This window comes from Giraffa tippelskirchi, chromosome 3, assembly GCF_054371585.1.
Source record: "Giraffa tippelskirchi isolate mGirTip1 chromosome 3, T2T-mGirTip1v1.2.pri, whole genome shotgun sequence".
Classification (NCBI taxonomy): Eukaryota; Metazoa; Chordata; class Mammalia; order Artiodactyla; family Giraffidae; genus Giraffa; species Giraffa tippelskirchi.
The window spans coordinates 44,604,980-44,666,688 of record NC_137277.1 but is presented as its reverse complement, the minus strand read 5'-3'; the positions used below and the strand labels follow the sequence as shown (position 1 = coordinate 44,666,688).

The 61,709-nt window shown below is 43.0% G+C and overlaps 2 protein-coding genes and 1 non-coding gene across 11 annotated transcripts; all 3 read left to right on the top strand.

Moving 5' to 3' along the window:
• Positions 1 to 1,451: 1,451 nt before the first annotated feature.
• Positions 1,452 to 27,851, top strand: UTP6 (UTP6 small subunit processome component). 4 transcript variants are annotated; one of them, XM_081579713.1, is made up of 19 exons: positions 1,452 to 1,605; positions 3,246 to 3,330; positions 7,896 to 7,937; positions 8,163 to 8,255; positions 9,389 to 9,436; positions 9,887 to 9,950; positions 11,289 to 11,407; positions 12,033 to 12,110; positions 13,326 to 13,407; positions 13,851 to 13,932; positions 14,938 to 15,122; positions 17,940 to 18,019; positions 18,542 to 18,619; positions 20,973 to 21,152; positions 22,022 to 22,102; positions 22,280 to 22,389; positions 23,369 to 23,435; positions 25,521 to 25,593; positions 26,697 to 27,851. In XM_081579713.1, exons 1-19 carry the CDS (start codon positions 1,514 to 1,516, stop codon positions 26,852 to 26,854), a joined length of 1,797 nt encoding a protein of 598 aa, XP_081435839.1. In that variant the 5' UTR covers positions 1,452 to 1,513; the 3' UTR covers positions 26,855 to 27,851. The 4 variants fall into 4 exon arrangements, with proteins under 4 accessions (XP_081435839.1, XP_081435838.1, XP_081435841.1 ...); XM_081579712.1 differs by having other exon boundaries at positions 14,917 to 15,122; XM_081579715.1 differs by lacking the exon at positions 18,542 to 18,619.
• LOC145544010 (small nucleolar RNA SNORA54) lies at positions 12,189 to 12,311 on the top strand. The gene has a single exon (XR_014081236.1). It is a non-coding gene; the product is annotated as a small nucleolar RNA SNORA54 (small nucleolar RNA).
• A 2,664-nt stretch (positions 27,852 to 30,515) lies between the features above and the next one.
• COPRS (coordinator of PRMT5 and differentiation stimulator) lies at positions 30,516 to 35,727 on the top strand. 6 transcript variants are annotated; one of them, XM_081579729.1, is made up of 5 exons: positions 30,516 to 30,652; positions 33,566 to 33,632; positions 34,015 to 34,236; positions 34,969 to 35,156; positions 35,431 to 35,727. In XM_081579729.1, the coding sequence occupies exons 1-4, from the start codon at positions 30,554 to 30,556 to the stop codon at positions 35,136 to 35,138; spliced, it is 558 nt and encodes a 185-aa protein (XP_081435855.1). In that variant the 5' UTR covers positions 30,516 to 30,553; the 3' UTR covers positions 35,139 to 35,156; positions 35,431 to 35,727. The 6 variants fall into 6 exon arrangements, with proteins under 6 accessions (XP_081435855.1, XP_081435853.1, XP_081435854.1 ...); XM_081579727.1 differs by having other exon boundaries at positions 30,516 to 30,841; XM_081579731.1 differs by lacking the exon at positions 30,516 to 30,652 and adding an exon at positions 30,836 to 30,970.
• The last annotated feature ends 25,982 nt before the right edge of the window (positions 35,728 to 61,709 follow it).

Genomic DNA, 61,709 nt, shown 5'->3' with positions numbered 1-61,709 from the left:
CTAAAGAACATCTAGTACATTTTCTCATTCTGTCATGATTTTACTAATTGAGTGTTTGTTACATTTTAGGCACTGTTCTAAGGTCCCAGGTATCAAAGTAGACCAAACAAAAATCTGCCCATATAGACTTTACTCTCTAGGGGCATTTGTGCTCTTACTGTTAACACAGGCCCCAGAGATTTTCCTATTACAAAGAAATCCCATCTGTGTTTTACATCCATAATTTCCTTCCACATCCCTCATATCTTACAGCTGAGGGAATCAAGAATCAAGCCACGCTTAGCCTAAATTCTGAGACCAGAGGGGGAGAAAAAAAGAAAGGAAAAGATCAAGGGTAGAACATGGTTAATCGCTAAGCCTATATTCCCCTTTAATAAATCACATGGAGATCAAGGTACTAATGCCAACGTTGAAATAAACAGGTCTAGCAAGAACTCCTGCTTTGGTTTTTTGAAATCATATTGCAGAACTTAAAAAGAACTCAGCCACGAAGTTAATATTTTAGATTTAGTAATGACACAAACAATATCACTAGAAATGCTGACTTGCTTCGGCAGAGGTTTAAGGAGGGTATGTATCTTATTGACTGTTATTTGGGTAACTCCCAAACTTTTCAATACCAAGATTCCCTCTTCTAAAAAAAAAAAGTTTCTGATATCCACCCAGGGGCCGGCCATGTTTTGAAAGATACTGTCTGCAAAGGCAGTATAGTTTTTTAAATAATGAAATTCTCTCCCCATTTAAAAATTAATCACTATCTAATTGGCACATGAAAAACCAGTGTTATCACACTGCTGCTGCTGCTAAGTCACTTTAGTCGTGTCCGACTCTTAGCGACCCCATGGACCGCAGCCTACCAGGCTCCTCTGTCCATGGGATTTTCCAGGCAAGAGTACTGGAGTGGGGTGCCATTGCCTTCTCCAGTTATCACACTAGTTTACCAAATTTCGTCGAATGAAAGGCATAGTGTTTGGGACAGCCTGAACCATTTTTAGCGCCCCCTACAATTTTCATAACTCCTCTTTGAAATGCTTACTACAGTTTTACGATATTTTCTATCCTTCCCCCTTGGGGTGTTTGTATTTTGGTTCTTAGTGTTGGAAAGCAGAATAAAAGGAGACAGGATCTTGCAGAAAATGCATTTCAGGCCCCTTTCAGGTAAACCCTCCAGACCGCGAGGTGCTTTTCCCGGTCCCAGCCCAGGTCTATCCGTGCGCAAATTTAGCGCCGCCCCCATCCTAGCTCCGCGCCTCAACTCCAGACCTTGAGTACTAGAGTTGAGGAGGTACTCGCTGCAACCCCACAGTCAGCCACCAGGAGGAGACAGCGGCCGGAAGAGCCGGGAAGTCCTGTCCAATGGTGGAGGCGGCGGAAGCGGAAAAGGCGGGACTTAGGGCGCTCGTTACGTCAGCACGTGCGAACGTTTTGGCCGGTTCTCGGGTTTAGAGGGTGGCCATTTCCTTTGCGTGTCGTCGGTGAGAGGAACTCGGCTACGTTGTGGAGTTCGGCTCTCATGGCGGAAATAACTCAAGAACGTGTAGAGGATCGACTTCCCGAATTACAGCAGCTGGAGCGCACTGGACTCTTCAGTTATGACGAGATTAGGTGAGAGAGCGGAGGAAAGAGAAAGAGCTGGGGCGGGCAGAGGGGAGGCAGTGGCGTTTGTGTGGCGGGGGCGGATATAGGCGGCAGGTGGGTTGTTTTTTGTTTTTCCTAATATGGCGGAAGGCCGTTTACGGATTTTAATGTTAGCTGGAATTAATTTTTCATTCATTGCCAAGGGTTCCGTCCTTTTACCCCGCAAACAGTAGTTTCTTCACGGAGCCGAGTTTTGAGTCTATAAAGGTGATAAAACCAGGACCCCTACCGGTCAACAGCTAGCAGCAGCCCTGGCACAGTAGCGGGGGGCGGAGGGAGAGGCAAGCAAGGGAAACATTTTTTTCACGGTACAGTGTGCTGTAAGTTGATTGTAGCCGAGTGTACTGCTTAAAGATGCCAACAGAGTGCTGTGGGCCCCTAGGGGTATGTGTGCATGCTCCGTCGCGTCTCACTTTGCGACCGACCCCATGAACTGGAGAAGGCAATGGCTCCCCACTCCAGTACTCTTTGCCTGGAGAGTTCCGGGGACGGCGGAGCCTGGTGGGCTGCCGTCTATGGGGTCGCACCGAGTCGGACACGACTGAGGCGACTTAGCAGCAGCAGCAGAACTGACTGTAGTCCGCTAGGTTCCTCAGTCCATAGAGTTTTACAGGCAAGAGTACTGGAGTGGGTCGCCATTTCCTACTTCAAGGGATATTCCCGACCCAGGGATTGAACCCGCTCTCTTGGCGTCTCTTTACCACTGGACCGTGGGAGCCCACGAGTGATAATTTTTTCTAAGACTTGACTTTGGGGATCATTTAATGCAGTTTCGTGTTTTACCCTAGGACTTAGCGAACCACGACCAGCATATTTTTGGACGGCGGAGCCTGGTGGGCTGCCGTCTATAGGGTCGCAAAGAGTCGGACACGACTGAAGCGACTTAGCAGCAGCAGCAGTTTGTTAAAATTCAGTTTAATAGTTTTTAATAGCTTTCTGTGACTTTTTTCATTTTACAGTGACTGCAAATGTAGTACTGCGACTTTAACATTTGTTAATGATACACAACATAGTGTTAATTCTTTAATAACTGTTCAGTAATGTTGTTGTACCGTTAAATAGAGGCGATTTTTGGTCTTGCACATCTTGCCTTAAGTTCTAATATACCCATGTTCATTTCTTAGTTAAATACAGCGAGTCTTCCTCCATAAGCCCTTTGTAGTAATATTAGTAGAGACAGTCCAGGTGTTTTTTTAATCTGCTTATTGAGAATTCAGAAATAAGAGGATTTTAGGAAAGAAATTTGTTTATTATTTAAACTGAAATGACCTGAATTTGGAGGGAAAGAAATCTTTGCTGATGATCCAGGCAGTCAATTGAGGTGATTTTCATGCAAGTCTTAAAGTACATCTTCATGCTCTTGAGACCACATAAGTCCTGAAACTAATAAATATTGTAAATCAACTATGCCTTAATAATAATAATAAAGAATACAGAAGTGATTGTATAAGAGAATACTTGCTTAATGAAGCATAATTATTTGGGAATTATATGTTTTGGCAAATATATGTTTTAAATATATTGAAAATTGACTTTTAAAATTCCAAAATCTTTTATTTAATTTCTGCGTATGTCAAGTGTTACATTTTAAGTGGCTCTCTCCTCAGGGCAATCATTAGGAAGGCTTCAGAACTAGAATACAGAATACAGCGAAGAAGTCTTTCAAAGGACAGCTTTATCAGATATGTTCAGGTGAGTAATTTTATTACTTCTGAATCCCCTCACAAATTTAAAATCAGTTATAGAATAGTTAGCTTGATGTCAGTTTCCTTTGAACTTCTGGAACTGATGGTGAGTAGAAAGGCAGTTTTTGAGCAGGAATAGAGGTGATTTGGGAATAGTGTTGCTCTGCTAAGGCTTTGGTCCTTGGAAAATAACTTTTTTTTTAATTCTGTAGGGTTAGTACATCAGAGACTCAAAAAAAACAGTGTGTCAGGATTTTAGCAAGAGATTTGATTGATTATGTCTTGTGGGGAAAAATAAAGGAGTGTGAGTTTGATGCTAGCAGGTGGTTATAAAGTTAATATTAGGTGCTCGTAGTCTGTTGATTTAGAAAGAGGTTAGGTTTGCTACAAAATTCTTCAGTCCTGTGAATGAATGGAAGAATTGAGTGAAGATAAAATATATATGCTAGATCAGTTTTCAGTTTGGCGAGGATAATCTGTTGGAGGACAAATTCAGGATTCAGAAAGAACCCAATAACAAGATGTTGTAAGTATTACACTTTAAGACTAATAAACATTATCAGAATAAAGGGTCTAAAGCTTAGATTAAAAAAAACCCTAGTGAATGAATGATAAACATGACTAAGAATGATACCTGGCTAACAATCTTGTATTTGAAAGGTGCTAAGGCTTAATAGAATAGCAAGGAGAGATAAGAAAGCCTTCCTAAGTGATCAGTGCAAAGAGGTTGAGGAAAACAATAGAATGGAAAAAACGAGAGATCTCTTCAAGAAAAACAGAGATACCAAGGGAACATTTCACACAAAGATGGGCATGATAAAGGACAGAAATGGTATGGACCTCACAGAAGCAGAAGATATTAAGAAGAGGTGGCAAGAATACACAGAAGAACTATACAAAAAAAGATTTTCATGACCCAGATGACCACAATGGTGTGATCACTTACCTAGAACGAGACATCCTATAGTGTGAAGTCAAGTGGGCCTTAGGAAGCATCACTACAAACAAAGCTAGTGGAGGTGATGGAATTCCAGCTGAGCTATTTCAAATCCTAAAAGATGGTGCTGTTAAAGGTTTGCACTCAATATGCCAGCAAATTTGGAAAACTCAGCAGTGGCCACAGGACTGGAAAAGGTCAGTTTTCATTTTCATCCCAAAGAAAGGCAATGCCAAAGAATGTTCAAACTAATGCACAGTTGCACTCATCTCACATGCTAGCAAAGTAATGCTCAAAATCCTTCAAGCTAGGCTTCAGCGGTACATGAACCAAGAACTTACAGATGTTCAGTCTGGATTTAGAAAAGGCAGAGGAACCAGAGATCAAATTGCCAACATCTGCTGGAACATCGAAAAAGCAAGGGAATTTCAGAAAAACATCTACCTCTGCTTCATTGACTATGCTACAGCCTTTGTGTGGATCACAACATATTGGAAAATTCTGAAAGAGATGGGAATACCAGACCACCTTACCTGCCTTACCTGCCTCTTGAGAAGCCTGTATGCAGGTCAAGAAGCAACAGTTAAAACTGGACATGGAACAATGGACTGGTTCCAGATTGGGAAAGGAGTACATCAAGGTTGTGTAGTATCATCCTGCTTATTTAACTTATATGCAGAGTACATCATGCGAAATGCTGGGCTGGATTCGACAGAAATTCAACAGAAATTAAATCCCTTCCTGTTGAATAGCTAAATGTGCTGGGAAAACTTTAAATCTTCTAAAAATAACGAATGACTTCAGGTTGGGAAGAGTTTATTTCTGTTTTTTAAAATTTTGTTTTTATTATTTCTTTTAAACACCCAAGAACATTTTGTATTGTGGTATAGCTGATTAACAGTGTTGTGATAATTTCAGGTGAAAAGGGAAGGGACTCAGCCATACATATACATGTATATGTGTATTCATTCTCCCCCAGGCAGGCACGTAACATTGAGCAGAGTTCCATGTGCTGTACAATAGGTTTTTGTTGGTTATCCATTTTAAATGTAGCAGTGTGTACATGACCTTCCCAAAGTTCTTAACTGTTCCTTCCCTCTGGCATCCATGAGTCTGTGTTCTGAGTCTCTTTGTGTTTGGTGAGTACGTTCATGTGTGTGTTTTTTTTTTTTTTTTCAGATTCCACATATAAGGGATGTATGATATTTCTCTTTCTCGGGAAAGGTTTCTTATTTAAATTGAAGTGTAGTTGATTTACTATGCTGTGTTCATTTCTGGTGGATAGCAAAGTGATTCAGCTATTCGTGCATATATGTGTGTGTATATATACACATATCTTTTTCGTATTCTTTTCCATTGTGGGTTATCACATGATATTGATTATAGTTCCCTGTGCTATATATAGTAGGACCTTGTTGCTTATGTATTTTATATATAGTAGTGTGTATATGTTAATCCCAGATTTCTAATTTATCCCTCCCCCATTCCATTTCCCCTTTGGTAAACTAAGTTTGTTTTTTAAGTCTCTGAGTCTGTTTTGTTAATGACTTCATTTGTGTCATATTTTAGAGTCCACATATAAGTGATATCATACGGTATTTGTCTTTCTGACTTATTTTACTTAGTATAATAGTCTCTAGGTCTGTCCATGTTGCTGCAAATGGCCTTATTTAATTCTTTTTTTATGAGTGAGTTGTGAGCGCAAACCATGAAAGAGAAGATCAATTTGATTATGTTAAAGGTAAAAATTTCTGTGCAAAAAGGACAAGATAAATAATGTAAAAAGACAAGCCACAAAATGAGATAAAAATATTTGCAGGACATATAGTGAGAATCTAGAATAAGAAAAGAACTAAAAATCAAGAAGAAATGACAAGTGGAAAGAAAACGAAAACGGGGGAGCTAGGAACGTGCAGTTCACAAAGGAGAAACATCAGTCATTGGTAAACTTATGAAAAGATGTTCGCCTTTTTAGTAATCAGGTAAATATCGGTTAAAACCAGGATGCACTACTGTTTTATAGCATCATATTTACAGACATCTTAAAGACTGATCGGAGAAGGCAATGGCATCCCACTCCAGTACTCTTGCCTGGAAAATCCCATGGACAGAGGAGCCTGGTAGGCTGCAGTCCATGGGGTCGCTAAGAGTCGGACACGACTGAGCGACTTCACTTTCACTTTTCCCTTTCAATCACTGGAGAAGGAAATGGCAACCCACTCCAGTATTCTTGCCTGGAGAATCCCAGGGATGGCGGAGCCTGGTGGGCTGCCGTCTATGGGGTCGCACAGAGTCGGACACGACTGAAGCGACTTAGCAGTAGCAGTAGCAGTAAAGACTGATATTATTAGTATACAGTTTGTCCCACCACTTTGAAGAGCAATTTGGCACTATCTCATGAAGTTGGAGATGCATGTATTCTGTGACCCAGTGGTTTCATTTGTTCATACAGTGTATATTGAGGGCCTGTTATGTACATGGCACTATCCAGTCCAGTGGGGATACAAAATAAATTAAGCAGACAGAAATCATTGCCTTTAGGAGCTTACATGTTAGTAGTAAAGTTCCTGGATGTATCTACAAGAAGATCTGTTCAAGAATATTAATTTCAACTTTTTGTAATAGAAAAATTGGAAACAAATACTGTCACAGGAGAAAGGATAGGTAAATTACACATTCCTATAATGAAATATTATACAGCAATTAAAATGAATAGACTTGAATTCCATGTGACGACAAGGATATATCTAAAGTCATAATGTTGAATAAAATAATGGAGTGATGGGTTCAGTATGATACCATTTGTATAAAGTTTAAAAGCATTCAAGACAGTATTACAATAAAGTTTGAAGTCATGCTTGTGAATGATAAACAACTGAGTCAAGATAGTCATTTCCTCTAGGGAAGAAGAGTGGAATCAGACATGGTTCATACGGGGCTTTGCCTTTATTCGAAATGTTTTATTTCTAAAAATATCTTGAAGCAAATACACAGTAAAATGTAGGCTTTGATGTAACTGTGTAGTAGCTGCATGGGTGTTCTGTATGTTTGAAATATTTTGTTAGTTTTAAAATGAAGCATGAGATCTTGTAAGGTTCTGTGCTTTCTCTTTCTAGTATTTTTTTTTTCACTCCCTCTGGTAGTTTTCAAGCTTAGAGAGGAATTATACAGTAGTGGTTTTTGGAGAGTCTTAGACATTCTCAGTGGTCCTTTAGAGGTGAGGGTAGGGAGAGCCAATTAGGGACCCTGTTTCAACTAGTAGAACCCTGTTTATCTGCTGTATTTGCTTGTACGTTGGCTAAAATAATTGGTTAATTTACTGCAAGTTGGCACACACTGTTGTAGACTAGGTTGGATTGATAATAGTGAATCATAAGTCTTACAGTTTTAGTAATATGCCTTATTTTATCTAAGATATTTGTATGGTAATGTATGTAATTGTGAGTTTTGCAGATGTAAGGTGCATTTTCAGGGAATGCTAGATACTTACTGTAAATTGGGTTTCTTGATAGAAAGTTATCTTCTGTTTTCTGCTCTTGATTACTATTTACTTTGTAATTTTAGCCAAGTGCATTGCCTCTAAATAAAAGGTTATAATATTTCTTTTCTTTTTTATGTATGTTTTTCTATCACAGTATGAAATTCATCTTTTGGAGCTGATCCACAAAAGAAGAACTGTAAGTAGATTTTCTGAAAGTTGGAAAAAATACGGTATTAATTAGTATGACTCTAGAACTTCGGTTTGGGAAGCAATTGGCACTGATAATTGTGTGGTGGTGTGCTCATAATGATATTTTTAACTGTTTGCTTTCTCTGTCAGTACTGTTTAAAGATCAAGTGGGAATGCTGGTTTGGATAAGTGGGATTAAGCTGAGGCTTTTTGTTTTAATGTCCTTTTTCAGCGCGTTGGATATACATTTAAGAAGGATGAGATTGAGGATCCTATAATACGTCGGATACAGAGTGTCTTCCGACGTGCATCAATTAAGTGGAAAGTAAGTGTTCAGTGTGTCCTTAACTGTAAGATATGTGAAGATATGTATTGTATGTATTATGACTTGGATTCTCAAAGTGCGGTTGTGGATTCTTATCATGGGTATCTCCATGCTTATTCTAGTGATAGTATCATTACTTGAAACCATGTATCAACCATTAAGAAAATTGATTGCATTAGAGTTATTCTTTGATGATGATACTGAAAACAGTGGATTTCATACATATTTAAGGATCATAAAATTATCTGGGATGTGTTTGGTTAAGTCTCTAAATAAAATACCCTGAAGACTTGAGGTGGAAGAAAAGGTGAGAGTTATTGTTGTTTAGTCGCTAAGTAGTGTCTGACTTTGCAACCCCACGCCAGGCTTCCCTGTCCTTCACTATCTCCCAGAGTTTGTCCATTGAGTCGATGATGCCATCGAACCATCTCATCCTGTCGCCCCCTTCTCCTCCTGCCCTCAGTCTTTGCCAGCATCAGGGTCTTTTCCAGTGAGGTAGCCTCTTCTCATCAGGTGGCCAAAGTATTGGAGTTTCAGCTTCAGCATCAGTCCTTCCAGTGAATATTCAGGGTTGATTTCATTTAGGATGGACTGGTTTGATCTTGAGAGGGGACAGCAGCTCAGTAACTTGGTTTTTCTTCAAGTTTGGTTCTGGGACCAGGATATATTATCCGGGAAGTACTCTGGATTCTTGGGAATGACAAATTTTAGTTTGCGACCCCTGATAGAGACCATTTCAGAAGTGCATTTTTAAAAAAATATTTTCTTGGCTGCAATGCATGGCATGTGGGAATCTTAGTTCCCCAGCCAGTGATTAAACCTGTGTCCCTTGCATTGCAAGCATGGAGTCTTAACCACTGGAGTGCCAGGCAGATCCCACAAAAGTACATCAAACAAATTGGATCGATGGCTAATTTTGTCCTAGAGCATGGGAGATGGGGGTGAAGGGGAGACAGTTATCATAGTTAAGAGATCTAAAGCCTGGGTGAGAGACAGCCTAATAGGCTGAGTGATGTGGTATATAACACATTGGAATTTCCGAAATCTTCCTCTGTTGCAGACAAAATTAATGAATGCGTAGGTGTATATAAAATTTCAAATTCAGACAGCTTACTACATTGCTTTTCTTGCAGGATGATGTTCGACTTTGGCTGTCTTTCATAGTCTTTTGTAGGAAGTGGGTGAGTATTGGGGAGCCCTGTCTTACTCCCTTTTTCCTTCTTTTGGTTAGCCTGCATGTTAAACCTCATAGTTGACTGCTGAACTCTTATGTTTTCTCTGAAGATGTAGGGAGGGTTAACAACCAAGAAGAGAACTCAAGAATGTGGAACTTCAGTGTAACATTTGTGTGTCTGAATGACTATATGGATGGCTTCTGTATCACTTGAAAGGAAAATGACCTTTATGTGTATTTGTTCATTAAAGTTGAGAACATTTTTTAGATAATATAAAATGTTTATGTGTAGTTGTTTAGGTAGAAGAAAGCTCTGAGTGAATCTTTGTTTATCCTAGCAATAACAGATTTCACCTCATTGGATTTTACAGGGGATTACAGTACAGTACAGATCACTTAGAGGTTCATAACAATGCCTTTGCTGTGCAGGAAGTAGAATTTTTCTTTTTTTTTATAGGCTGCCAACGTTCAACTTAGCAAGATATTTTCTTCCTTGTTGGCCTTTCATTCAAACAAGCCAGGTATGGTGATATCCTTGTTAGTTCTTTATCTACCTTTTTTTGTGGACTCAAGCCATTTTGGAATTTATTTTGCTTTATAAACCTGAAAGAATTGTTTTTAGGACCTGAGCATAGGGTCTTGGCCTCAGCAGTTTTTATTCCTGAATTAGTTGCCTCTTGGTTCATCACTGCCTGCTGTATACTAGTAGCTATCCTAGGTATTGTAGCTATCCTAGGTATTGTATCTGTGGGCAAGAAGAACTGCAGTTTTTAACTGATGGTGGAACTCTTCAGTGCTTTGAGGGGTATTCTGTTTGTAGGCACTCAAATCTGAGGATTTCAGAAACTTAAAGGGGAAAATATGAATACAGATTTTTACAAGGGTTATTCCTGGACGGCTCAGTGGTAGAGAATCCACCTGCTGAGCAGACAGTTTAGGTTTGATCCCTGGGTTGGGAAGATCCCCTGGAGAAGGAAGTGGCAGCCCACTCCAGTATTCTTGCCTGGAAAATTCCATGGGCAGAGGAGCCTGGCAGGTTACAGTCCATGGGATTACAGCGAGTTGGATGTGACTTAGTGACTAAGCAGCAGCAGTAGCGCTGGCACAGGGTAGGTACTCAAGAGGAAAACCTTCTCTTGTGAACACCAATATTTTATAGTGGAGGTGCTTCAGTGTCTGTTCTTGAGTATTAGGTTTACACTACACAAGACTCAGAATTGGGTGCATTTGGCACCAGTTAATTCAGAAGGATCCAGCAGGAAGGCAGTAGTGCTCTCAGCAGCCTGGAGGTTTGTCTCAGATGGGAGGGCATGAGAGCACATGAGTGGGCAGAGGAGAGAAGACCCCTGGAGGCATGTAGCTTCCAGGTGTTGTATATATGAACTGTGCTCAGTTTCAAGAGTCACATGCTCAAGAAAGCCCAAAGCGGTGGCTCTGTACTGTTCTCCTAGTCCAGACACAGTTACCAACCATGGGCCATTTTTACTGAAAGCAATCTTCTCTGGTAATAGGTGATTCTATGAAGTTTCTAGGAGAGAGCTAGAATGTCAACTCAAGGTTAATTTCTCATGTAGAAGGGCAAAGGTTTTTTTCTTCTAAAGGCTTCATTTACAGTAGGTACAGTAGAAAAAATTTTAAGTTATGAGTTATTTGAAAGAAATAATATTTAAATCATTTTTCCTTTAAATGAAAAATCATTTCAATACAGAGAAAAGAGATAACTGTTAGAAACTCCCTATCTCCATCCCCTTCTTGTCAAGATTAAAAAAAAATGTTGGGTATCAAAATGGGAGCATTGGTCTTTTCATACCTGACTTGATTACTTTATTGAAATGAAGTTGGATATTTTCCACGTACAGGTTTGTGGATTATGGCAGCCAAATGGGAAATGGAAGACCGCTTGTCTGCAGAAACCGCAAGACAGATATTTCTTCGGGCTCTGCGCTTTCACCCACGTTGCCCAAAACTTCATGAAGAAGTGAGTGTGTGTGCACATAAGATGAGAGTAATGGCTCAATTTGGTCCTCTGGAGAAGACATGTATGCTTCATTAAGTTAAAAAGGCTTTGACTTATGGAGGCTCGGTATAAGTAGAGGAGCTGCTGGGGAAAAGGGGCTGGAAGAGTATTTCTTGGCCAGTAGTAGGTGTTTACCTTGTTCATCTTCCAGATCTTTAGTGATAGATGGAGACTCCTACCTTCCCATTATGGTGGGAGTGATAGGGAGCTGAACCTTACCTTTCTTTAGTTGAGGCTTAAGGTTCATCTTTATACTTTTGTACATATGGATATATGCATTCCTTCATTGATTCTTCTCCTCCCATTGTCCCCTCCCCTCCATTTCTTCCTCCCCCCCCACTTCTTCCTCCCCTCCTCTCCATTTCTGCTGCTTTTGCTCTTTTTTCTGTAAAACGTGGCTTGGCCAAAAGCAAAAGAGCAAAAAACCATACCTTGTCAATGTCAGCTACTTTCATAACAAGATAAAATATAACAGTCTCCAAACTTTCTCAGGTCTGATACTTATGAGTAAGAAGTGTCATCTTACATATTTTAACTAAAACATTAACTCCAAAGATTATTAGTTTGTTATTTCCCTTTTGTGTAGTACTTTAGGATGGAGCTGATGCATGCTGAAAAATTGAGGAAGGAAAAGCAAGAGTTTGAAAAAGCCAACATGGATGTGGTAAGATCCTAATATACTGTCACTTGTTAATAAGATAGAGTGTTTTGAGTCTGCTTAGGAGTAAAAGAAAGTCTTTGGGAGCACTGTTCGTGACCTGCTGGTCTGCCTGTGGCTGGTGGGTTCCATTCCGGTGCCATAGCAGCTCCAGCACCATGTGACTGATCGCCTGGAGGCTCTCGGTTTAAGGTCTTGGGGACAAAGTGAGATAAAAAGAAAATCTTGAGAGTGTTTTTTTTTTTTTTTTTTAATTTATTTATTGTTGGCTGCACCGGGTCTTTGTTGCTTCGTGGGGGCTTTCTCGAGTTGTGAGCAGGAGCTACTCTAGTTGTTGTATGTGGGTCCTAGAGTGTGCAGGCTTTAGTAATTGTAGCATGTGGGCTCAGTAGTTGGAGCACATGGGCTTAGTTCTCCAAGGCATGTGGAATCTTGCTGGGCCAGGAATCAAACCCATGTCCTCTGCATTGGCATGCGGATTCTTAACCATTGGACCATCCAGGAAGTCTCAGAATGTATTTTTCATTCCAGCTTAGTATTTGGAAACTTTTAATGTCCTGCACTGACTTAGTTAAAATGGGCCTAGTAATAAAATGGAATTTTGTGCTTTTGAAACAACTATTTGGACTCATTGGAGTGGCCCTTGAAATCATTGCTGATGGAATGGGCAAAAACTATTCTTCATGATCTCATTCAGTGATTTGTTAATGGCTCTAAGGGGCTCAAGGAAGGTGGTGAAATGTGTGATCCCTAGCCTTCTTTCTTTTCCTATTCATGTAATTTTTTACCTGACGGAGTTTAAAGAAATAAGTTTGAGAATGTTAGAGCTGAAAAAGGAACTTCGCTATCATCTGTTAGGGTGGTTTCCAGCTCTGAACTTTCTTAACTAGCTAAAATTTTACACAGAAGGGTAAACAAAGCACCTAAAACCTGACCTATTTAGGGCTAGATGGAGAGTAGGGGCTTAAGCCGTGTGATCTTGCCATCACTGCAGGAGCCTGGGAACACAGTTGTAAGATCAAAGATCTTGTTCAGGCTGCAGTATTTGACAACTGAGGGAAACTGGCCTATAGAGAAGTGTGATTTGCCAGAGGGTGTGATTTGTGTCATGCGTGAGTGCTATCATGTGGCACAGTTAGTCTAGGATTGTTAATTTTCACCCTAGTGCTTTTTCTACTTGCCAGCACCATCTGTTCAGTTGTTTAACATCACACTCTTTAGGGGAATCTCGAGCATGCTGAAGAAATCCTTAAGGGCGAGTTGGCACGGATCATCTATAAGAATTCTATAAGTGTAATTAAAAGTAGGTATCTTTTGAAAACTTATTTATGGTGGGAAAATGAAACATTCTATTTATAATGAGGAAGACCTTTAGCCTGCTTTGAAAATTTCTTTTGGAATGTGTAAAACTCATGATTGTAGGAAATAGTGTCCTATTACTTTAAGAAAATGCAGGTTTCTCCTTGGATTATAACCATGTTTTGATAAGTTTTTGAGTACCTAAATCATGTGGGGAGTTGAAAAGAAGTAGATGATTTAGTTAAGTTCCTTTATGCCCTAAGACACTTTGAATAAAAGTTAAAAGTACTTAATGAATACTCAGATATTAACAAAGACTCTGTATAGTGGAACTATGATTTTTCTTCCCCATTTTCTCTTCCCATTTTATAAAAAAAACTAACGCTAATACTTCAAGAAAGTGCTCCTTTAGAGTCTTACTCTACTCCCCTGCTTTTAAAATTTTAGGTGCAAAATTTCATGTGTCACTGCTTTTAGTTGCACAGCTGTTCGACTTTGCCAAAGATCTGCAAAGAGAAATTTACAATGAGTAAGTAAAGTAGTGGAAAGGTGAATATGTCTATTTTGATCTTGGGGTAACAATTTAAGTTGGATATTTAGAGAAGGGGAAAGAAGATACCATACAGAATCCTTGGGGAGAAAGCTGTTTTTGGACTATTATATCACAGTACATAAACAAATGTATTTTTAAAAAATATTTATTTATTTGCTGTACCAGGCCTCAGTTGTGGCATGTGGGATCTAGTTCCCTGACCAGAGATTGAACCCAGACCTCCTGCATTTGGAGCATGGAGTCTTAACCACTGGACTGCCAGGGTAGTCCCTGAAAAATGTATTTTTGGAGAAGTTGTTTGGCTCACTTACTGGATTTCCTTGGGAAATAGTTTATCTTTGTTCAGTAAGAAATATATCCTACAGCTTATGTAAAAATCTATATTTCTGCCTTCCTGACGTGTTTTTTGTCCTTAAGATGAGAGCGAGTGAATGTTTATAGTTCAGTGCTACAGGTAATCATACATTATTGTTTTAATGTCTGGTTATATGGCTGAAGAATTATTTGCAGCCTACCTTGTGGGTCCTTCACCCTTAGGAGGATTCTTACTTTCATAGGAGATAAGATAGAACTTGGATCCGTTTGCTCTGTGGATACCTTTAGGTTTTTGGTAGAGAATTAGACTCTGAGTAGAGAAAACCCAGAGCCTGGTTATGAGAAGGTTCTCCTGGGCTCGAGAATCAGGCATCTTGTCACACATACCTGCCTTTGACTTTGACAGCTAATTTGTAAGTTAATATTTATGAATGAGACAGTCTGCAGTTAACAAGTGTGGATGCTTGTTAATGGATGGATAATTCTCATCCATTGATATTTACATAGTGAGAGTGAAGACATCTGGAGAGCCTGTTGGGAAATGACTCTTGTGATGAGGGAATTGATAAAGAAGTGTTCTTGGTACATTTTCAGAGCATTGGGACTCTCTCTGTTCTGATAGTCTGAATCAGTTACATGTCCTAGGTTGATAGCAGTATTTTTTAGCCTTAAGGCTCTGCATGCAGAAGACCCCGTCACTTGGGACTATGTGGCCCGGCAAGAATTAGTGATTAAATCACAGCCGGGAGAAGAGCTGCCTACAACCAAACAAGCCAAACTGAAGGAGGTGGGCCGCCGGGAGGAGAAGTGCTGTGCTGTGTACGAGGAGGCAGTAAAAACTCTGCCCACAGGTGAGCTTTCCCAGGCCCTGTACGCTGAGAAGCGATGGTGTTCCTGAGTGGGAACCTGGAGCTTCATTCTCAGGAGCAGAATCAGTTCTGGAACGTCTGTGAGGTAGCTTACAGTGTGCCTGGCTGGCTTTCCACTTCTTTCTCTTTTATGACCTTACCCAAGAGCTGTGGCATTTGTTCATTTATTTGGGGAAATAAGTTAGACTTCAGTTCAGTCGGTCTGTCATGTCTGACTCTTTGCGACCCAATGGACTGCAGCATGTCAGGCTTCCTGGTCCCATCACCAACTCCTGGAGCTTGCTCAAACTCATGTCCATCGAGTCGGTGATGCCATCCAACCACCTCATCCTCTGTCATCCCTATCTCCTCCCACCTTCAATCTTTCCCATTATCAGGGTCTTTTCCAGTGAGTCAGTTCTTCGCATCAGGTAGCCAAAGTATTGGAGTTTCGGCTTCAGCGTCAGTCCTTCCACTGAATATTCAGGACTGATTTCCTTTAAAATGGACTGGTTGGATCTCCTAGCTGTCCAAGGGACTCTCAAGAGTCTTCTCCAACACCACAGTTCAAAAGCATCACTTCAGTGCTCAGTTTTCTTTATAGTCTAACTCTCACATCCATACATGACTACTGGAAAAACCATAGTTTTGACTAGATGGACCTTTGTTGGCAAAGTAATGTCTCTGCTTCTTAATATCCTATCTAGGTTGGTCATAGCTTTTCTTCCAAGGAGCATGCATCTTTTAATATCATGGTTGCAGTCACCATATACAGTGATTTTGGAGCCCCAGAAAATAGTCTGTCACTGTTTTGTTTCTCCATCTTTTTCCCATGAAGTGATGGGACCAGATGCCATGATCTTAGTTTTCTGAATGTTGAGTTTTAAGCCTGCTTTTTCACTCTCTCTCACTTTCATCAAAAGGCTCTTCAGTTCTTCTTCACTTTCTGCCATAAGTGTGGTGTCATCTGCATACCTGAGGTTATTGATATTTCTCCTGGCAATCTTGATTCCAGCTTGTGCTTCATCCAGTCCAGCATTTCTCATGATGTACGCTGCATATAAGTTAAGCAGAGTGACATACAGCCTTGACGTACTCCTTTCCCAATTTGGAACCAGTCTGTTGTGCCATGTCCAGTTCTAACTGTTGCTTGACCTGCATACAGATATCTTAGGATGCAGATCAGGTGGTATGGTATTCCCATCTCTTGAAGAATTTTCTGCAGTTTGTTGTGATCCACACAGTCAAAGGCTTTGGCGTAGTCAATAAAGTAGAAATAGTGCTTTTTTGATGATCCAACAGGTGTTGGCAATTTGATCTCTGGTTTCTGTGCCGTTTCTAAATCCAACTTGAACATCTGGAAGTTCATGGTTCATGTACTGCTGAAGCCTGGCTTGGAGAATTTTGAGCATTACTTTGCTAGCATGTGAGATGAGTGCAATTGTGTGGTAGGTTGAGCATTCTTTGGCATTGCCTTTGGGATTAGGATGAAAACTGACCTTTTCCAGTCCTGTGGCCACTGCTGAGTTTTCCAAATTTGCTGGCATTATGAGTGCAGTACTTTCACAGCATCATTTTTTAGGATTTGAAATAGCTCAACTGGAATTCCATCACCTGCACTAGCTTTATTCGTAGTGATGCTTCCTAAGGCCCAGTTGACTTTGCATTCCAGGATGTCTAGTTCTAGGTGAGTGATCCCACCATCGTGGTCATCTGGGTCATGAAGATCTTTTTTGTATAGTTCTTCAGTATTCTTGCCACCTGTTCTTAATATCTTCTGCTTCTGTTAGGTCCATATCATTTCTGTCCTTTATTGAGCCCATCTTTGGATGAAATGTTCCCTTGGTATCTCTAATTTTCTTGAAGAGATCTCTAGTCTTTGCCATTCTGTTGTTTTACTCTATTTATCTGAGGTTATTGATGTTTCTCCTGGCAATCTTGAGTCCAACTTGTGCTTCAGCCAGCCAGACATTTCGCATGATACACTTAGCATGTAAGTTAAATAAGCAGGGTGACCATATACAGCCTTGACGTACTCCTGTCACGATTTGGAACCATATTGTTCCATGTCCAATTCTAACTGTTGCTTCTTGACCTGCATACAGATTTCTCAGGAGGCAGGTCAGGTGGTCTGGTATTCCCATTTCTTGAAGAATTTTCCACAGTTCATTGTGATCCACACAGTCAAAGGCTTTGGCGATCCCATGGACTATACAGTGCATGGAATTCTCCAGGCCAGAATACTGGAGTGGGTAGCTGTTCCCTTCTCCAGGGGATGTTCCCAACCCAGGGATCGAACCCAGGTCTCCCGCATTGCAGGTGGATTCTTGACCAGCTGAGCCACCAAGGAAGCCCAAGAATACTGAAGTGGGTAGCCTATCCCTTCTCCAGCAGATCTTCCTGACCCAGGAATTGAACCAGGATCTCCTGCATTGCAGGCAGATTCTTTACCAGCTGAGCTATCAGGGAAGCCCAAATTATACTCAGTAAATGATATTTTAGAAGATTGCTTAATCATCATTCCTTAATTATTTCCTGTTACAGGTTTACTTCACAATTTTGTAATATTGGGGAAAAAAAGGTAGAGGGTACCTGACGTGGATAGGCTTTTTTTTTTTTAAGGCTTTTAATGTTTATATTTCTGTCACTTCTCAGTTGTTTTGCCCTCAATTTTGAGATATTTGATAGACTGTAATCAGAATAATTTATTTTTTCCACCTCAAACTCTTGCTCAGAGGAATTTTTCCTGAGAAGATGTGAGGACTGTTAGACTAAAAGAATTGGTGGTGGTCTGATTAACATAAGCTTTGACTTTTTCAGCGGCTATGTGGAAGTGTTACATGAACTTCTGCATGGAGAGGTTTACTAAGAAGACAAGCAGTCGCCTCCTCAGAAAGAAGGTATTGACTTTTAAGTGGTAAAGTGGCTGACTAGACAGTGTCTTCTTTTTTTCATACACACACACACACACACGTATTTTTTTTTTTTGGCGGGGTGTGAAGGGCTGCATGGCACGTGGGATCTTAGTTCCCCAATCGGGATCTTACCCATGCCTCCTGCATTGGAAGCACAGTCTTAACCACTGGACCACCAGGTAAGTTCCAGAAAGTGTTTTCTGAAAGAAGAACATGGGCACAGCTTCTTGGGGTCTGGGAGTTTCCAAGAAGTTCATGCATAAGCACTTTTTCCTGACTTGAAAGGTCTGAGTCAGCTACTTTGCTCTAGTTCTGGCCACCATGTTAGGGGGCGCTCTCTTACTGGGCTGTGCTTGGTGCAGCTGCCCGAATCCTGTAATCGTAGTGAAACCACCTCAGTCCCTTCTCTGCATTCTCAGAGGTGAAACTGCTTCTATTCCTGTCAGAGAGGCCAAAGGCCCCTGCTAGGATCTTTGTAATGAACTGAAAAGATTTTTTTGATTTCAGAGGCTGGAAAGAACCATGCTTGCATTCTGGAAGGCACATGAGCTCAAACTTTTACCAGAACTCAAGTATAAGCAGTTGGTAAGGACACATTCATGCCAGTTACATGTACTTCATTCTGATTGGTTCATGCTAGTATCGTGTGTTTTAATATATATGGTTTTATAGCTAAGCACATTTGGAAGATTGGCATGGTAGATGTAGAGAGTTTATTATTTGGTTGCCAGTATTTGGTGTGGGCTAGAAATGAAATCTGTACCAGTAGAGGGAGGAACGTTATTATTAAGTACATAGTGGAAAACACTCAGAGTCCTACTTGGGTGTATTTTGTTTGTTCATGTTTTCCTGAACCTACGCTTGGCTCAGAGTAACCGTTGGTACAATAAAGACAGATGTGTTCCAGTGTTCTAAAGTTGACATTTTAGTAAGAGGCATAATAATCCATCCTTATGTTCTGAAGTGGGTAAAGATTATATAGAGACCAGAATAATAGTGGGATGATTATTATTAATAGTAGTGTGGGAATACACGGGTCTAGACTGGGTTTTGCCACGTAATAGGCAAACCACTTAACCCTTCTGAGATTGTTGACTTGATTTTAGAGTGATAGTGGTCCTTGTTTTTGCCACCTCATAAAACTTGGGAGCATTACATGAGATTGTGAATGTTAATGTATTTAAATACTTTTGTAGGGGAAGAAAGGACAAAAATCTGTGTATTTATTGAGTACCTTTTATTTGTACAATTCTTTTTATTTATATAATGTATGCAGTTTTTACATAACTGCCATTAATGTTTTGCTATTTTGTATTCTGCTGTTTTTGCGTTAATATTTTTTCTGTACTTTTTACACGGATCTATATAAGCAACATGTTAGTAGTATATTGTGTTATACCACAATGGGGGTGCCCTTTGTCCATTATAGCATCTTAGCTGTGAAAAATCCCCTATCTGGATGAGTTCAGATGCCATGTTTGAGCTGTTGTTGAATACTGGCAAGACAGTCCCACCCTGTATGTTCAGCTGGATGCGTCTTGGAGTACCTTGGTAGTTTAAGTTCCATCATTGATTTCTTTTGCCAGTCATAACTCTGACCATTTCATTTTTATTTTTATATATTTATTTATTTTTAAGTTTTGGTGACACTGTGTTTCATGTGGGATCTTACTTGCCCAACCAGGGATTGACCCTGCATACCCTGCATTGGGGGCATGGAGTCTTAACCACTGGACCACCAGGGCAGGCCTGCTCTGGCCATTTCAGACATCTTCTCCTCTTTACATTTCTGGCAGTAACCCTTCCAGGCCTCCCTGCTTGTCACTGATTTGGTGACGTTGCCTTTCATGGGAGTCCTTCGCTGCACTACTTCGTAACTTCAAATGCTTGGCTGATTGTGTACCCATCCTTTCTCCAAATGATTCTCCACAGAATGATCTTTTAAAATTGATTATCAGGTTATTCTGTGGCTTCCCATTGTCCTTTGGATAAAGCTGCCCAGTCTCCTTAATTTGGCCCCTGAGGAATTTCCAGTGTCTCCAGTTTACATCCCAGCCCTCCAGTCATTCTGTGGTTGGATTTCCTTCTGGATCCAAAGTTTCTGTTATCTTTAGCCTCTTGCCCACGTCGGTGGGAGAGTCTTCTCTTTTCCTGGTGATCTCTGCTTTCACCTGAATAATGCCTGATCTTCCTGAAGTCTTGGCATAGATGGGGCTTCTATTTGGGGAGCCCTTTCTCATCACTGCCAAAGACAGTGCTTTGTACTCCTATAGCATATGATTCTTTTTCTGTGATCATACATATCCCATTGTCTCTGGCGCTAGACTGGACGTGCTGTGGGCGGTAGGGAACACACCTGACCTCCTCATTATTGAAGATTCAATAATAATAATAATACACAGTTTGCAGTTAACATGCTTGTTGAATGAATGGATTACATACGGCCATTTACTTACTACTACACAATTTTATAATGATTGGTTTTAGATTTTTCTGTCCCTGTTACAGTACTGTGGACACAAGCATTTTTGAACAGATAGGATTTCCTCCTGTTCAATTATTTCTTGGGTCATACTTGTTAAAGTAAAACTCCCCAAGTTTATGCATGAACACTCTCATGACTCTTCAGAGAAATTGTACCAGTTTATAGTGTGCCAGGCTCTTGTTTGATTGAATAAGTTTGTTTCTTTACCACCACACAGATACTAGTTTTATCTTTACTGATTTTTATATTCTGTTTGGTGGGTGTGGGTTTTGTTGCAGTGAACTGTGTATTAACAATTTAGCTTTCAATCTAAATTATTTAGGCCCTTTGCTTTTTGGCTCTTTCCTGTTTTTTCAATAGTCTTTGGGGATAGGAACAGGAGTGGAGGCGAAATTCCAATTAGATAATGTAGATCTCAGCAGTGACTCTTGGATGACCCTTTGTCTTCTGCAGAGCCAGTTGTTGCTGCATCGACAGTTGTTTAAGGAATCGCTGGAGGTGGCAGACGCTGGGGTGAAATTGTTCAGAAAATCAGTGGAGATGTGGCAGGTGAAGCTGGAGGCCCTGATTTCGTCAGAGAGCCAGGAGGTGGCCAAGGTTTTTGAGCAAGCCGCTGAGTACCTGAAACCCCAGGTCTGTGAGTTGGGTCTTTTGCATTTCATTCTATTTGGGAAACCTTTTAAGACTGCAGCCAAAGTGCATTTGGAGTAGACTTGTCAGAGGAGAGCTAGCCTCAGAATGCATTCATGGTGATGGTTGAAGGATCACGGGTGGAAGAATAACTTCCATTTACTAGCATGTTTCTACGTCTTTATTTGAAAATAGACTGAATTATGTAAGCTTTTCTACTTCTATTTGTATATCTGATAAGTGAAAAATATTAATAGAATATTATTTTCACGTGCTTCCAAAGCTGAACTTAAGTCTCATTTTAAACACATATATTTCTAAACTCTAAAGTTTATTTTAAAATTGAAAAAAAAATTAAGTTTAAGAGAATAAGCTTTAAAGCTTTGTGGTGAATCTTTTATACCAGTAGGAAAAAAACATTCTAGGAGTTAAAGTGGGGAGAAATCATAATTGTTTTGTTGCTTATCTGTGTGAGCTGCTGGTACATGAGTGAAGCCCAGGCATGTGTTGTGATACATGTGTTGTGATCCTGCACAGCAGACTCCAGATTGTATATAGTGACCTGGGTAGCTTGGATGTAATTGTGGGCTGTTAAGTGCTTAACTAATAGATCATTGATAATAATAACTTTAGGCAGTAGTCCCCAGGAGAGGGGAAGTAGAATTAACAGAATAGTGTTACTTTGGGTGACTGAGTCCAAAGGCTCTCTGTTTTGGCGTACCATTCCTGCCAGGCACCAAGAGTTCTGTGAGGACAGACTGGGAATGACTCTGTATTTCACATACTATTTCAGGGGGAACATGTCTTTATAGTGACTAGTTTTCAGAGCATGGCACTAAGCTGTCATTTTCTAACTGTTTTGTTGTGAGCAGATTTGTCTTCCAGTGTGGCTTACTTGGGCACAGTGGAGTGAAAATTATGGAAACCAAGAAGGTGCTGAAATGATGTATAAGGTACAGGCCCCCTGTCTCATGTGTGGGTAATGAGCAAATAATTCTAGTTGGCTAGCTTTCAAAGGGTTTTTTCCTAAAGCATTGTTCATTCAGTGCACTGGGATGGTTTTGGGAAATTTGTCTTGATACCTAGATGTCTCCTTATGTAGCTTCTTTCTTTTTTCTTTTAAATTTTAGAGAGCTGTGTTTGGTCTCCCAGGAGCTACCTCAGTCCCTATGAAGGAAATGTACCTGGCTTGGGCTTATCGAAGTGGTGGTTACCAAAAGGCCAGAGATGTGTTTAAAAGGTACTTACAGACATGCGCAGCTGTTACTTGTCTCTCCACCCCAATACTCAGCCCCTTGTACCCAGATTATATGTGAGGAATAAATCCAAGAGCCTTTTGGTTCATGCCCACTGTGAAAAATTTTTTTAAAAAGAAAAAAGGAGGTAAGTAGCAAATAATTCATTATAATCCCATCATCAAGAGAAAAAGCATCTTTAATAATCTTTTTAAAATTTGTCTTTCACCCCAATAAAAATTAAAGGGACTTCTCTGGTAGTCCCTTGCAGTGCAGGGAATACGAGTTTGATCCCTGGTTGAGGAAAAACATGCAGAGCAGCTAAGCCTGCCCACCGCAACTACTGAGCCCTTGTGCCACAACTAGAGTCCATGTGCCACAATGAAAGATCCCACATGACGCAACTAAGACCTGGTGCAGCCAAATAAATATTAAAAAAAAATTCTTCTTTTAAATTTATTTTTCACATACCTGAGATTATACTATAATCACATGCGGTGTACCACTTTTATTGATGAACCTTAGACTGGCCTTTTTCCTATCAGTAACAATTCTTTAACATTTATTAAAAATAACTTATGGATATGGCATAATTTATTTGGCCACAGTAACTGGTTTGATGAACCCTACTGCACAAATATTCTTTGTCCATGTTGGAAATTATTTTCTCAGAATATATTCTTACAAATGGGCTTATTGGTTTCCCTCAAAAAGACCTTGAGATGAAGGAGAGGGAGCTTTAAATCCTAAAAGTGAGAAAGAAGAGAACAGAAAGAAAACTCGGTAGGTGTTTGGTGGTGGTGAAGAGTTCAGGCATTGGAGACTGGAAATGGTGAGTGACTGGTGGTCAGGTCCAGTCCCCACGCTGAATCACAGCCAGAACTTATCACGTGTGGCTGGCGCCCTGGCACAGTATTTATATTCACGGTTTGTAAGAGGCTTTCTGTCTCTGTGGAAGTTAACAGTTCCCCCCTTCCTCTTTAGTTTACAGGAAAACCGTCCACTTTCAGTTGATTTTTTCAGGAAGATGATCCAGTTTGAGAAGGAGCAAGTAAGTGTCCTGTCTGTGCATTTCCCGTTGGGAAAATGGATTAGCACGTACTCATCTATGGCAGCATTTTGTTGTTTAAGAAGCTCTCATCATAATACAGTATAATTTCTGGTCCCTTTTTCCAGCCCCTTTTCCATAGATGTGATTTTAGGAATGGCAGTCAAGCAAAGAAGAAAAGAAACCTGTCTGGAAACTAGCCAACTCAGACATCAGCTCGTTATAGGAAGCCACCCCCTGCCTCCACAGTGCCCTGGTTGTCTCTCGTTCTGGGCTGTGAGGTAGAGAGAAGGCACTCATAATTGTGTCTGGTGTTTTTAACTGAACTTGTGAATGAGGAAAAACACAGGAAAATGTCAGTTAAAAAATATATATATATATATAAGTCCAAATGTATCTAATCCCATCACCAGTAACACAACCAACCATATTTATTTTTATTTTTGTTGTTTTTTTAATCCTTTATTTACCTATGCAGCTTTGTACTGTTTTATTTCTGATATGATACATACAGTTTTTCTTTTTTTCCTTAACATTATTTTGTAAACATATTCCTGTGTTTTCATATGGTATCATTTTGAATGGTTGTCTTTCTAAACCTGTAAGTTTTCTTAACCATCCCATTATGTAAAGGATGTTTGCAGATTTTTGGTATTGAAAACAATGCTGCAAGCATGTTATTGGTATAGATTTTTTTTCCCCCATTTGAATTATTTTCTTGAGATAAATTTCTAGGATTGGAGAATACTGGCTTTTTTTATGGTTCTTTACATACTGCCAGATAGTTTTCTGAAAGTTATGGTGATAATTGCTGCATATATACATACATCATTATACCTGTTTTCTCCATATCTTCTCCATGTGTTCAATTTTGTTTTCTCTTCTTTGTTATTTTGATTTGTGTTTATTATTTTTCTTTGAATTTTGAAAAATTGATAATGAGGTTGAACTCTTTTCAACATTTTGACCCCTGTGTGGGTAAGTGATTTGTTTTTGTAGTATAGGAGATAATCTAGCATAATAATTCATAGCCTGACTTTGGGTTAATAACCCAGCGGTCATGTACCTTGGTCAAGTCACTTAATTTTAACCTTTGACATACTCACCTGTAAAGGAGGTTGTAATACCTGTTTCAGGGGGATATACAAGGCCAGATGGAAGACTTAGATGGAAAGGACTTTGCATAGTTACACATCTACTATGAGCCCTTCCTGAAGTGTGATTCTGTTTTTCATACCAGTGTAAGACACGAACTAAACTGGCTTTCTGTAAGATAGTACAGTCTCAGCAAAGAGAAATTGGAGTGAGGACATAGTTATTTGACTACGTAAAAAGATTTTTGAACTGAAGATGTTTATCTGCTTTGAAAATGAAATGAAGAGAAAATATTTAAAGTAGAGGTGAAGAATTAACATTTGTTGGTTGTAAGGTAGTACTGGCAGCGAGTTCCCTGGTCTAGTGGTTGGGACTCGGGGCTTTTAACGCTGTGGCTCAGGTTCAATCCTTGGTCAGAAGGTAGTGGCTACTCTGCTTAATTCATCAGTGTTTTAATTGAATCCTTATAATTGCTCTAAGAGATACTGTTATCCTCATTTTATGGGTGAGGAAACTTGAAGGTCAGAGGGTTCAAAAAACTTGCTAAAGTTCATGTAACTAGTATTTATATACTGTGCCTTGATATAAACAATTTTTTAAGGTGAGTATGGCTAGTATGTGCTAGAGCCCATAAATTCAAGGAAGAAATCCCTCACCATAGGGAATAGAACCTTCCCCATTTATTTATTAAGTCCTGCAGGGTTTCATATGTATTTTCCTGTGGAGCTGCCCTTGTTCCCTCAAATGAGAAGTGATTAGGCTTTTTGCAAGCCACCAGAGCAAAGTGCTTTTGTCACTGTTTGACATTTACTTCACTCTGCCACATAGTGCATTTTACTTTTCTCTGGATAAGTTCAGAGTCAGACTGTGTTCATTTAAACCCATCTTCCCTCCCCTTCAAATACCTGATAGACAGTAGTAACAATATGTGTGGAATGAATTTGTGACATTACAAATTAGACTTTTGAGGCAAGATTGTCTCATTATTTTTAGGAATCCTGTAAGATGGAGAACTTAAGAGAGTATTACGAGAGGGCTTTGAGAGAATTTGGAACTGTAGATTCTGGTAAGTAAACTTCAGTTATTGACACACAAGCCTGTTTGCATGTGTGGTCTGTAACCTATCATTATGCTTAGATTCATATTTATTAACTATTTTTGGGTCATGGCCCTCCTTGAGAATAAAACTTAGCATCCTTCCTCTGCCTCCTCCCTTACTTTGTATGTAAATAGTTGCAGACGTAATTTTACTGCTAATTTCAAGTTTACAAGTCCAGAACGAAGCCCGTGGGTCTTCTCTTAAGAACTCGGGATTAGAGGGAGATTTGCTTGGTTTGGTTCTTTTTAAAAAATCTGATATTTGTAAGGAAAAGATTAAGATAGGTCAGAACAAAATGGAGTGGGTATTATGTCAGAGGAGTGGTGATACTAATTGACAAAGGTTGTCATGGGCTCTTGCCACATTGCCTTAACTTAAAGGACTTATAAAATATACTTCTGGGTATAAGTATGTCATGTGAAGTCTGTTGACTTAGGAACTCAAAAAATTACACTCAGATGTTAAACTCAGATTTTAAATCATACATTATGTTTTACAAGGTTTTACCGTGCCTTCTGGTGAAATGAATGAAAACAGCATTGTTACTAATGTTAAGCAAGTTTTATTAAGCATGTTGACAAGGTTCTAATAAACTCATTGAGGTCAGTTTCACGTTGAAAGAGACTCAGCAAAATCCTCCCTCTAAAATATTTAGCATTTTTGAGTTTACCAGATACATAGACTGTCATGATTAAAGTGAAGTTTTCTACTTAAAAACAAAAGGTTTTGATATATCATACCAAAGAAGCTGAAAGTGAAAGTTGCTCAGTTGTGTCCTACTCTTTTTGACCCCATGGAATAGTCTGTGGGATTCTCCAGGCCAGGATGCTGGAGTGGGTAGGTGTTCCCTTCTAAAGAAAGAAGGAAGAGAGGTATTATTTTACCTAGAAGCACTCCCTTCTAAAGTAAGAAGCTGAGAGAGGTATTATTTCATTTCACATAGTTTTCTACGAAAATAACTGCACAAAGTTGTTTCTTAGAAATCTTGTATTGAATTGATATTAAATAATTAAGTTGACCTAACAAAGCCTTGTCAGTTATCTCATTGTATGTTTGGATTCCCTTTAAAGATCTCTGGATGGATTACATCAAAGAAGAATTGAACCACCCGCTTGGTAGACCTGAGAACTGCGGACAGCTCTATTGGCGAGCCATGAAAATGTTGCAGGGAGAGGCGGTAGAGCAGTTTATGGCTAAACATGCTTTGCATCAAGTTGGCCGTTCGTGAAATGAGGAAGAGCACAGTCACCTTTGTGAAATAGTGCTATAAGCCCTCAGGGCAGATTTGTTTTATTGTAGTTATCTGCAGTTTGCCGAGATGGTGTCTCATTTTGAGGCCTGCTTTAATTTTGTTGATGTGTTAATCTTGAATTCCAGGAAAGAGAGCTGCTGTTTAATGGCCAGAAGCCAGTTGTTGAGGCCAGACCTATGTAGGTCCTAAATGTTTTTCAGAATACATGGAAACGACGTAACTGATCTTGTCTTACTACACCTGGTCACTCTTGAGTAGCTCTAATCTAGACCTCAGGTTCAGTTAAAATGGAGATGAAAATACAGTTCTGTTTATTTTCTCCTTATAAAAGTATATGTGGTATGCATTTACTGTAAAAATATGGAGGGAGTAGAGTAATGTGGAGATGAAAATAAATGCATCTTGTAATCTTGTCATCTGGACTTAAACACACTGGTATGATCTCCTTTGTTAGAATTGGATTTATACTGTTAGATCATTTATTCCTTCATTCATTGTGTCCCTGTCATGGGCAAGAAAGAAGACAAGCTTTTGGGATGGAAGTGGGGGTTAAAGGAACAGAGCTGATGTCCTGAGTTGGTTGAAGCAGCAGAATAGGATGCTAGGTATTGGGGGAAAGTTGTCCTTGAAGAAGATTTAAGAAATTACAAAAGTGTTTTTTTGTGTCTGGGACTGATATGGAGAGAAGTTTTACGTTGGAGAGGCCCAGTAATAAGGAAGGGCAGGGGTAGGGTGTAGCTTAGAAAGAGAAGGGCTTCAGAGGCAAGGATGGAGGGTGGCTTAGAGCAGAGATGGGCATTCTTGGAGCAGAGGTACCGGTTGTTTGAGTTGTATATCCTTCAACGTAACATGATGTCACTGGGAGAAGCATTCAGTACAGTTTTACTTACAGTGTTTCACTTAATATTATGTTGTTTTCCATGTTACTAAATAGCCTTGAAAACGTTAAATAAATCCATAGCATTCCATTGTATAGATGAGTCATGACTTATTTTGCTAATCCCTTGTGGTTGGACTGTGTGCCATTTCTAATTTTTTCTTATAAGTGCTGTTGGTGAATATTCTTAAAAATCTTGTTCACATCCCTGGTTATTTCTTTGGAAGACTGACATCTGACAGAATTACTGTATTAAAGGATATAATTATTTTAAAGAGTACTGATTATTGCCAATTTGTAATGTATGAAAACACTTTCAAGCATTATGGGTATTTTATATATTTTTTGCCATTTTAATAGGTGAAAAGTGATATATCCTTGTTTTAATGTGCATTTCTTTGATGTTAGTATATGTTAATGTGTTAGACTGTGTTACTGTGTTTTTCCTAGTTCTCTTTTCACGTTTGACTACTTTAACTTTTTTTTCTTTTTTTACTAATTTGTATGTTTATTATGTACTAAGAATCGTAATCTTTAGCTTGTGTTTTCTAACATAATTTGCTCCCAGCTTTTTGTGTGTTTTGGTGTTCAGAGGTTTTGTATGTGTGCATGTATGATTTCTATTGTTGAAAACCCCATCTCCTGCTGAGGACAGCTGTTTACCCCGAGCAGTTAACTAAATTTTCCACAACACCATTTGTGGCCATTTTTCTTTATGCTGATTTTAATTCTGCTGCTGCTGCTAAGTTGCGTCAGTTGTGTCCTACTCTGTGCGACCCCACAGACGGCAGCCCACCAGGCTCCTCTGTCCCTGGGATTTTCCAGGCAAGAATACTGGAGTGGGTTGCCATTTCCTTCTCCAGGATTTTAATTCTACCTTTATTATATATTAAATTTCTGTGAATATTAGTCTATTTTAGGACACCTTTATTATGAGCTTTTGTACCCTAAATGGTTGGTTGTGTGTCATCTATTCTAAAATAAGAAACATCTCTGTCTTCTCCACTAAGTCTTGGGAAGTTCAACATTTAAATCCTTAATGGGCTTTTTTATTTTAGGAAAGAGCACATAAGAGATGAGAGTAAAAAGGGTGGTGGTTGTCCTTCCAGCATGGCTATGAAGATGGGTCACCCTAGGGTCATGACACCCTGTACCTGGTTCTCACCATTGCAGATAATGGAAAAGGCATGTAGCCAGTTCACCCTGAGCTCTGCCGATGTGCCTTCCAGCCACATGTGGGGACTTAAATGTATTGAAATTAGATAATTCAGTCTTCCATTTACACTGGACACATTTTCAGGTGCTCACTCAGCCATGTGGTTTCCTGAACAGCACGGATAACAAAACTTGTATTTCCACCATCAAATAAGGTTCTGCTAGACACCTGACCTAGATCCAGTTAAATCTGGGAAAACTGACTCATGGGTCAGAACAGAAGACAAGTGGTCACATTCTCTTGTAGGAAACCCTGCACAAAGGAAAAAATGTTACCTATCAACTGTTAGGCTAAATATTTTTCAAATGCCTTATGTAGTGTATAAACAACATTTTTTGAGAGATTTGAAGGAATAGTGTAATCTCAGATTGTCATAAAATGGCCTGATGAACAAAGAATCCAGCTTCCAGCGTTTCTGCTACTTACAGGTTAAGGTGATTATCACACCTTGAGCAGATTTGTTAGGAGGTGAGGTTCAGGTAGCGCAGGGAAGGAAAGGCAGCAAGGGCTGTCTTTAGAATTTGGTTTTCCCCAGCTCAGGTGCTGCCTAACTTCTGCTGCCCTCTGTTGTAGAGGGCCAGACTTGGAGCTCTGAAAGATAGGAGCCTAGGTGAGACTACGGGCATAATGCAGGATGTTTAGGGTTACTGTGACCAAGTGTCAGCCTTATAAGAGTGTCTGAAATGTTAGGGGAGTTTTGATCAATCTAGCTTGGTTTCTGATGGGTTAATGCTGCTGCTGCTGCTGCTGCTAAGTCGCTTCAGTCATGTCCGACTCTGTGCGACCCCATAGACGGCAGCCCACCAGGCTTCCCCGTCCCTGGGATTCTCCAGGCAAGAACACTGGAGTGGGTTACCATTTCCTCCAGTGCATGAGAGTGAAAAGTGAAAGTGAGGTCGCTCAGTCGTGTCCGACTCAGTGACCCCATGAACTGCAGCCTACCAGGCTCCTCCGTCCATGGGATTTTCCAGGCAAGAGTACTGGAGGGGGGTGCCATTGTCTTCTCCGGGTTAATGCTAAGACCTCTCATTAGTTCAGGGTGAGAGTCACTGGGCTCCTGAGTTGTCTCATGCATTTGTGGGGGAGTTGTAGCCTGATTCCAGCCCAAGTTTTAGAGAAACCTGTTTATAGAGAAAAGAGTAAAATGGGATTAGAGCTACAATTGCATAAAAAGTTTTTAAGCTCTTGAGTTTTATGCACTATTAGGTAGACGCGGGTAATTGACTATTCTAACAGGTTTTGAAGGAAAGCATGTCCATCGTGATGGGGTAGGGGGTAACACTCGGGCGTTCCAGACCCAGCTAGTTATCTAGCCCTGGGAACTGCATCGCCAGTGGCTGCAAAAAGCAGATTGCGGGACGGGTAGGTAGACTGGGCTTTCGGAGGCCGGCACGCCCCGCCCCTGACTCCGCCCGGTCCGTTGCCCCGCCCCCGGCTCCCTCTTGACCCCCCGCGCCCCGCCCCGCGGCCGAGAGCACCCCCGGCTGATTGGCCCTCAACGGCGTATCCTCGGGCGGGCAGCCCGGCCGAGGCGTCACGTGGCCGAGCGGCGTCTTGCGCGCCGAGCCGCGGGCAGACAGGCATGGACCCTCCGACCGCCAGGGCCGAGGCACTGGGCGCCGCGGAGCAGCCGCGGGGTCTGCAGCTGCCGAGGGGGCGGGAGGCGCCCCCCAGGCCAGGGGTGAGCGCGGGGCCTGGGCGCGGCCACCACCTGCGGCCGGCGGCGGGAAGTTCCGGGGGCTCGCGGGGCGGGGGCCACGGAACCGGGGAAGCGCTCCCAGCCCGCCTCCGGCAGCCCGGCCGTTTGGGCGCGCGCCCGAGCTGGAAACAGCCGGGCCGCGGGACTGCGGGGCGGGGCAACCTCGAGGACGTGAGTGGGCGCGCCGGGCTGGGAGGGCTGGCTGTTGGCTCCCGGGCGCCTTTGCGTCCTTGTTAAATGGGAGGTGATGCTGCTGACCGAGAACTGGGGCTGCTGCTGGGGGGCCTGGGCTGTGGCCAGGTGAGGGCGGCGAGGAGAGCGACTTTCCCTGAAAGATCCGTGTCCCACGGTGGGGATGCTCAGCTAAGCCAGAGCACCGGATGATGTCTCCTGCGCGCTCTCCTTTTCACTGAAACCAGAAGGCCGCGTTTGACGCAGGCTTTCTAGAAACTTGTTTTCTTTTGCGCGCCAGACCGCTCCTGGTTTCTCAAAGACTGCTATTACAGTCATGTCCTGACCTTGTTCGGTAATCCCATTTAGACGGTGAGCTTCTTGAGGGTAGGAACGCTCTATTTAGTGCTGCAAACCCGATGCGTAGTGTAGTTCCTGGCACCTTAGACACGCATATTTAACTGGATGGAAGAGGAATGCTTGTCTAAGCATCAGAGACATCCTAACCAAAATAAGATAGGGAAAATGTAGTGGTTGGCTTATAAAGAAAATAACTTAAGCGGGCAGGTAGGATGAGACTGATTTTGTCAGGCCACAGCAGGAAGATTCCTGCATTTCCTCTCCAAGATGAGAGGACGATGGTGGTCCTGGCAGAGGCGTGGAGATGAGAATGTGCAGGGCAAATGGCTGGGAACTTGGAGAGAGAATTGTGTTGGCACAAGTTGATGGAGCCTGAAGGGGCGATGTGGATGCCATGGCGAATTTTGTGCTCTAGCAATGAGGCCTGTTGAGGTTTCTGGGCAGAGTGGTGATTTACAGTGTGAGGCTGTGGCCAGATGGGTGAGTGTGGGACCCTGGTGGTCCAGTGGCTAAGACTCTGTGCTCCCAATGCAGGGGGCCCTGGTGGAGGCTCCCATATGCTGCAACTAATACCTGGTGCAGCCAAATTGGAGAAGGCAATGGCACCCCACTCCAGTACTCTTGCCTGGGAAACCCCATGGACGGAGGAGCCTGGTAGGCTGCACCCCATGGGGTCGCGAAGAGTTGGACACGACTGAGCGACTTTACTTTCACTTTTCACTTTCATGCACTGGAGGAGGAAATAGCAACCCACTCCAGTATTCTTGCCTGGAGAATCCCAGGGACGGGGGAGCCTGGTGGGCTGCTGTCTACCGGGTCGCACAGAGTCGGACACGACTGACGTGACTTAGCAGCAGCAGCAGCAGCCAAATTAAAAAAAAAAGTGGGTGGGTGGGAAGGCAGTTAGGGAGCTCTTGCAACAGAAGAGGTGAGAAGAAGTCCCACTACTAGTCAGCAGGAGTGACCAGGAGTTGTCACTGACTACTGGAAATGGAATTAGCTCATTAAATCCAGGTAGGACTAGATCGTGAGCTGTGAGCTAACTGGGGCAGGTGCCAAGCGCAGTTTAAATGTAGGGGCAAAGAAAGTGGATTTCAGCTCAATAAATGTTATATTCCTGCTGTGTGCTAGGTGTCTTCATCAGTGTTATCTCATTATAAACCTCCTGCAGGGTTAGAACAATCGTCCCCATTTCCAGAGATGGAAACCCAGGCACAGTGGCTAAAGTGGTGTGTCCCAGGTACACCGAGTGAATGGGATTGAAGTCAGGTCTTCTCATGCAGGCTGTGAACATTTCTCACCTCACTTAGAAAGAGGTCTTCACAGGTGATAGGATTTCAGGAACTCTCTCATTTTTGTTTTTGGCCATACTGCCCAGATGTGGGATCTTAGTTCCCTGACCAGGGATTGAACCCATGCCCGCCCCCCCCCCCCGCCCCCCGCTGCATTGGAAGTGCAGAGTCTTAGCCACTGGATCGGCAGGGAAGTCCCAGGATTTCAGAACTTTTGAGCAATGGAAGCAGAGAAACCTAGTGATGGCTATGAAGGAAGATGATTTCCCGTCAACAGCTGCCGATTTCCCTTCAACAACTAAAACTCGTTTGTCTTCATGTGTTGGTCAGGAGATGAAATTTGATAAAAGAGCTATTAGCTAGATAAAAAGTTAAGTAAAGGTAAAGATGAACACGGAGGTATCCACTGCGGGGAAACAGCAACTGGCCCCAGGGCTGAGGGAACAAAGGGGTGAGATTGGAATGACTAAAATGTACAAGCTCAGAGGAGAATTTCAGGGAGCTGAAATTCCAGCCTCTGAGGAGGGGGTACTGTCCTGGCTAGTTTGGAGTCTCTGAGCTTGGAGGAGGAGTCCTAAGGGCCCAGACCAATCAAGAGAGGGCCCGGTGAGGGACTTCCTTGGCGGTTCAGTGGCTAAGACTCCACGCTTCAATGCAGGCAGCCTGGGTTTGATCCCTATTCAGGGAACTAGATCCCACATGCTGCGGCAAAGAGTTCACATGCCAAAATTAAAGATCCCGAGTGCTGCAACTAAGAGGTGGTGCAGCCAAATAAATATTAAAAAATAAAAAAAAGATAGTGCCCAGCGAGGAGACTGGCTCTGTAGGTGCTGGCAGACTGTACACTGGATTCAGTAGGCACTCTGTGAAGGCAGGTGATCCTGCCGGCAGGGGTGATGCCCACAGGAATGGGAAGCAGCATGTCCCAATATAACAGGGCACAGTAGAAATGTGGGCTGCAGGGTCCTGCCCCAGCCTTACAAAGGAGGGTCTGAAAGGGTGGATATGGGGCTGAAATACTGGCCGTTCCGGAGATATACAAGTCCTGGGTCCTTGCTTTTGATTCCCACAGGCCGCTTTTGCCCCAGCTGACCACTCCAATCAGGAGAGAGCGACTGAGAACGCCACAGATCGACTAGGCAAGTAGGCGACAGAGGCTGGGGTGGCTCTTGGGAGAGACCAAGGAAGTCTGTAGTGTGAAAGCTTATCATTGCCAGAAGCCATTTCCCTCAGTGTCATTTAAACCACCTGAAGATACACACTGCCTGATTTCCTCGTGTGAGTGAAAAGACCTGGTAATGAATGGCCTTGTTTAAGACAGAACATTTTATTGAAAATAAATTATCAACCCTACTTCTAAAACTGGGAACAGAACAACAGTTTTTAAATAAGTGCTCTGGTGGCTAAAGGGCTCTGCATGCTTGTTACTGTTGCCCTCTCAGTAAGTTTGCCGAACATCTTCCTAGCAGAACATGACTAGGTTGTTGTTTTAAGATATTCTTCCTTTTGTCAATTTCTTAGCCAACGGAGCACAGAGCATCCCTCACGATAGTCCTGCCCATGGTGAGGGCACCCATTGTGAAGAGGAAGGCTTTGCTGAAGATGACGAGGATTCTGATGGGGAACCGAGTCCCTGGGAGCTGTCAGAAGGGATGTCCGGCTCTCTACACAAGGAACAGGCTGGTGATCTTTTTCACGAGGACTGGGACCTGGAGTTGAAAGCAGATCAGGGGAATCCATATGGTAGGTGCAGGGTTCCTGGGGTCCTAGGCCAGGCTCTAGTGCAGTCGGAAAGAATCCACCTGCCATTGCGGGAGATGTAAGAGATGAGGGTTTGATCCCTGGGTTGGGAAGGTCCCCTGGAATAGGAGATGGCAACCCACTCCAGTATTCTTGCCAGGAAAGTCCCATGGACAGAGGATCCTGGCAGGCTACATATAGTCCATGGGGTCACAAAGAGACGCGACTAAGCACACACAGGCCAGGCTCCTGAGACCCTCCTGCCAGATTAACCCCTAAACAGTTTGGAAGAGGGAGCCACATCTATTAGCTTTGCCTGATAGCTCTTACAGATCTGAAATTTTGGCAACAGCTCCTCTTTCATATCGGGGGGTGGGGGTGGGTGGGGGAAGTGCCAGTTTTGCATTTTATTTTGTAACAGTATGGGTCTGTTTGAATGTCGAAACAGTTACTCTCTCCAAATATCTTTGTATGAATGGAGCAGCCGCAGACAGAAGTGCTCTGTCGCTTTCTCTGCACTGCTAAAAACCTGTGTCAGAGAAGCGGGACTGTGGGTGGCCTCAGAATGAAGGTGCTTGGGATTCTCCAGCAACGGAAGACTGTGTGCATGCGTGTGTGCCCGCCTGTGCATATGTTTAAGCAAAGACGTGCAAGTGTCTGTCGTCTAGATATTTTTGGGTCTCTCTTGTCACACTCCCTCCTTCCTTTTAATCTGTCTTTTAACACTGCCTGCAGATGCTGACGACATCCAAGGTTGCCTTTCTCAAGAGGTCAGACCCTGGGTGTGCTGTGCCCCGCAAGGAGACATGATCTATGACCCCAGTTGGCACCATCCGCCTCCACTGATACCCCATTATTCCAAGATGGTCTTTGAAACGGGACAGTTTGATGATGCAGAAGACTAAGGGTGTCACTTTTGCATGGTGGGTGGGTAGGTGGGCCCCTCAGGTCAAGGTCTTCTTTCTTTGAGGTGTGAGAGGTCACATCTGAGGAAACATTCCCAGTGATCCCCCAGTCGGGCAAACGGACTGGTGTTAAATAAGGTCCTGAGTGCCCTGGGTCTGTTGTTGTTGTTTTTATAAGATCCTCCTTGGGACGTGTGAGTGTTTTATGTCTGTGTTGGGGGGAGGAATCGTGTTCTTTATAAATAAAAGAAAAAAGTGTGCTTTTGCCTATTTCCTCCCCCTTTTTCATTAGGTAATTCTGAGCAAAGCTTCCTCTCCTTCATTTAAAGCTCTTCAGTCCATTTTCAGGATTGACATATTTTGAGATGAAGGATTAAATGACTCTGTGAAAGAAAACAATATTTTGGTTTGGCCTCTGTGGATCTGGTCCTACTGACCAGAAACTGGGACCCAAGAGATGCTGGTGACTTCACGGCCGACTTCTATCCTTGTTGTGGAAAATTGACCATTTACTTAGTTAACAAGGACTTTCTGCAGGCTGGAAAATGAAATGGCAAATTAATTAAAGCAGCAACTGTATAACCCTCAATTGGCCTGAAAGGATTTTACACTCTGTTTTCCATTTAATCTTCTAATCCTTACAATTATTTACATAAGTCACTTAAAAAAATTTTTTAACCTCATTTTAGACAGGAGGAAAATAAGGCTCAAAATGTTTTGACCTCTCCCAGATCATACGGCTGGGAGATGGCAGAACTGTGACTTGATCCCACACGTGACTCTGAAGTCTTCCCGTGGTTGCCTGCGTGTGTGTGTGTGTACGTGCGTGTGTGAGTCTGGAGGAGGGACCTGAGGGGCCACGCCTCGGCAGGTTTGTGATGCCCCAGACCGAATCAGTCACACTTGCCGCTTTGGCAGGCTGAGGAATTGCATCTTACCTCCCTGTCTCCTTAATGAAACTGAATCAAGAAAAAGTTTCAGACTTGAAACCTGAGTCAACTTCTCAGCAGTTAAATGAACAATAAACCATTTAAGCAAACTTTTGGAGGCCCCACAAAAAGTGTGCTGGGCTTCCCAGGTGGCGCTAGTGGTAAAGAACCTGCCTGCCAATGTAGGTTAGATGAAAGAGAAGTGGGTTTGATCCCTGGGTCGGGAAGATCCCCTGGAGAAGGGCATGGCAACCCACTCCAGTATTCTTGCCTGGAGAATCCTATGGACAGAAGAGCCTGGCTGGCTATAGTCCATAGGGTTGCAAAGAGTTGGACACGACTGAATAACTAAGGATGCATGCATAAAATGTGTGAATAAGACAGCACCGTATGAGGGAGGGCAGTGGCTTTGGCTGTGAGGAGCCCTCATGGGCACAGCTGTCCTAGGGAGAAAAAAACAGTCCCTTCCACTGTCCTTCCTGGAGAGACAGTTGTAGACCACAACCGCACACCACTCTTGCTGTACTCTTCCCAGCGCCACGGCTGATGAGACCATGAGTATGTCTGATGTGAAAAGAGGACCTTGAGAAACTGAGCCAAGAAACACTGAGGGCTTGGGGACCATGGCAGAGTCGCCCAAAAGAAAACTGGTGGCATGGACAGGTTATGTGGGTGCATGTGCTGTTATGAGGCAGCTGAAACGGAGTAGAAGCAGAAGTCACGAGGTGGGGAGAGTGCATGTATGTCGGAGGGAAGGAAGAAAGTAAGAAGCACGTGTGCATGAGTAACTGAGCAAAGAAAATTGACAGGCTGCCGTGGTCCATGGAATGGTGGTGCATTTGAACTCTTGTTGCTTTTTAAAAGTTACTCTTTGCTATTCTTCTTGGGTCTTCCCAGCAATATTCTCTTAAAGACATTAGAATGGTTTTTATGACTGAAAGTTGGATATATCAGGAGAACAGGAAGAGAGGAGAGGCTAGACAATTGTTCTGATTTAGATCTCATTCTGATGCCCTCTTCTAGGATGGATCAAACACAGACGGGTGTAGACAGGTGAGTGACTCCTCAGGCTGTGAACCCTGGTTATCTCAAGGGGGTGAAGTGTGAGTAAGAAAATAAAAAAAGTAGGGACTTGGAAAAATACTAATGATATAATAAGTGAAAATACAGACTCTAGAACCACTCTGATATTATTGGAAACCTGAAAAAATGGCATATGTAAGGGATAAGGATTAACCATGGACAAATGGAAACAATTTGGTCAGACAGTGGAGGTGTTGGCAATTTGCTTTTGTATTTTTGTTATTTTAATATAGATTTTGCAGTGAGGTATTTAAAGACACGTTGTTATCCTAAAACAAGATGCCTTCTCTGCCTTGTCTTCCCCATTCTCTCTGACAAGTATCACAGCACCTGCCCCCCTCTGCTGCAAGTGCCAGCGTTTGGGTCCACCTCCTTCCTCAGAGTGAGAGCTCTCTGAAGGCAGGACCATGTCTGACTCCTCAGCTTCCCTGTTTCTTTAAGACAGTGTATAGGAATAGGACGGAGAGAAACGTCCAGAAGTGGTGAGATTTGCAACCATCCTTTACTCTGAAAGCCTTCAGTCAATGACCATGTAAACTTTGTTCTCCAAACACTATAGTGTATATGACAAATGAGTCTGTAATACAGATTATCAGATAAACAACAAATCATGGTTATATAAGAAATAATTGAATAAAAAGGAAACGTCACAGTGACTTCTAACCAGCATCCTGTAGTGAAGAACTTTCATTTTTGGTACTCAAAAAACAGAAACCACAAAACCCAAAGCCCAAAAGCTACTACATATCTGAATCTCTGGTTTTTGAGCTGAGATGTACAATCTCAGAATAGGGAGAGAACATGGATGTTGCTTAGTTTGGCCTGCTCGTGTGTGTACGAATCATCTCTGCTTGCTTCCGGCCACGGGGAGCTCATTACCTCGGAAGGAGCCCATCCATTGCTGGCTAGTGCTCCTTGCTGGAAAATTCTCTCTTGTATGGAGTTGGGATCTAGCCATCTGGTGGTCCTGGTCTGCACTGTGGTCCTGATATTTTTTCCATTGTAGGAAATGAGCACTCTTATTCTCTCTCCAGCTTTTCCTTTTCTAGGGACTTGCAAACATGTGTCTGCAGTCGAGAGATTGGAGGGGGAAGAAGGTAGAGGGGGGAAGTGGGGGCAGGGAATGTTTTGCTGGTTTGGCAGGCATCGCAGCGTTGAGAGAGGTTGAACTTGTTCAGTGAGGACACGTGGAATAGAAGAGGACCAAGGACAGAACCCCGGGGAGTGTTAGTGATTACCGGGTAGGCAGGAGGATCAGATCCTGAGGGCAGGCTGTGACCCAGGAGGAGGAAAACCCAGGTGAGTGTCGGCACCACTCAAGCGGTATCTAAGGAGGAGAGACTTTTAAGGAAGAGGGAGTGGCCATCTCTTCCAGAGGCCAAGCAAGATGCAGGCCGAAGAGGGTGTTGGGTATGTGGGAATCAGAAAGGGCTCAGCGAATGTATTGACTTGGGGTCGGTGCAGGGGTGGGGATGGGGCTCGCAGGCTAATACATTTTGAGGGGTGCACCCAAACTTTTGGTGCTGCTGTTTCTCTTGGGCTAGACGGGGGGCAATGGTGACTTCCGGTCAGCTTCTCTCAGAATGTGCAAACTAGGCCGGGAAGAGGCAGTGATGGGAGAGAAAAGGAATGACCAGTAAGAGGGGCAGACATGGGCAGAGGCTGCTGGAGAAATAGAGGCAGGAAGGGACTGTTAGCAGGGACAGAAGAGAAACTATTATTCTGGCATTTCTTTCAAGCAATCTCATTAACCAGGAAAGAAACCACAGCTGATCACTTTAAAATCTTGGGTGATGGAAAGGAGAGGAAAAACGTGTTTCTTGTGTGTCTGGGTGACATTTCTGATGTGCCCTGGTTTCTCTCCTGCCCTGTCTCCATGCAAGCAGGCTCCTTGCCTCCATGCAGGCACATGACAGAGTCGAAAACAGCCAAGACTTTTTTTTTTAGCTTTGGTTTTACAAAAAGGGATTTTTAAATTAAAAAGAAGTGTGTATATATTTAATAAGCAGGCAAAGGAGTTTGGGGCCAACAGACTATGAATCTTGTAGAAATTTGGGAAGAAAGAATTTTCCCCAGGCCAAAAAAAAAAAAGTCCCCTAGTCTATGAGAAGGAAGATGGAGAGAACAAAGAGAGCACTCTGGAGACCCTAAGAGCAGATGGAATTATGAACCCTACTTCTCAGTATGTCCCTGGGGGTTAGGTCCCCAGAAGGATAGATGTTGGTGCTTCTAGGCAGTCAGGACCACCTCACAAAAGATGTCCAGGTCTTGAGCATGCAGAGAACTGGAGGGACCCAGAGGGGCCATGGGACAGGAAAGACCTGTGAAGATGGATATCGAATGATGTCTTGCACTGCTTGAGGTGCTTGAGAAAGTGTGAACCCCAGAAGGTACACGTGGAAGCTCAGGGTCGGAAACTGGGATGGTCAAAGAGACAACCGTTTTGCTTCTTGAACCCCTGAAACGTAGAGTTAACAGAAGCCAAGATGAGAATGAATTACTGCTGGGGGCAAGGGGCCAGATCATCGGGTAGGTATGATGGTGTATTGAAAGTACTATCATGGGCTGATTCATATGAGTGCTGATAATTTTTGCTTCATTTTTATTTTCTATCTGGATGAAAACCTCCCCATTTTTGTATTGTGGCAGCACAAACAGAATTGTGCCATTCACAATTTGTGTAAGTCATGTTGTGTATTTTTGTATGGCTCGGGCATGTTTCTGTCTGTTATGGCTTTCTTTCCTTTTGGAAGGTCTGGAGGAATGTACTCTTTCACTTCACCCCTAAATTAGTTTGGTGCTGTGTTTATTTTTAAAAAGTCATTACTGACGTATTTACAATATTCAAATTTACAACATTTACACTATTTCTGCTTTTTATGTTTTATGGAAATATTTACAGTATTTACAAATTTACAATATTGATTCTGCTTTTTATGTTTTGGTTTGGTTTTCTGGCTGGGAGGCATGTGGTATCTTAGCTCCCCAACTGAGGGTTGAACCCCCATTGGAAGGCAAAGGGAAGTCCCTGGTGCTGTGTTTATAGTGGGGACAGCATGTTCATCATGAGACCTTGGGGGGGATGGGGGATGGTGCTTCCTGTAGCTTTCTCTCAGGTGCTTGGTGCTTGGTGGGTTGACTGTGAAGGCTGCAAAGACCACACTGTCTTTATGTACAGGAGCAACTGGCTGGACTTGCAAGGCTGCAGTGCCCTGAGGAAACCCAAGATCGCCTTCCAGGGAGAAGGAAGCATGCTTATTGGCTTAGTAAATACCTTGGCGCTGCCCTGCCCTTGGTTTTCCAGAGTTCGCATTCCTGGACCCAACTTTTCCCAGGATGGTTGGAATATGGAGAAAGAGAAAAACAAAACAACCCACAACAGCCCAATACCCTGGCTGTAGCCCATGTGGATTCTGCCTCCCAGTTCTCCCAGAGCAGATTCCCCACCCAAATAACAGACTGCTGGATCTGCAGGACTCTGTGTGTGCGTGTACACACGTGTGTGTGAGCGTGGCAGGCCCAGGAGAAGTGGGAGGGTGTAACAGGAAGGCAAGCTGCACGGCTGGCTCCCGCTGTGTTGACTTAGCGAGTCTGGCTGCAAAGCCAAGGCCTTTGGAAAAGCACGGCCTCCCAGCTTCCAGCGGTTTCTGTGGCGCTGGGTCCAGGACTCGGCTAGATCTTGCAGGTGTTGATGGGCAGGAGGAGAGTTCAGCTGGGTCCCAGGGCACCAAGGTTGAGAGAGTCCCACCAGGCTGTGTCCTCACTCAGGACCTGGGGAGTAAAACACAGCTGCAGTTTCAGGAGAAGGCATTATCTCTCCATCTTAAGAGCGTTCTCCAGTCCTCCCGCTTTGAGTCAGAGAAATTTCCCCAGGAGGCATGCTCCCACTTTCTGCCATTGCAAGGTACAGTTGGCTTTCCTTGTCTTCTTTTTTCCCCCCTTTGCTGGTGTGGTGATTGTGATTTCAAAAGCCATCTCCTCTGACAGCTTCTCGTGAGCTGTTGAACAAATGCAGATAGACCTTGGAGCCATGTGTTTGGCAACTCAAGGCAGGCGCCTGAATCTCTCCTGGCTGCCGCCTGTAGCCTTACCCCATTCCTCCAGCAGGTGGCAGTACAGACCCACCCACGCGCTGTTTCCTGCCTGACCCGCGGGGAGGGCGAGGGGTCCTGGAGGAGACGCTCCGCTGGCTCAGGGTTACCTTCCTGTTAGTGGGCTTCCTGCTGATTAGCAGACTCAGCAGACTCACCTGTGAGTTCACGGGCAGGATTTTCTCCTGATTTGATAGAGGAGTTTTCTCAGAAAAGGTTATTGTGAAATTTAGGGTAAGAGTCATCATCACCCACGCCCCCCACCCCAACACCCACCCCAGAGCCTGGCACATAGTAAGCGCTTAATATATGCTTGCTGACTTCAGCCAAAGTGTGCGTATGTATGGAGGAAAGTCTAATGCATCATGCTACATCCCTCTGCCAGATGACACCTTCGGTGGTTTTTCTTACAAAGCTTATAATTCTCGTTTTATAGAAAGAGACACAGGCTCAGGGAGGTAAGAGAACTGGCCAAAAGTCACAAAGAGGAGAGATCGTGACTCAAATCATCTGACTCCCAAGTTTTTGGGCTTGTATGCTTGCTCTACTGGGATGGGAAACATCTAGATTTAGCAAAAGCCTAGGCTTCTCAGGTGGCGCTAGTGGTAAAGAATCCGCCTGCCAATGCAGGAGAACTGGGTTCAATTCCTGGGTTGGGAAGATTCCCCTGGAGAAGGGAAAGGCTACCCACTCCAGTATTCTGGCCTGGAGAATTCCACGGACTGTATAGCCCATGGGGTTGCAAAGAGCTGGACACTACTGAGTGACTTTCACTTTCTAGGCTTTCCAGGGGACGCTAGAGGTAAAGAACCTGCCTGCCAATGCAGGAGATATGAGAGAGAGGAGTTCAATCTCTGGTGTGGGGATATCCCCCGGAGGAGGGCATGGCAACCCACTCCAGTATTCTTGCCTGGGGAATCCCATGGACAGAGGAGCCTGGCAGGCTATAGTCCATAGTTCACAAAGAACTGGACACGACTGAATTGACTTAGCATGCAGGATGAATTTTGTTTCAGAAAAAGCAGGAGAATCCCAAGTAGACTCTATCTTTATTCATCAATTTATTCCTGAACAGCTGTTACATACTGTCTACTCAGGATGGAATGGTTCCTGCTTTTAGGGAGCCCAGAGTCAATGAGGAAGTTGACAGCACAAACAGGGACCCTTCTATCACCACAGGAGAACTATGTAGGCCCAGGGTATGGTGGGAATGCTGAAGGAGTGACAAGTCAAGGAGACCCCTAAAAGGAGACAACCTAGAAGCTGAGTGCTAGAGGACTTGGCCATGAAGTGGGTGGAGGATCAGCCAGGCAGAGGGAGCTGTGTGTAGAAAAGCCTCCAGGTGTGAGAAGGTCTCATGTATTTGGGGACATAGTGAGGGATGAAGTCAGGTAAGCAAGAGTCCTTGAAAGATACGCCAAGAAGCTTGAAGGGTTCTTAGCAGGAATGTGTGATGGGCAGATTTTCGTTTTCAAAAGAACCTCCTAGTTCTTGGTGGGAGGAGGCTGAGACCCAAGCCAGGGAGGCCAGTCTTGGGGCTGTAATCTAGTAAGAGAGGATGGGGACCTAAACTAGGGTGATGGCTCTAGAGATGGATGGGGAGGAACAGATAGGGACTATGTATATAAGGGGGACAGATCACCTGTAAGGGTACAGTGAGGGAGAGGAAAGAGTCTGGGCTGACCTTGAGGGCTGTCCTGGTTTGGGGAACCAGGTGGATGGAATGGTCTCTAAAGAGTGAATGACCTCTAGATTCATAAGACCTTTCACATCCACTATTTCAAGAGGAAGGTGCTCCTTGTTCCAGATGTTCAACTTTGCTCTCAGGGTTTGGAGGATTCCCCGAGGGGCTGTGTAGCCCTCCACCTTGAACTTCGCCTGTGAAGGTCACACGTCAAGGGCACCCTCTGTTCTTCCTGTGCTCAGAGAGCAGATGTTCAGAAATGGCCCCGTTCTTGCATGTGGTGTGTGGGGTGGACACTCTGGATGCCTTGCTTAACATTTGCGGCCCTCCTCTTGATGACCACCCCTTTCTTAGGGGTGGGGATCAGGCCTAAGTTGATCTGTTTCCTGTCTTCTGTATTTGTCTCCTAGGCCTGCTTAACAAATAACCATGACCTTGGTGGCGTGAGACAAGAGAAATGAATTTTCTTGTAGTTTTGGAGTCCAGAAGTTCAAAATCAGGTTATTGGCAGGGCTGGAGCCCCTCTAGAAGCTCTCGCAGAGATGCTGTTTCTTGACTCCTTTACCTTGCACTGGCGGCCGGCATCCTCGGCTTGTAGCTACTCACCCCAGGCACTGCCTTACCTTCTCCATCCATGCCTGTCTTCTCCTCTTCTGTCTTTCATAAGGGTATTTGTCATCAGATTTAGGGCCCACTTTAGTTATCCAGGATGACCTCATCACAAGATCCTTAACTTAATTGCATCTACAAACACCCTTTTCCCAAATAAGGTCACTTTCCCAGGTCCAGGGGTTAGGACGGAGACATATCTTTTGGGAGACTGCCATTTAACCCACTACAGCCTCTGCGGGTGGCCAGACAATGAAATTGGGACCAAGGTGACATCATCGAGCCCCTGTGGACCAACCTGGAAGCCTGCCTGCTTCAGGACTTCCGGTTATGTAATTCAATAAATCCTCCTTACTGCTTTCAACCAACATGACATGACTCTCCCGCTGTCTCTTGCTGCTGAATGTGCCCTGGCTGACACATGTGTCCATTTGGAGTCCTGTATGCGGGCAGTGGGATGTGGGGAAGAGATCGCAGCGGTTGGAATTCTCCTCTAGGCTCTATTGTTGACACTGTGTGTGACCTTGGGCAGACCACAGGCTCGCTGACCATGGGCTTGAATGCATAAATGGAGCCCTTGTCCCTGAAAAAGCTCTTCAAAATGGAAGCCACTGTGGTTTCTGTTGTTATGCCCTCTGCCTTCCAAGAAAGACGTAACAGAACTGGAAAAGGGCCAGACAGTGGAGTGACGCATGGCTTTTACCATCAGGGCAAGCTCCACAGTGAGACTTCTCCCGCCAGGAAAGATGGAGGCTGAGGAGGAGATGGAACTAAAGTCTTTTGTATATAAGGCATAGCCACAAGGCAGAACAGATTTATTCCTCAAATCCTGGAGTCCTTGGAAGCCTAGAGTGCTCTTTCTGAAAGTTTGGGAAGTTGTTTCAGGGCAAACCACAGAAAGCAGCTCCTTTCCATGGTGGAGAGATGGACTGGAGGCCCATGGGCATTGCAGTGCCCTGCACGTGGCGTCAGGGAGACCTGCCTTCCACTCCTGGCCCCAGCGGTGTGATGGTGAGCCATCTTCTCTGCTCCCTGAGTCTCAGTTTGCTCGCCAGTAAACTGGGGGCAAGAAACCTGGTAATAATCCAGGAGTGAACTTCCACAGACTCACCACTGACCTCCCTGCCTTCCCCGCCCCACTCAACTCAGCACCGACAACCCTGTGATCAGCTTCTGGCTTCTTACAAGTTCCTGTCATGGGCTCGCCGCGGAACTCACCGCGCATGCGCATGCGTGAGGTCGCCTCTCCCTTACTGAGAACCACTTAAGCAGTTCTCTCCTACCTTTCTTACATCGTGTGTTTCTCTTTACTTACCAGATCATTCTGCTCAGAGTGTGCATGGAAACCACTATCATTTCTCCCATCTGAAAACAACCTTCCCTTAATCCCGCTTCTCCATCTAGTTCCTGCTCACTTTCTCAGCGCCACTCTGCAGCAAAACACCTTGCAAGAATTGTCTGTACTTGTCTCTTTTGCTCAATGAATCTGTACAAAACGAACACACTTGTGTAATTACCATCTGGGTTTTTTAAAAGAAGGACTATTATCAGTACCCCCGGAAGCCCTGTCCTCCTCCCAATCACTTATCCCTCCCTACACCCCAGTATAATCACTATTCAGACTTAACAACACCATAGATGAGTTTTATCATTTTTAAATTTGATTACAGTAAAATATTTATAAAACTTACCATCTTAAACTTTTCAAAGAATGCGATTCAGTGGCATTGAGTACAGTCATGATGTTGTACAGCCACCACCATGACCTAGTTTCAGGACCTTTTCATGACTTCAGAATGAAACCCCACACCCATTAGTGCTCCCCAACCCCCATTCTCCTGAGCCCTTGGCAACCACTGATGTGCTTTATGTCTCCATGGACTTGCCTCTTCTAGACATTTCATGTAAATGGAATCACATGATTCATGGCCTTTTGTGTCTGGTGTCTCTCACTTAGCAAAATGTTTTCAAGGTTCACCCATGTTGTAGCATGTGTCAATGGTTTATTCCTTTTTTACGGCTGAATAGCATTCCATTGTATTTCTATACCACATTTCTTTATCCATTCATCAGGTGATGGACATATGGGTTGTTTCCACCTTCTTGCCATCTTGAATAGTGCTACTATGAACATTCATGCACAGATTTTTGTTTGAGCACCAATTTTATCTGTTTTCAAACTTTTGAATTGGTCACATGATACATATGCTTTTTTAAAAAAGAATCAGTTATTTTAAATTGAAGTATAGTTTATTTGCAATGTTTCAGGTGCATAGAAAAATGATTTTACATATATATATATTCTTTTTCAGATTCTTTCCATTATAGGTTATCACAGGATATTGACTGTAGTTCCCTGTGCTATACAGTGGGTCCTTGTTGTTATCTATTTTATATATAATAGTGTGTATCTATTAACACCAAACTCCTAATTTGTCCCTTCCTTTCCTCTCCCCCTCTGGTAACCATTTGTTTTCTATGCCTGTGAGTCTATTTCTGTTTTGTAAATGAGTTCATTTGTATCATTTTTTAGATTCCACATACAAGTGATATCATATGATGTTTATCTTTTCTATCTGACTTACTTCACTTAGCTGCAAATGACATTATTTCATTCTTTTTGTTGTTGTTGTTGTTGTTGTTGTTGTTGGGGCTTCCTCAATGGCTCAGTGGTAAAGAATCCACCTGCAGTGCAGGAGACACAGGAGACGGGGGTTCGATCCCTGTGTCAGGAAGATCCCTTGGAGCAGTGGCAACCCACTCCAGTATTCTTGGCTGAAAAATCCCATGGACAGAGGAGATATATGCCCAGATATATGCCCAGGAGTGGGATTGCTGGATCAGATTCATTTTCTGTCTGACTTCATACTTTGTGAAGATTACATTCTCTAATGAGAGATTCATCCACATTATTGCATAGCAGTAGCTCGCTCATTTCCATTGCTCGATAAAATGTCACTATGTGACTATATCATCATTTATCTAATCTATTTTTGATGGGTCATGTCCAGTTCTGGGTTATTATAAAGAATGATACTATAAACATTTTTGTTCCGATCTTTTGGTGAACACATGGACAGATTTGCTGTTGGATATGTACCTAGGGTGGAGAAGGAAATAGCAACCCACTCCAGTATTCTTGCCTGGGAAATCCCATGGACAGAGGAACCTGGTGGGCTACAATCCATGGGATTGCAAAGAGTTGGACACCATTTAGCAACTAAACCACCACTACCATATGTCTAGGACTAGAATCACTGTGTCATAGATAATGCACATTTTTAGCTTTCATGCCAAAGAGTTTTCCAACAGTGTTCCAATTTTTCACTCCCTCAGCAGTCTGTGAAAGTTTCACTTGCTCCACATCTTCACTAACACGTGATGTTTCCACCTGAAAGTTTAGTAGATATCCCAAAACCAGCAAGTCCCAAACTTAACTCTTCTGTTCTCCTATAAACCTGATCCCTCTTCTGTTGATGGCAACTTTATCCTTCCAGTTGCTCAGGCCAGAAACCTTGCAGTCATCACAATCTTCCCTTTTTTGTGGCCTTACTTCTAGCACATCCAGATTATGGTCTCCATCCTTACCCTGTTGCCATCCTTGCTGGAGCCATCATTTCTTACTTAGATTCCTGGACTGTCAATTGTGGTGAAATGTGCATAACACAAAATTTATCAGTTTAACATATACGGTTCAGTGGTATTAAGTAGATTCACATTGTTGTACAACCATCACCACAGGGTGATCCTTGTAACATATAAGGTAGACCATCTCACTCCTCTGCTCAAAGTCCTCTAATGGACCCCACACTGCAGAGGAGGAGTCCAGGTCTTAGGGAGAATCCAGGGTCTTAGAACAGCACGTCAGGACTTGTCCAACCGGATCTCCTATTATGTGACTTCATCTTCTTCACTTCTCCTTGGCTCTCTCCACCCCAGCCCCTTGGGCCTTCTCGTGTTCCTGGAACAAGCGTGGCATGACTCTGCCTTAGGGCCTTTGAGTTGGCGATCACTTCCGCCTGCCTGGAGTGTTCTGTCCCAGAGAGTCTTAGAAATAACCTTCTCGCCCCCCACTACAGCCTTGCTCAATCTGCTTGAGGATTTTCACCCACTATCTATGAATTGAAATATAAGAGCTGGCTTCTGGTTAAAGAATTCTCAGGGTAAAAGTTTTTTTTTTTCTTTCCCACCTACTTCCAATGTTTAACATGGATAATTTTCCTTGCTTCCCTCTGGGGAACAGAAGTATATTTCTAGCCTGCTCTTGACTGGAGATGGGGCCCAGCCTTATGTGAAGCTCTCCATTTAATTCTTCACCTGGACTGAGCCAGGGTTTGTCTCCTTTACATGGGCTCCACAAGACCTTGAAAATGAATGCTCAACTTGGTTTTGGCTTGGCTCCTCAGGAAGAAAGCCAGCTTCTGCACACTCTCTGGGTTCCTGCTTTCCTTTCCTCTTTGGTCTCTGATTATTCTTAACCCTTGTTGCAGGTTCACTTGGGGACTTTCAAGGATTGACAATATTTTATCCAGCCTTTTGAATGCTTCAGTAGGAAGGAGTTTGGAGTGTCTAGTCGGCCAGAATCAGAAGTCCATTCAACATCAGCCATAGGGAGATAGCACACTGTCAGAGAAGAGACTGGGGTTCAGGAGTCCTTGGTCTCCATTCTAGCCCTGCCTTCAAACTAGCTATGATTTTACACAAAATCACATAGACCCTCTGGGCCTCAGCTTATCTGATAGCATGAGGGCTTGAAGGTGGGTGGCCTCAAAGATTCTGTGATTCCATGTTAACTGAGAGACCATCTCTGTTTTGATGGGAGCTCCTGACTGTGAGGGGAGAAAGCTCCCAGTTCGGGGGGACTTTCTGTGTGCTCACAGTGATTTGCCAGGCTCTGGGTCTGATTTGGGAGAGGAGATGACAAATGTGAAATGTCAATGGTGAGAATTATGAAATAAAGAGCAATTTATCAGTTCCCCAAAGAGGGTGGGAAGGGGGTGTAGGGAAGACACACTGCGCACAGGATAACATCACGGTTGCTAGGTGGGTGGTGGGGACAACAGTAAGGTCATGGTGAGTCTGCAGGTACGATCTGCCCTGGTGCTGGGGACTTGGGCACCCCCGGACAACCCTGCCACTCTCTGCCGAAAAGAAGGTCCTGAAGACAGAGGCTTAGGGCCTGGCCAGCAACCCCTCTCCTCCTTTCCTCTTTCCCTTTGTCCCTTTTATCCTTTGTCTTATATATATGTATATTTTATAATTTTTATATATAACTATATATTTGCATACATAAATATATTTATATATAATTTTAATTAATAGACTTTATTTCTAGGCTTTCAGAAAAATCAAGAAGATGGTACAGAGAGGTCCCATACACCTCACACCTAGTTTCCCCCATTATTAACATCTTATATTAGTATGATGCATTTTTTGTAACTAATAAAGCAATATTGACACATCAGACTTCCTTGGTGGCTCAGTGGTAAAGAATTCACCTGCCAATGCAGGAGACACAGGTTCAATCCCTTGGTCGGGAAGATCCCCCCTGGAGAAGGAAATAGCAACCCACTCCAGTGTTTTTGCCTGGGAAATCCCATAGACAGAGGAACCTGGTGGGTTACAGTCCAGGGGGGTGCAAAAGAGTTGGACATGACTTAGCAACAAATATATCTACGAGTGTATAAAATGAATAGGATCAGCGATCAGCTTAGCAAATAAAAATAAATACCCACATACCCAGCCCCTAATTTATTAATGTCAGTACTTCCTAACCCCCCTGCCCCTTAGGCTCTCCTCGAATAATACCCTTACCCCTCACCCCTGGCAGATAATCACCAGCCTGAATTGTGTGTTTGTCTCTGTCTTGCTTGTATAGTTACACCACATAGGTGTATGTCCCTGATCAATCCATGGAGAGTTTTTTGGACTTCTGTTAAATGAAATCACATTGTATATATTATATTCTAATTTACCTTATGTGATTAACACCGTGCTTATGGGATTCACTCATGAAATTGTAGCATATTTATTTTCAAGACTATATAGTATCCCCTTGTATGAATAGGGAATATTTTTTTTTAATTTTAATTTTTTAAATTGAAGTATAGTTGGTTTACAGTGTTGTGTTAATTTCTGCTGTCTAGTTGAGTGACTCAGTCACACATGAATGTACATTCTTTTTTATATTCTTTTCCATTATGGTTTATCCCAGGATATTGAATTTAGTTCCCCTTGCTGTACAGTAGGACCTTGTTGTTTAGCCATTCTATACGTAATAGTTTACACCTATTAACCCCACACTCCCAGTCCATCGCTCCCCTACCCCTCTCCCCCCTTGGCAACCACAGTCTATTTTTGAAGAGAGAATATATATTTTTTAACCCGTTCTCATGTCCACAGGGATCTGGGCTATTCGGGCTTATGAGCACTGTTGCTGCGAACATGCTGGGGCCCACATGGTGAAAGAATTTCTCTAGGAGCACTGTGACGAGTAGAACTACCCGGTCATATAGAGTGTGGACTGGACCACGCCAAAGCATCTCCCAAGTGCTGGGGTCCACTAACCTTCCACCAATAGGGTATGAGTGTTCCTAACACTCTATGTCCTCAGAGCGCTCTTTGGTGCAGGTCTGTCCACTTAGCTGTGTCCACGTCTCAGAGGCCCCTTGGCATTACTCAGGCCTCATTTGGCCTCTGGCCTGAGCTCTTCTGATCTGGTTCCCCTGCTGCCCCCCAGGCTGACCTGAACTTCCTGTCTCCCAGAGAGTTGGAGCCCTGGCTCCTGTTGTTGGCTCAGCCTCTGGGTAGAGGCACACGGCTTCAGCCTTGTCCTGGACTCTGGGCCCCGCAGGGCCCTCTGGCTCCTGGGGGTCAAGGAGGTTAGACATCCCTTTCTCTTGCCAAGCCAGGTGACACTGGAATTTTCCACCGTGGAAGAGGCAGTGCGTTGTCTCCGCACGCCTCCCAGAACCAGGAATCCTTACAGAGAGCTTTAAGGGGTTTACTGGAGGCCTTTTGGCAGATTAGCACCAGCACTGTCAGTGCTGGCAGGAGGACGTGACATCTGTGCTGGCTGCGGGCCAGGCCGCATGGATGTCTGTGCGCAGCACCAGCTGAGCCGGCCCGGGCCTCAGGTGTGTGGTGAGTGCAGAGCCAGCTCCACCCAGGCGGGAGAGCTGGGCAGCCCACCTCCTCCTGCTATCTCCCACCTTCCTGCCAGGTGCTTCCTTTTTCATAGTGGCTGAACCAGAGATGATGATGCACTGCACCCCAGGCTCGGAGGCTCTTGGTTTTTCCTTGTCGTAGGAAGGCCCCACACAGTGTCGTGGTTCCCAACACGGGTTCTGGGCCTTCCCTGATGGTCCAGTGGTTAAGACTCCAAGCTTCTGCTGCAGGGGGCACAGGTTTGATTCCTGGTCGGGGAACTAAGATCCCACATGCCCTGCAGAGCTGCCCCAAAATAAATTAAAAAAAAAAAAGAATCCCAGTTCTATCTCTTACCAGCTGTACTGATGACTTCAACTCCCTCAGTGACTGTTTCCTCATTGTATAAAATGAGGACACCATCTACATCTGCAAGGTTATTAAATGAAAGAATGTGTGTAAAGCAGTAGCACCCTCCCTTGCACACACCCTGGACCCTGAGAACTGTTTTGGGTCTTTATTGTGATGTGGTAGAAAGAACTGGATTGGAACTGGAAGAAAGAACCTGGGTTTGAATCCTGGTGTGGTCACCTCTTGGCTGTGCCATCTAGCCGGTCTGAGCCTCAGTTTTCCACATCTGCAGCATGGTAATAAGAATTTCTTCATTGGATTCATGGAACCGAAAATGTAAAGAGCTTGGCAGAAAGTTGTTGCTTAATAAATATCAGTGACTGTTATTATTATGTGAGATGAAGGAATTTTATTTTCCGTTAAGGGAACTAGAGACATGGTGACTTAGAGAGTAATTATTTCCTGTGCACCAGCCAAGACTTCAAATTTTTAAGTATTTATAAATATATATTATTTAAAAATATACTATAAACGTTTTGGAAAAGAGAAAAGGAGACACATATCAAGAATTCCCCCAGGATTCCACCACCTGAACACAAGCACTGCGAGCATGTTGGTGTAAAGCTCTTCTGGGATTTTCCATGTGCATTTTATGAAGTGGCTGTAAATTGTAGGATATACACTTTTCTGTAGTCTTTTCCTTTACTCAACACTGTATCATAAATTTTCCCCCATGTTGCTACATGTTATTCATAATTGTAATTTTTTATGATTGCATACCACTCTTAATTAAGACCTTTATGTGTAAACTTCTCCAGTATTTCAGGGTTTTTTTTTCCTTAAGATTCCGGAAGTCAAATTACTGGATCCTGGGGCCTAAACACTTTTTATAGTTTCAGATTCATATAGCCAGGTTGTTTTGTGGTATCATTTTGCCTACAGTAAAAAAAAGAGAAGTGGTATCAATTTGCCTACAGTTAGTGTCTGATACGGAGAAGGCAATGGCACCCCACTCCAGTACTCTTGCCTGGAAAATCCCATGGATGGAGGAGCCTGGTAGGCTACAGTCCATGGGGTCGCTAAGAGTCGGACACGACTGAGCGACTTCACTTTCACTTTTCCCTTTCATGCACTGGAGAAGGAAATGGCAACCCACTCCAGTATTCTTGCCTGGAGAATCCCAGGGACGGCGGAGCCTGGTGGGCTGCCATCTGTGGGGTCGCACAGAGTTGGACACGACTGAAGCGACTTAGCAGCAGCAGTGTCTGATAAAACTCATCCATCTCCATATCCACTGATACTGGGTATTATAAATACAGTTTGCTCATGACTGATTTATGAACTAGGTCTTGTCTTAATTGATAGCAGTTGCCAAGCTGGAAAAGTGAAAAGGAGTTAAGAAACCACAACAAACTTCTTTAATGCAGAATCATGGGATTGAAAAGTTAATACTTCTTGTCTCACCTGATTTTACCTTGTGCATTTGGACTATAAAGATGGATGGATACTATATTTTAATTTAACATAGTCTTTTTAAAGTTTTTTTTTTTTCTATTTTAAGAGTAAAATGTGATTATTAAATACATTTTGGAAGCTACAGAAAGAGTTGAAAGTCAAGTCAGTCACTCTTAGTTTCAAGGGTAACATTTTAGGACATTATTTTCTTCTAATTTTTTTCTGACCATTTTTCTCTTTTCACATAACTGAATATAGTACATGAATAATTTTAATTTATTTTTTTGCTTGTTACAATATAGATATTTATATGACTAAATATATATAGACATCCTTATTTATAGCTTATGTATTTTATTGTTTTTATTGTCTTTTATTTTGAAATGGAAATACATACTTATGATTTTAAAAAAATTTGAATAGTGCAGGGTGTACAATGAAAAATCTCTTTCCCACCCTTGACCTCAGGTATTCTTTCCAGAGGAACCATTGTCACAATTTTCTTGTATATCCAGAGAAATTCTATGCCTATTCAAATATAAACGGGCTTTTCAATACAAAAAGTAGAATACCAGTTATGTTGGTTTGTACCTGCTTTCTTGTCTGTTTCACTTAATGTATCTTGGAAATCATCTCACAAAAGCATATATGATCTTGATATGGTCTTTTTAATGGCTGATAAAATATATTGCCTGGATGTACCGTAGTGTATTATCTAGTCTCCTATTGAAGACTATTCCTTTCTTTTGTTCCTATAGACAGTGTTTCAAGCAATAGTGCTGCCCTTCATGCACATGTGTCAGTAGCATCTGTAGTATAAATTTGTAGAGGAGAAATTTTCCTAGGGCATCTGATGTATTTTAAAATGTGCACCATTAAATTTTGATAGACACCATCAGAGTGCCTTCTACAGGGCCTGAACTGAATTAAACTGTACCAATAAGATATAAAATTTCCTGTTTCTCCATACTATTACCAGCACAGTGTCCACAATGTTTTTGACCTTTGACAAACTGAAAGGTAAAAATAGTATTTCATTTTTAATACAAATTTTTCTTACGAGAAAGACTCATCTTTCAAAGCCACTTATATTTTGTTCTCTGTGAACTGACTAGACTTTGCTTTTTTAAAAAATTAGGTGTTTTATTTTTGACTGTGCTGGAGTGTTCCTGTGCATGGGCTTTCTCTAGTTGCAGCGAGGAGGGGCTCCTGTCTAGTTGTGGTGCTTAGGCTTCTTATTAGGGTGGCTTCTCTTGTTGCAAAGCACAGGCTCTACTAGATTCGAGGGATTCATTAGTTGTTGTTTATGGGTTTAGCTGTCCCGCGGCATATGGGATCTTCCTGGACCAGGGATGGAACCGGTGTCCTTCGTATTGCAAGGTGGATTCTTAACCACTGGACCACCAGGGAAGCCCTAGACTTCTTTTTTAGTTACTGAGAAATATCCCATGGGGAGGATTCACCATAATGTATCTTACTGTTCCTTTATGTTTTTTATAAACTTTCACTGTTATAAGTAATAAGCATAGTGAACATCTTTTTTGGTATAAAACATATTCAGCACTTTGTATTGTTTTCTTGGAGTGGCTTCTCAGAAATGAAATTTGTGGATCCAGGGGTATTGGCATTTTAGAGACAGGATTGCCAAACTGCTATTGGAAAGGCTTATACTAGCTTACAACCCACCAACAACATACACATGTGCCCAATTCACTTTTCCATTGCCAGTCTTGGCTCACTGTATTTAAAGGATCCCTCAGGATGCAGCTTCTGCAGACTGACTTTGTGCTCTATACCAGCGTTAACCTAACCTTTAAAACCAACAGACTTTCCTCCTCTGCATTACACTCCCCAATCCTTCCTGTTCAACTGAGGCTCAGCTTTGTTCTGGGAGGACTCACAGTTCTGCATCAGAGATGCCAATGTGTATTTTCCTTTCTCTGTAAAACCCTACGGCCAAATTTGTGTGAATCACTGTAGAAGAAAAACATTCCTATTGTTCCAAGAAGTGCTCAAATGTTTCTCTCCTGGATTAGCAATCAGAATAGGTTACCTATGGCCCCAAAGGTGTGGGGCAGCGCAGGATGCCAGGCTCTGTCTGGCGGAGGTGGGTGCCGTCTGATTCATCTCTGCTGGGATGTGGCAAAGTCAGTAAGCATGACCCTGGGAAAGGTGCCCTGTGTGCTGGGTTGCATCAGCTCAGGTGTCACCTGGATGGGTAAACATTGTTTTTTTAACTTTTAATTTTGTATTGGGGTATAGCCGTTTAACAAACAATGTGATGATAGTTTCAGGTGAACAGCGAAGGGACTCAGCCATACATATACATGTATCCATTCTCCCCTAGAGGCTTCCAGGTGGCATTAGTGGTACAGAACCTGCCTGTCAATGCAGGAGACATAAAAGACATGGGTTCCATCTCTGGATTGGGAAGATCCCCTGGAGAAGGGAATGGCAACACATTCCAGTATTCTTGTCTGGGAAATCCCGTGAACAGAGGAGCTTGGTGGGCTACAGTCCATGGGGTTGCACAGAGTTGGACACTGAAGTGACTTAGCACAGTACAGCATTCTCCCCCCAAACTCCCCTAGCATCCAGGCTGCCACATAACATTGAGCAGAGTTCCCTGTGCTATACAGTAGGTCCTTGTTGGTTATCCATTTTAAATATAGCATGGAGTAGACATTTGTTTTTATCTGCTCAATATCTCTTTCCTCTTCTGGCAGTAGGGGCTTCTCTTGCTCTTGCAAACAATAGTGTCAAGTCCTAGCTCTGGCCTAAAGGAATCTCCTTTCTTTTTGGCCAGACTCAGGAGCAGACCCTTGACCCAAGAAACACCAGTCATAGCTCTTTCTGGAATTTGACCTATGGATAGTGAGAGAAAGACACTTCACTTTCCCATAAAGTTTGCTGGGTAGGTTGGGATGATTTAGGGTTATGGCTGCTGGTGGTCCTCTTTCCTTCCATGTGGAAAATTCTGTCTGAAAAAGAAGTCTGGGAATGTGGAATGAAGGAAAGACCCACAGAGAAGAGGCAGGAAAGGTGGAAAGAGACTGTCTTCATGCCAGCTGTTTGAGTGCTTGCCTGAACTGGATGACTCAGCTTTTGTCATCAGACAGATTTATATTGAAACAAAAGCGCAATACTATTTTTACCTTTTGGTTTGTCAGAGATCAAAGACATGGGAAAGACTGTGCTGGTGACGGTTATGGGGAAACAGGCTCTTTCATATGTTATTGGGTAGAGTTTAATGTGGTACAAGTCCTGTAGAAGGCAATCTGGTGTCCATCAAAATTTAAAGTGTACATTTTCAAGCACATCAGCTGCCCTAGCAAAATGTCATTGCTAGGAACAGATGCTTCTGATGTTACTGACACTTGAGCGTGTGGAGCACTTAAAATGCAAAAACTCCCTGGTGGTCCAGTGGTTCAGACTTTGCTCTTTCACTGCCTGGGGCATGGGATAGATCCCTGGTCAGGAACTAAGATCCCTGCATGCCACGTGGTGTGGCCAAAAAAAGCAAAAACTCTAGTTCATCTGGAGAGGCCAGAGAACTTGCCTCTGAGAGGTGAGTGCAGGGAGGCTAAATGCTCGAGGAAAATACTAGGCGTCAGACTGAAACATTTCAAATGTTTGAAATGATAGGCAAGGTTGGGATTGGTGGCTTGGAATATGAGAAGCAAGTCACCGTATTTATGTTGTATATACACACAATGGGATATTATACAGCCATTAAAAAGAGTGAAATGATGCCATTTGCAGCAACATGGATGGACCTGGAGATTATCCTACAAAGTGAGGTCAGACAAAGAAAGACAAATCTCGTATGATGTCACTTATATGTGGAATCTAAAAAAATTAGACAAATGAGCTTATTTGTAAAACAGAAGCAGACTCACAGACTTAGAGAATGAGTTTATAGTTACCATGGGAAAAGGGTGAGAGGGAGGGGTAGATTGGGAGTTTGGGAAGTTGGCTTAAAGCTCAACATTCAGAAAACTAAGATCATGGCATCTGGTCCCATCACTTCATGGCAGATAGATGCAGAAACAGTGGAAACAGTGGCTGACTTTATTTTTCTGTATGAAATTAAAAGACACTTAATCCTCAGAAGGAAACTTATGACCAACCTAGATAGCATATTAAAAAGTAGAGACATTACTTTGCCAGCAAAGGTCCGTCTAGTCAAGGCTATGGTTTTCCAGTGGTCATGTATGGATGTGAGAGTTGGACTGTAAAGAAAGCTGAGCGCCGAAGAATTGATGCTTTTGAACTGTGGTGTTGGGGAAGACTCTTGAGAGTCCCTTGGACTGCAAGGAGATCCAACCAGTCCATCCTAAAGGAGATCAGTCCTGGGTGTTCATTAGAAGGACTGATGTTGAAGCTGAAACTCCAATATTTTGGCCACCTGATGCGAAGAGCTGACTCATTTGAAAAGACCCTGATGCTGGGAAGGATTGAGGGCAGGAGGAGAAGGGAACGACAGAGGATGAGATGGTTGGATGGCATCATCGACTCGATGGACATGGGTTTGGGTGGACTCAGGGAGTTGGTGATGGACAGGGAGGCATGGCGTGCTGCGGTTCATGGGGTTGCAAAGAGTAGGACATGACTGAGCAACTGAACTGAACTGAACTGATGTACACACTGCTTTATTTAAAATAGATAACCAACAAGAACTTACGGTAAAAGAAATAAATCAAAAAAAAGAACCGTAGATGAGGAAGATGTCTTTGAAATAAATAAAAATGGATGTAGAAGAGTGTTAGAGTCTAACCATTTGTGACTGGAAGCAAGGATGTTGTCATAATTTTAAACATGACATAGATGGAGAAAAGTCTTATGTAAACTCTAATCTATACTGGTAAAGCCATACTCGGAGAATCATTGACTTGTAGCTGCTGTAGTTTAAGATGCTCTTTGTGAATCCAAAGCACATATTTATAAAAAGGAGAACAGATTGGATCATTAAAAAGATTCAAAATGCTTTAGATATAAAATAACTGATATGATTGAGGCTATTTAGAAAAATACTAATGTGAACAATCTAAAATTATATAAAAATTATCTGGTTGTCTTTGTCTTTTGGAGCCAGTCCCTCAGTGGTTGTTGCTATAATAATACATACTTGTCTTTGGGATGGGACTGTGGAGGCACCCTGGTGCTGCCACGTCTCAGGCCCTATGGGTACCAGTCTATGCTGGACCTCTTTTCCCCCAGAACCTCTGCTCTCACCTCTCTGCCCACTGGCCTTGCATTCCCAGCTGGCGTCAAGGGCCTCTTGGCCCACTGGGTCAGAGGGGACAAGCACAGAAGGTCTATCCTGATCAGGTGGGTACTCCAGAAGAGCTTTCTTTCCCCATGATCCTGATCCATCCACTTCTCCACTCTCTTGGATTAATGAAGTACGGGTCAGTTGGACCCTCAAGAGCCACCCTTTGTTCACGCTCAGGGCTTGTGAGAGATGTGAGCAAATCCATCTGTTTGAAAGTCAATGTCCCTGCTGGTTCATTGGTAAAGAACCCACCTGCCAATGCAGGAGATTCGGATTCAGTTCCTGGTTCGGGAAGATCTGCTGGAGAAGGAAATGGCAACCCACTCCAGTATTCTTGCCTGGGAGATCCCAAGGACAGAGGAGGCTGGTGGGCTACAGTCCATGGGGTCTCAAAAGAGTCAGACACGACTTAATGATTGAGCACGCATGGATTTAGAAAAGGAGAGCTCAAGAAAGCAATTACAACTGTTTTAAAAGTTCTTGAGTAACTGTGATGAACAATAGGGATGCTTGTCAGTTTCTGAGGAAAAATTGGATTAAACTAGGACCAAAGGGTGAATGTGGAAAAAAAAAAGAAGCAAGTTAGAAAACACAAAGCCAGAGAAGATAACGGAATTGACTGCATTCATCTGGACATAAGATGATCTCATGCTACGCTGACAGTAGACACAGTGAGGAAGAAAGCAAGACTTGCAGGGACTTCCCTGGTGGCTCAGTGGTTAAGAATCTGCCTTCCAATGCAGAGGACGCAGGTTTGATCCTTGATCGGGGAACTAAGATCCCACATGTTGCCTAGCAACTAGAGAACCTGGACATTCTAGAGCCTGAGTGCTCCACAACAAGAAAAGCCTGCATGTGCCACAGTGAAGACCTAGCGCAGCCAAAATAAAAATAAAATTAATAAAAGAAAAAGAAAGTATTATTAAAAAATTCAGTAGCAGTTTTTTGTTTTTTTTTTAAAGTGAATATTGCAAAGAAAGGGTAGACAGGACTTGGTGGCTGGCTGGTTAACTATATTAGTCTGTTTGGGCTATCATAACAAAATACCACAGACTTGGTGGCTTTAGTAATGCATACCTATCTTCTCAGAGCTCTGGAGGCTGGAAGTCCAAGATCAAGGAGCTGGCAGTATTAGTTTCTTGTGAGGTCTCTCTTTTTAATTTGTAGATGGTGACTTCCTGCTCTGTGTTCACATGGTCTTTACTTTGTGTGCACAGAGAGGACTCTGGTGTTTCTCTCCTTAGAAGGTCAGCAATCCTATCGGATCAGGGCCCCACCCTTCTAACTTTATCTAACCTTAATTATATTTACCTCCTTAAAGGCCCTATCTCCAAATACAGCTACACTGGGGGTTAGGGCTTCAACCTACAACTTTTAGGTAGGCATTTGTTTTTGTTTGTGCTTAGTTGCTAAGTTCGGAGAAAGCAATGGCACCCCACTCCAGTGCTCTTGCCTGGAAAATCCCATGGATGGAGGAGCCTGGTAGGCTGCGGTCCATGGGGTCGTGAAGAGTCAGACACGACTGAGCGACTTCACTTTCACTTTTCCCTTTCATGCACTGGAGAAGAAAACGGCAACCCACTCCAGTATTCTTGCCTGGAGAATCCAAGGGACGGGGGAGCCTAGTGGGCTGCCGTCTAGTGGGTCGCACAGAGTTGGACACGACTGAAGCGACTTAGCAGCAGCAGTAGCAGCAGCAGTTGCTAAGTTGTGTCCGATCCTTTGTGACCCTTTGGACTTTAGCCCCCCAGGCTTCTCTTTCCATGGGATTCTCCAGGCAAGAATACTGGAGTGGGTTGCCATTTCCTCCTCCAGAGGATCTTCCCAACCCAGGGGTTGAACCTGCATCTCCTATACTTCCTGCATTGCAGGTGGATTCTTTACTGACTGAGCCATTGGGGAAGTCCAATGGTGGGGTGGGTACACAATTCATTCCATAAAACTAATGAGCTAAAAATAGGATTTTGGGATAGGCTAATTCACTTAATTTGTTTGGGTAGGGCTTTAAAGAGAGATTTGTATTCTTATGTACATGTGAATTTAAAAATTCTGGTCTTTTCACTTATCCTTACAAGCATTTCTTTATTGCTATGTAGTGTTCATAACTCATTTTTCAAGATTATGTCTTATTCCTGGTAGTACCTCCTCATTATTCCTGGTCTTTATCTTAACTAGTTTCCCTTGGCTAGCTAAACAGCTGCAAGCCCTACCCACAATCCAATATTAAGCTAACTTGGTTGCTACTTACTCATGCTATTTCTATGGTTTGTTTTTTTTTTTTTCCCCTAGAATCTGATATGTCCCTCACTGTACTTCTAGCATGTTCTGTCACTCTTAACCACTGGCCCATGAGGGAAGTTCCTAGACGTCCCTCCTGATCATCTAGTTTTATCCAAGTTAGGTTATCAGAACACTTCTGTGTGCATATTTGACTGCCACTAGCTGCTGCTGCTGCTGCTAAGTCGCTTCAGTTGTGTCCGACTCTGTGCGACCCCATAGACAGCAGCCCACCAGACTCCCCGGTCCCCGGGATTCTCCAGGCGAGAACACGGGAGTGGGTTGCCACTTCCTTCTCCAATGCATGAAAGTGAAAAGTGAAAGTGAAGTCACTCAGTCATGTCTGACTCTTCACGACCCCATGGACTGCAGCCTACCAGGCTCCTCCGTCCATGGGATTTTCCAGGCAAGAGTACTGGAGTGGGGTGCCATTGCCTTAGACCATGACTCATGTCTATAGCTTCTTCACTGGCTCATGGCCTGATATGTAGACCCAGACACACATCCAAGTTTCTCCAGATTCAAATCCTGGCTCTGTCATGTCCAAATTCTATGACTCTGGATGAGTTGTTTAACCTCCAGCCTCTGTTTCCTCAGCCATAAAATTGAGAAAATAATAGTATTATATCTAGTTGAACTGACTATCCTGTAAAACATGTATTGTGTATGATTTTATGTAAAAGTCACTTCACCAGGTCCCGGGACATAAGTGCTTAATAAATCTTAGCTATTTTGATGATGGTGACCATGACTAGCACTCTGGAAATGTTTGTTGAATGAATTGCAGCTTTGCTTATGCAGAGACAGAAAGGTGCAATGACTTTTCTTTCTCCTCTTGCGATCCCCAGCCTCCTATCAAGAACTTCTAACAACACATGCCGTGTCCCAGCCCTGACTCAACAGAGCCCCAGACCGAGAAGCTTTGAAATGCTTAAGTTTCCCTTTTGGCAGCTTGTGTAGGTTTGCCCTGAAGGTGCACTAGCTTCCTCCCAGGAACCAACTTCATAGGGTTTGATTTACATTTCCAAGTACGACAGATGTCCTGACTCACCTGGGTTGGCGCTTGCTGAGGGAGTCTATAGGAGCCAGAAATGTGTTCCTTGCCCACAGCCAGGACCTCTGCAATGCCTTCAGGCCTGCCCCTAATGTCAGAGGATTCCATGACAAGAAGACAAAAGGAGGCCCAAATACCCTCTGTTCAAATATTTAAAAGTTGTGAATCAGGCTAACAAAGTGCTAAATGTATTCCTTCCTCCTACCCTGACAAATGCACCCTCCTAATGGCAAGGTCAAAAAATAGATATGCATATGTATGCATAAAAATACATGGACAATGATGTAATTACTATTATTGAAATAGGCAAAACAGTAAATATGACTGAATTTAACTATAATTGTTTCTGTCTGGATGCTCTGTAGGTTGGCCAGAGATGTTTGAGTGAATATAATAAAATATTTAAAAATTAAAATTATTTTTATATATGTTTCCCAATAATTGATTTTGAACATTTAGAAGAAAAATATGTTAAAATGAAAAAGTATCCACAACTCCCCCCCGTTAGATCTTTAATATTTTCCAAAAGTTTCATTATTTTCTCTGTAAAACATTTACATAGTTTTTGTTAGATTTATTCATTTCAGTTAATGTTTTTGGCATGATTATCTTGTTAA

Coding starts and splice junctions, on each gene's coding strand:
- UTP6 (XM_081579712.1), top strand. CDS start 1,514: ATGGCGGAAATAACTCAAGAACGTGTAGAGGATCGACTTCCCGAATTA. Junction 15,123..17,939: donor AGTAAAAACTCTGCCCACAG/GTGAGCTTTCCC, acceptor TGACTTTTTCAG/CGGCTATGTGGAAGTGTTAC. Junction 22,390..23,368: donor GCCAGAGATGTGTTTAAAAG/GTACTTACAGAC, acceptor CTTCCTCTTTAG/TTTACAGGAAAACCGTCCAC.
- COPRS (XM_081579727.1), top strand. CDS start 30,554: ATGGACCCTCCGACCGCCAGGGCCGAGGCACTGGGCGCCGCGGAGCAG. Junction 30,842..33,565: donor GGCGGGGCAACCTCGAGGAC/GTGAGTGGGCGC, acceptor TGATTCCCACAG/GCCGCTTTTGCCCCAGCTGA. Junction 33,633..34,014: donor GAACGCCACAGATCGACTAG/GCAAGTAGGCGA, acceptor TCAATTTCTTAG/CCAACGGAGCACAGAGCATC.